The following is a 71,620-nucleotide window of genomic DNA, read 5'->3' as shown; positions in this document are numbered from 1 at the left end:
GAAAGCATAATACTGGAACTAAATGAAAAAAAAAAAAAAAAAACACCAATACTGATATTTATTTGGCAGTGAATTGTAAAACTGTTAAAACCTTGAAATTATGATTTTGAGGAGCAATTTTTGATCTAGAACTTAGTTGAGCTTAGTTGAGCTGGCGAGTGTGTCATCTGTCTCCACTTAACTTCTGATTCCAGCCCCAATGCTTTGAAAACTCATTATCAGCTTCTATGAATTCTCTCTGGTGGGAGATGACAGCTTCTTCATTCTCTGATCTAGAAACACGTTCCTGCAAACATAAACACATCACCTTATCTAATTCTAATTAAAATCTTAATTAAGCACATACAATATATATTTATATATTTTTAAGGAATGCCTGTTTGGTATGAAAATAAAGGCCAACATCAAAGTTTGAAGAAAATTACTTTTTATCTCTGGTTTTTTTTTTTACTTTTCCAACTAGATTCAAGTCTTCAACCTCTCGATAAGTAAGACAATGTCTTAATCATTAGACCTCTGTCATGGTTGACAACTTTTTATCTCCATACATATGTAGTTTAGACACATTTATCAATAAAAATAAAAAAAAATTTCACTAAATTACCCTAAATATGGATTAATAATTAAAAAAATAAGTTCAATGCCGGTCAAGAAGTCAACAGTAGTGGACAATGGCAGTCGTTGGTCATGGTTATGATGGCTGGTTTGGTGGGGGGTAAAAAAAAAAAGGTAAAAATGTCTAGGCATCATGTATATGTATCGTGATATAAAATTAAAGGATAAAACTGTAGATATTAATGTAAAGGAAAGTAAAATTTATCACGAGAACTCATCAATAGACATGATTTTCCCCACCCTCCAACTCCAACATTACGGACATCTTCCTATTTAGATTTGATGAGAGTTTCAGAATTGGATTGGAGTTCGGGGTGGGCATAAAGATACAGATCTGATGGGTTAGAGAGAGATAGGCTGACTTGGGGAGGAAGATGCTATCAAAGAGAGAGAGATAGATTGAGTTAGATATGATTTTCCCGATTTGGGTAGAGAGATGCATTCATAGAGAGAGATTATGTTAGAGAGATGTGAAAAAGGAAAAAACAGAAGAGGTTGAGACTTGAGAGATTATCCTCATCATAAATCTTATAATTCTCTAATGAAGTTCTCAACAAAAAATGAAAGGGGCGAAAAGTTTGTGAACGAATTACTTGATGATCCACGAAGCTTATGACTATCTATCACAAAAATAGTTAAGATACCATTAAGGTTAATCTATAATTATAAAAATTTAATATCCATGATAAGATTGTAAATAAAGTACCTTTTTTGGTAAATTGTTAATCCGATCAAAATTTACGATATCGTTAAACTGGATTGATCTTCATCACTCCTCGGTAGCATTGTTTTCGCCGCCATGAGTATTTTCATCAATCATGTTTATACAAACTAATGATATTAAGAGGAAATGAAGAGTGTTTCGAATTTAATAAAATATATCTCAAACACATAACCAGCATACATGTAAGTTTGGATCGAACTATAAGTGGGTCCACCACCCATGTGAGCCCACTCAAGAAATTGGTTGCTAAGGACTTGACTATAAGCTAGTCCACTCATGTGAGCCACTCATACCAAGCATAATTCATTTTTAAAGTTTAGTAAATAAATAATTATGAAGTTCATAAAAGTTACTAAAATAAAATAGCATTAGCCCAATCGTCTTACTTCCGGGTCTCCATGACTGAACCTGTTTTCTAGTATCAATGTCATTATAAGAAACTAAACCCCTATGTGTAGGTGATGAGATTGATTTGACTTTATCGCTATGCAACAAGAGATCCCTGACCCTCGACCTAGATACAGTCTTGGTCTTTTCTTGTCAGATCCTGGACCAAGACACGATTTCATCCCATCACTTATGGAAGGTCGCTTTTCTCTTGGACTAAGACAGCGAACTAGAGAACGACTCCTGTCCCTATTAAGGCCAGGATAACCATCATAACCATAAGTGATGAGTGTGCAGCCCATAGCCACCAAAGTTGAAAAGTCAAAGAAAGAAAATTATCTTTGCTTGTTATGTCGGTGGCTGTAATTCTTTGACAAAGGAGAGACAAGTGGGTGGAAAAAATCTGGAAATTTGACATGGCAATTTGGCTAAGTCGGTGGAATGAGGCGGTGGAAGTGCCTATAAATAGGCGAGGTTTTCACTCATTTGAACCACACCACAACAACAAAATAAAAAGAGAGAGTAGTGAAGAGTTCTTCACGAGTGAGAGAGAGTTTTGATGTATTCTTTTGAGAGGTTCTTAAAAGAGTGCGAGTGACAAAATAGTGAGGTTTAAATATTGGAGAGGTTCTTCAATTGTTGAGAGATATACTTGTGAGATATCTTGAGTGCCACTATTTTGTAAGTTGTTGTGAAGCTCTCTTTGTACGCCTACTATTTTATAGTAGAAGAATTATTCGGAGTTGTCCCGTGGACGTAGCCTTAGGGTGAACCACGTAAAATCTTGGTGTCCCATTTTTATAGATTGTCATCGCAATTTCATTTCGTGGCGTAACTTGGTGATTTGGTTAGTTAAGCGTATGCTCTATAGTTGCCACTTACGTGGACCTTCTATATCAGAAACTTAACTACCGGAACCAAGTTGAGGGAGAAGGCGATTTTTCCCATCAATAAGGACTTCGAGAACAAATCGTTTGTTTACACCTATCAAAAACACATGAGACCATAAGAAAGTTGTATAGCTTTTGAAAATAAGGGATTAGAAAACAAAATGAGAAGAAGAATGCGAAAGGAAAGCAGTTTCCTTTGGTGGAGTCATGCCTCTAAACGTCTATGAGGAGCTGATCATAATCTCTGTTGTTTGAGACCCTCGATCAATTAAAAATAAATTATGCAAAAAAACACTGGGCATATATATGATATATATATATATATATATATATGATTGAGCGATTTCAAAAAAAAAAAAAAAAAAACCGCAATACCTGTCTCGGTTCCTATCTGGAGCATTTCTTCCACCATAATGGAAGGATGTGAGCGCTCTAGAGAAGGTGTACGGTAAACGTACAACGATCAGTAAAATCACGTCCTCTCTCGCTTTGGATTTCCATTTGGTGACAGGCTTCTTGATAAGGGTCGGCCATGACTTGAGGCTGAAGGTTCTTGGCATTGGTGAGCAGGACTGACCAAGGAAATGTTGCAAGACTTCAACCATTAATTCTTTTTGGACTTTTTGGGCTTTGGCTGTTATTCAGTATTCTTTAGCTAAAAGACTACTGTAATTTCGAAACAAACTAGCCAAATCCATTGCAGATGAAAACTTCCGATACAAGCTACAAGACAAATGACACTAAAATGGCCTTGGAGACAACCTCCAACAACAAATATAATACATCCCTTGTATCTTTCCCTGCAACAGCAACTAGAAATAAAATAGTACTCCCTTCATCTGATGATATATGCTATATTTAGCTTTTTTTCATAAATTCAAAAAAAGATATATTTAGTCAATATTAATAATTATATATATATATTTTTTTAATATATTTAAAAAAATTAAAAAAAAAAAAAACATGTATCGGAGAGTATATTATTTTGCGTGAAACTGGACAAAAGCAAAGTGTATATCTAGAGCTTTCTTTGGAATCTATGACTATTCTTTGGCCAGGGAAGGCATGTTTTACTGTGTACATACATAATAAGTTGAAATGAAATGCAGGGTGGTTTCAAGGTTAGTCAGCATTGCAAGAGTGGACTAATTAAAGGGAGGGTTTCTTGTCCCCCACGTAATTTTGCTTGTAGTGAAATTTGAAAAGCTATAGATTTTTATAATGACTATTCTGTTTCATCTACTACTTAGTCACTGTCTCTGCTGTGACTCACTTCATTTAGCTCAAAGTGGATTAACACATTATCGTTAATTGAACTTTTTTCTTTTAATTCAGGCAATCAAAATATATACTATAAAGAATCAACTACTAGCAATCAAATATGAATTTCTCCAGCTAAGTACTATGGACTTCGAGCCAAAGAACTTTTTGTGTAATTAAAAACTGATAGACCCTTTTTTCTTTTATAATTTTTATAATGTAAATTTATTATTAATAATTTGCATGCAAATTAATTAACTGATAATATATCGTTAACCTGAGGTATGCTTACAAGTACATGCATGATACATACATAACATTGGCAATCCATGTTGAAGCCTCTTACACTAGATTCCCTAACTAAAATTATTTCCCTCCAAAATGACTGCCTCACTAGCTAATACACTGAAGATAACATATTGATCGCCGTCTTCCTCCTTCCTCTCTGTTTCTCCATCAATACTAAACCCTAATTTCTCACTTATCTTTGGCGGCTAAACAAATTCTACCGGAGCTAATGACGGAGATTCTCTTCCGATTACCCTTCAAAACTCTGTTACGATTCAAATGCTTGTCAAAGCCAATATGCTCAGAAATCGAAAGCCCTGAATTTGCAAAACTCCACCTCGACCAGTCATCGAAAGACAAAACCAATCATCATCATCGGAGTCTTCGCCATCATTCATGTAGTCCAGCAAGCACTTTTCGAGCAAGCTTTATGTCCAGTCAAATGCTTTTCAAACTCACTATCAGGTTCTATGAATTCTCTGAGGTGGGATCGATGACAGCTTTTTCATTATCTGATCTCGAAATATTCCTGCATCTATTATAAACCTGTCCCATTTCCATCACTTATCTAATTCTATTAAAATCTTAATTAAATACATACAAATATATAACCTCAGTATCAAAATAAATGATGTTTTCCAATTTTAAAATCATCCAAATAGATACGTATTTAGTTAATAATTTTCACTAAATTCATATTCATTTAGATGAATCTAAAATTGGAAAACATCATGTATTTTGATACCAATAGAGTATATTTTTAAGAATCTAGGTTTATGGCAAACGCATATGCGAACTAAATTATACTTCTTCCGTTTCACAATAGTTGATATTTTGGATTTTAATGAGATAAGTAATTATTAAATATAATAGGGGTAATTTTTATAATGAAAATATTGCTTAAATTATACATGATGTTTTGTTTAATTTGAGGAAGTTTGAGAATTTTTTTTTCATAAAAAATATCTTTAATGAACTTGACTAATTATACATGCTATTAAAACTTAAAATATCAATTATTGTGAAATGGAGGAATATTTTATAAATAATTTGAGGACAAGAGTCAAAAAGTGCCAATGGTGGCGGATCGGTGGTGGTCAATGGTACTCATTGGTGGTGGTCATGATGGCTGATTTGGTGGTGGTAGGTTTAAAAAATAAAGGTAAAAGATAAATTTGGAAAGTGTGGTCGAATACAAGATTAAAATGGAAAAAATATCAAAACATTATGTATTATGATTCAAAAATTAAAGAGTAAAACTGCAGGGTATTTTAATAGGGCGGACGTAATATTTATCATCACCACCCGTCATAGAGTAAGGCCATGGTTAGTTGAAGGGAGTTTTCCCTTCTATCTTTTCCAATTTTCATTTCCTAAATTATTTTTGGGAAATCTTGTTTAGGGTCTAATTTTCCATAATTTTTCTCCCAAGATAAAATCCTAATTTCAAAATAAAAATCCCTAATTTTCGAGCCACCAGCAATTGCAAACATCAAGAGTTTTATGGACGAAGGAACATGAGTTTTATGGGGAAAGGAAAATGAGAAAAAAAAATTCTAGGAAAGTCTGATTACCCCCTCAGTTTACAAAACTGTGGTACTCATGATATTATTATTTTTTTTTAAAAAAAAAAACCCTCATTTAATTGTAAATGTAACAAAAGGAAAAGACAGAGGAGGTCGATAGTTGAAAGATTATCCTCATCATAAATCATATAAGCCTCGAGTAAAGTTCTCTATAACAAATTATAAATAAGGTAGAGAAAGTATGTATGTAAATGAATTAGGTGAAAATATGTGAAGCTTATGACTATAGATTACGACGACAGTTAAGACACAATTAAGGCTAACTTAAAATTATAAAAATGGAATATGAAAACAAATTCTTGAATAAAATTGTAAATAAAATACCTTTTTCTGGTAAATTATTAATCCCATCAAAATTTACGACGATCTTTATCGTTATATTAGATCGATCTTCATCACTCATCGGTATTATTGTTTTCGCCGCTATGAGTATTTTCTTCAATCACATTTGCACAATCTAATGATATTAAGGGAAGTAAAAATTTGTTTATAAGAAGTCGAAGTGTATTTCGAGCCTGAAAAACATATCTCAAACACATAACATGCATAAATCATATTTTAAAGTTTATTTAAACAAATAAATTAGGGATCAGGAACTTCATGAAAGTTACATATTTCTATGAAATGGTTTCATTTGATTAATGGATATCACCACTTATGGTTCGATCAATTAATTCTACCCTACTGCAACTTGAAATGGATACACAAAATCACTAAAGTTTTACTTTTTTTTTGACAAAATCCAATATCAGGTATGATAACACAATGAATCTGGCATTTGAAGTTCAAAAGTTAAGACAAAGTTGCAATTGACTTCAGGGTCTAACTCGTTAGTTGCATTTTTGAACAGCCAAATGCATTTTACAATGTAAAAACACTTAAATGTCATCACAAGAAACTAAACCCCTTGGTGCAGGTGGTGAGCTTGATCTTGTGTTGCTGGGAGAAGCCGATGCAATCCTTCCGCGACGCATCGGGAGATCCCCGAATCCTCGACATAGAAACAAGCATTGATCTTGGCTTGTCAGGTGAGATTTCATCCCCTCGCTTATGGAATGTCGCTTCTCTCTCGGACTGAGAGTGTGAAATGGAGAACGCTCTGGACCTGTTACGGCCATAAGGACTGCCAGAACGACTCCTACTTGGAATTCTCCGCATATATCCATCAAAAACACATGAAACCATAGAAAGTTGTATTGCTTTTGAAATAATGGATTAAAAAACAAAATAAGAAGAAGAATGCAAAAGGAAAGCAGTTTCCTTGGTGGATTCCTGCCTCTCAATGGGCTTCTGAAACGTCTACGAGGAGTTGACCGATCATAATCTCTGCTGTTTGGGTACCTTCATCATAATAAAGAGTTCTAGAAGACATTGCTAGAGAAGAGCTCTAGAAGGCATTATCAGGGATGAGGGAGGGATGAGGGAGAGTTGTACACAGAGGGGTTAATCAGGTCATTCGATATGCGTTACGATAGGATCTTGGATAGGTCATACGATCTCGGGATATAATAATAAGGCTATACTTAATTCAATGAAATGAAGTTTTACTTGTGTAATTATTAGTAAAAACTTTGTGATAAAAAAGAATATATTGTCGATAACTTAAGAATATACTCCTTCATACAAATTTTTCAATATAAATTATATATAAAAATTTGTATTATTTTGGAACGGAAATAGTAATAATTAAAAAATTCAATAGCACGTGATGGGTTATGCATGATGGCATGCAAGCATAAACAAATTAAAGAGATAAGTATTGTTCCTAAAAGACAAAAACCAAAAGAACTGTTTTTTGATGGAATTTTACCTTCTCTAGTTATTTCCAACAAAATATGAAAGAAACTGCAAAATATACATGTCACCATGACCATCCAAGATTTACAGTTTCATACTAAAAGTACAACAAACTTATATATTCTGTATAAAACTAATAACCAGAACAATAATTCACCAAATTCAGTATAAAAAGTAAATAAACATACGTTATTGAGATTAGCTGTCAGACCAGACCACGCCTGGCAGAAGGACGGTTCTGCTTCCGTCGAGCACTTGAACTGCCCTTTTTAGAAGCAGATGGATTCAGTCTTCTTTTCTTGGTCAGAGAACCTTCATCTGCCAATGCCATAACATCAGCAAATTTCTTTGCCCTCGAGCCACTCATATGCACTTGTTTTCTATATCGAAGAGCTTCTATCTTTTGTGGATCATTCGCCTCTCTTTTCTCTGGCTCTTTAATGCTAGTCACTTGAATCCTTGTTCTCAAATGACTTCCTTCTTTGCGGGAAGGCAAAACAGCCAGTGGACTTGGAGATCTAGGCGGTGTTAGAGAATGGAAATGTTTGTTGAGTTTAGCTTCACTGACATCCATGTTGTCGAGGTTCTCAGCAGGGAAACTTTCATGGTACAAAGTTTCAATATTACAGTGAAAATTTTCCTCGGTTGGCTTATTGTCTGGCGCTATTATTTTCTGTGGTGTCGCTTTCCACACTTTCTAATACAGACTTGGGCGACGACTTAGACCAGGTTGAACTCCAGCAAGGCTTCTTTACCTCTGTAGCACTTGTAAACCAAGGAGTGCCACTCTTCGCGTAAAATAATATATACGCACGTCGGGATAGCGCGCAATCTTCTTCTACAAGTTCAACCTTCTCATCATCCATTTATTGTTGGATCCTGAAATTCATTGATCAACCTATGTTAATAAACACGCTCAAAACCATTCTAGGCTATATGAGAAAGAGAGATGTGAGAAAGTAAAAGAGAGAGGAGGTTGAGACTTGAGAGATTGTACACATCATAAATCTTATAGTCCTCTAATAAAGTTCTCTATAACAAATCAAGGGGCAGAGAATTTGTGAATGAATTAGGTGAAAATCCATGAAGCTTATGACTATAGATGCAAACAATAGTTAAGATACAATTAAGGTTAATCTACAATTACAAAAATTGAATATGAAAAATAATCCATGAATAAGATTGTAAAGAAAGTACCTTTTCTAGTAAATTGTTAATCCGATCACAATTTGGGACGATCTTTATCGGCAAACTGGTTTCATCGTCATCAGTACTCATCGGTAGCATCGCTTTCGCAGCCATGAGTATCTTCATCAATCATCTTTATACAAGCTAATGATATTAAGGGAAGTACAAATCTGTTTATAAGGACACAAAACGTATTTCGAGCCTCATAAAACATATGTCAAATGCATAACCAATGAGCATGTAAGGACTGGACCGGACTATAAGCCAGGTCCACCGCCCATGCGAGCCCACTCATACCATACATAATTCACATTTTAAATTTATGTTAAATCAATAAATTAGAATTCATGAAATTCATGAAAGTTACATGTTTCCATGAAATGATTTATTTTATTAATGGATATAACCATTTACGCCAACCCGTTGTTCCCTTTACGCCGCCAGAAGGCATCAGAGCTTTGTGGGTTCATTACCGTGTTGTCTGGTACTGCTGTATTGCATAGTACACGAGAACCCGATACTCCTTTCATTACAGGTATCTCTATCTCCCTTTATCAAACTCTGTTATGTTAGGAATTTAATTGGTTTTAGATTTTTATAATATTTACAAGGATAAAGGAAAAATCTGAATTATCATAAAATGGTCTGAGTTGACTCATTAAAAAATTTAGAAAGGTAAACATGGTAGGTCTGCCCGATTCCTATTATATTATTATTTGCAGACTTGTATACGCCAATCTCTCCAAAAGTGTCGTGGTACATGCATCCAAGCTAATGGGGAAGCTTGGAAGCAAAAGGATGGAGAGGCTTCTCCCACAAGTTACAGTATTACAATTCTCAGGCAAGATTACTTCAAGTGAGTTAAAGCTTGGGAATTCAAATTGTGCATGGCAGTGTCTCAACAACTATCCCTAGAAACAATGTGCCAGAAATGTGCAAAATTGTGTTCTTATTAATTTGTGTTTATTATAATTTATCTTTCTAAGGCATGCAGAAATATCAATATATATACTTGAGAGATCGACTGGCAATAGCTCTAGAAATTCATTTGTTTGATAACCCATTTATTTATTTTCAGAGTTATATTAACTAATAGCTACAAAATCATTTCATTTGTACAAATAGTTCAAGCATTATGTTTACAGTATTCGAAACCGAAGGATACTCATTGAAAACTGGCATTCAGGTTTGAATTGTAACTTATTTTTTGTGGTGATCAGAATATCTCGACGAGATCGTCATGCAAAGTTTTCTAGATGTGATTCTAAACAAGCCTACAACTCGGGATTATGTAAATAAGCCTGCAATTGGAAATAATTCTAAACAAGGCTACAACTGGGGAAGGAATTACTGAACAACGATTTAAACAAGGCCACAACTCGGTATGATCTAAACAAGGCGACAAATCGTAATTTATTAAACAAGGCTACAACTCGGAATGCGTTAAAATCGGGATAATCTAAAACACTACAACTCGGAATGATCTAAACAACTAGGAATTATTTAAACAAGGATACAACTCGAGATTATCTAAACAAGGCTATAACTCGGTATATATTTATCATCTAAACAAGACTACATGTCGGGATGAAGTAAACAACCTTGCAACTCTGAATAATTTAAACAACTCGAGTTAGCAAATGTGACATTGAGCTGAAGAAGATGAGCTTGCACGTTCAAACGAGCCTGTGTTTGACAGACAAAAATGTAGCTCGAGTTAGCAAATGGTGAGTTATAGTATTATTAGCAATTGGACAAATACTAGTGGACGGTTCTAATTTGTTGGAATTTAATTTTGTGATTAATGAAGAAATAATGTTATTGTCAGTGGATCAAACGGCAAGATCAGCCTCCCGGTAATATAACAAAGAAGAGTTTTCAGATTTTTATCTATTATTACTATCTCGGTCCTAAAATACTTTGTCAATTTTTTCATATAAGTTATTCAGAAAAATTGACATCTATTTTGAGACGGAGGTAATACTGTACTTTCATTCATATAATCTTACAAGTTTTTCAACTCACCTGTTTTTCTAGTATCTGAATTTGTCTTAGTATCTGATTTACTTTCAGCAAAGTTCTTCTTCGAAATAATAGCTCGATTCATCTTTGGTGCTGCATTCATAGGAAATTTACTGGTCAATGAGCATTTCTGCTGGATATAGTTACAAATGAATCCAATATATAAACTTACGCTTGAACTAGGTTAACTCTGGGATAAATCCAACATGGAAAATTACTGTGAAGCCCAACAATGCACAAACTGATATCCAATAGAAGTAGCCGGCAAAGTTCAAACCATGGCTCTTTAGAATATTCATTCCTATAGTGGTGTTTCCTGTCATCATCGACTAGAAAAAATGCCAAAATCATGTCGATGTCTTTCAAAAACTAATGCCAGGTAGTATTTTAAATTTACCTTTTCCCAGCGTGGCGCGAGGAACTCGTTCAATGATATGCCTAATTATTGGAGAAAGCCAAAAACCCCATCCTTAACCATGGTGGTAATAACGCTATAGAAAAAATAAATAAAGTATGCATTTTAGTTTAATATCTACTACGACCCGTGTATTATAATACATGATGTTTTGCAAATTTTAAGTTCATAAGTGAATATATTTGGCCATATGAATGAATTTAAAAATAAAAAACATTATCCATTGTGATACGGAGATAGTTATTTTTTTTAAGGGAAAAAGAACAGAACAGAAGATTGAAGATTTTCGCATTATACACTTGAGAACCACAAGTTGTGGCGACGGTCATGGGATGGAAAGTGATTGCATTAGAACGGCAGCTTCATTAGGCATAAAAGAGGGCGTTTTCCTCGTTTTCGCCATATACGAGCAAGCTCACGGGTCCAAGGTTTTCGATCTACCCTCGCGGCCTCGATAGCTTTTATGGAGATCGGAGATAGGCCTTCGTATTCACATTGGCTGTACACAACCATGTCCGGCTCAAACCGAAGGTGGAGCGAAAGAAACGGTTTTGGTATGGCTTCCAAAAGCCCAGATGCCTTCTTCTCTAAGGAATTGGTAAGACGTAGTGCGCTGTAACATCCTTGACACAGTGCAGCTTTTGCATGTTCTGGATATCTTCAATGTAAATGAACACTTTAAACGGTTGAAGGTAATTTTGTAATTAACCCAACATAGAACACATGAGAAATGGAGTATACAATTTTACCTGTCCCTTCTTTGGCTCATAGCTGGTGTGATGGAAATATAACGATGCTTTAGTAAGGATGGAAGAACACTTTCAATGTAATCAAATTGGCCTTTGCGTTTGCTACAGTCAACTCAAACTAATTTGTTGTTCAGCTACATCCCGGGTTGCTTTTTTATTCAGATACAGCCCGAGGTGCTTGTTGTTCAGCTACTACTCGAGTTGCTTTGTTGTTCAGATATATCCCGAGTGACTTTGTTGTTCAGATACATCCCGAGTTGCCTTGTTATTCAGATATTACACGAGTTGCTTTGTTGTTAAGATACACACCGAGTTGCTTTGTTATTCAAATAATACCAGAGTTGCTTTGTTGTTCAGATACAACCCGAGTTGCTTTCTTGTTCAGATACATACCGAGTTACTTTGTTGTTCAGATATATCCCGAGTTGCCTTCTTATTCAGATATTACCCGAGTTGCTTTGTTGTTCAGACACATACCGAGTTGCTTTGCTGTTAATACCCATCCCGGGTTGCTTTGTTATTCAAATAATACCCGAGTTACTTTCTTATTCCGATACAACCCCAGTTGCTTTGTTGTGAAGATACATCTCGAGTTAAATTCTTGTTCAGATACATCCCGAGTTGGCTTGTTATTCAGATATTGCCCGAGTTGCGTTGTTGTTAAGATACATCCGGAGTTTTGTTCAGAAACTAACCGAGTTGCTTTCTTATTCAGATACATCCCGAGTGCTTCGTTGTACAGCCACGTCCCGAGTTGCTTTGTTATTCAGCTATTACCTGAGTTGCTTTGCTGTTCATATATAGCCCGAGTTGCTCTGTTATTGAGAAACAACCAGAGTTGCTTTGTTGTTCAGACACATCCCGAATTGCTTTCTTGTTCAGACACCACCCGAGTTGTTTTCTTGTTCGGTTACGTCCCGAGTTGTTTTGTTGTTCAGTTACATCCTGAGTTACTTTGTTGTTCTGCCACATCCCTGGTTGCTTTGTTAATCAGATACAGCCCGAGTTGCTTGTTGTTCAGCTGCTACCCGTGTTGCTTTGTTGTTCAGATACATCCACAGTTAGAAGTTTTTTTTAATCACATTAAACAAAATACAACTCTTATAATAAAAATTAAAAAGCTTAAATTATAGAATTCAACTCTAGAATAGCATATGATGAATTTATATTTAACTCATAGTCGTCCCGTTGATATTTCAGAATTGGATTTTAGTTCAAAGGGTCGGAAGGAAGATACATATCTAAGAGAGATTGAGTTAGAGAGAGAGGGGATTTGTGGGGAAGATATTATGGAAGAGAGTGAGAGGTTATGTAAGAGAGAAAGGGTCAAATTTGTCTGATGAATTTTCTATGTTGCTCAAGTTGGAAAACTTCAAATTCGAGCATCTCCATTTTTCCCAAACCTTAGAAAATTTCCTTGCTAAAGGAAATGGGAAAAAATTCTTGAAAAATTGAAAAATTTCCGCAATTAAACACATCCTAAATTTTCTCTAGGAAAACCTGAACGCACCCTAATTGAAAAAATTGGGGTGCTAATCTTAAACTTTTTTTAATCCCTCATATAATCTTGAAGTCAACAAAAGGAATTCCTCGATCAACTTGGATGTGGAAAAAAAGACTCAAAAACATTATAGGCTATGTGATCTAAAAGAGAGATGTGAAAAAGAAAAAGAAAGAGGGGATAAATTATCTTTTCTGATAAATTGTCTCCGATAAATATTTACGATAACCTTATCGATCAACATGACTGATCGCCATCGCTCATCGGTATTATCGTTTTTGCCGCCGTGGGTATATTTATCAATCATATTGTAATTTAAGCTAATAATATTAAGGAAACTGCGAATGTATTTATAACGAGACTAATTGTGTTTCAAACTAAACGAAACATATCTCAAATACACAATTATCGGGTTATAAAAACCGGATAGGATTATAACCCAAATCCACCCATATGAGCCCACTCCTGGCATGCATAGTTCACATTGTAAATTATAGTAAAATAAATAAATAAATAATTACAAAATCCATGACACTTGCATATTTTCAAGAGATGATTTCATATCATGAATTGATATAACCTTTTATATGGTTCAATTAAAATAATCAATTCCACATTACATAAAACTTGAAATGGATACTCTTATCTCATTAAATATTTGATTTTTTTTTTCTTTTTGATAAAAAATTTAAATTTTTTAAATGAGTTTACGTATCACGTATTGCGAAAGATTATCTGATTTGGGCCGACAGAAAAGTCATCCGATTTAAAATCGATCATAACTTTTTATTCGGTTAGGATTGACGCTTAGAATACCTTTTCGAAAAGCTCTCAAAAAGTTATGTGTCCATAGAGGAACCCAATTGGAGTTCGTTAAGGGTCTCATCCGATCCTGTTTCGACCTTCAAACGTACGGTTCTTTATTTTCTTAATTTTCAATGTTTTTCAATTTTGAAATGATTTAAATTATTTTAGTTATTCTGTTTTATTATCTTTGGAATAAAAATCATAATACGAAAGTTTCTCTTAATTTCTGGCCTTGAAATTTGTTATACGTTAGTTAGACTGCATCTTGAGCAATTAGCTATATCTAACATAAAATGTGCAAAAAAGTCTTGATTTACTTGAATAAAAAGATACACAATCCATCAGCTGGAATGATAATGCGAAAAATTGGCATCTGATGTTCAAAAGCTAAGATAAAGTTGCAATTGACTTCAGGGTCTAACTCGTAAGTTGCATTTTTTAACAGCCAAATGCATTTACAATGTAAAAGCACTCAAATAAAATAACGTAGCCCAATTGTCTTCCTCTCCATGACTGAACCAACCTGACTTCTAGTATCAAATGTCATCATAAGAAACTAAACCCCTTTGCCCGCGACCGGGTGGTGAGCTCGATTTAGACTTGCTGGGAGAAGCCGATGCAATCCGGTCCCGACGCTTTGGTGGAGACGCATCTGGAGATCCACAGCTCCTTGACCTAGACATATGCCTTGATCTTGGCTTGTCAGATCGAGGACCAAGGCGAGATTTCAGTCCCTCACTTATGGAAGGTCGCTTCTCTCTCGGACTGAGACTGCGAACTGGAGAATGGCTCTGGTCCCTGTTACGGTCACGATAACCATCAGCGCTGCGAGAACGACTCCTGCTTGGACTTTTACGCTTGTATCTATCAAAAGCACATGATACCATAAGTCATAAAACTTTTGGAAATAAAGAAGACTGCCATAGGAAATATTGCAAAAAAAAGCTGTTACCTTGGGGGAGTCCTGCCTCTTACTGGGCTTCTGAAACGTCTACGAGGAGGTGAGCGCTCATAATTTCTGTTGTTTGGGTACCTTCATCATATTGAAAAATAAATCATTCAAAACAACAGTAGGCATATATGATAATAGAGCGATTTCACTTTAAAAAAAATTGCAATACCTGTCCCGGTTCCTATCAGGAATATTTCTTCCACCATAATGGAAGGATCTAGGAGGATGTGAACGCTCTGGAGAAGGTGTACGGTATCGGCGTGCGAAGGCGAAACGATCAGTAAATCCACGCCCTTTCCTAATGCGCTTTGGATTTCCATTCGGGGATGGGCTCCGTGATCGGCCATGACTTGGGGGTGAAGGATCTTGGCCTCGTCGACCAGGACTCGGCAACGGACTCCTGACAGGACTTCTACCATTAATTCTTTTCGGACTCGGGCTTCGGCTGCTTTTCTGACTTCTTTTGGGGCTTGGTGACATGGTTCTTCAATAACAATGCCATAAGAAGAAATATTATCAGGCAACCATAGTTGTTTCAACTTCAGTACATATTAAAAAATATATATTACACATAAAAACCAGCAAGTTGTACCTGGATTTTTCAGAGCCATTTGAATAAGAACGATGGTTGGCATTCTTTTTAGGTACGGCTTCAGTATCATGACCATTCTTCACAAGCTTATCCTTCTTGGGAGATAATTTACCATCTTTGTCATTGTCTTCAGTAGACTTTGGGTTCTTTTTGCCTAAGTTTGTAACACCAAACAAGCAGGTTAGCCACGGTATCATTCTTGAAGAGATTTTCTTTAATTCACCAAACACAAACAAAACACTGGATACAGTAAATAGAACTTCACACTCACTGGTTCTACGAGCTGAAACATTACGATCACCCTTTTCATCATCAGAACTACCGCTGCTACTGGACCCAGTTTCACTTGAACTTTCCGAACTCCTGACAATGAAGCATTATCAAGAAACATAAAATAAGATCATTGAGGAAAAAAAAGAGTTACAAGTTTCTGAATCTATATAGAGCATACCATTTGGACTTGCGCCTTGAATCCTTCCGGCCTCTCTTCCTTGACTTTCGCTCATTCTTTCTCTTTTGTCTCCGTTTATCACTTCTCTCTAACCTCCACTTTCTGCGCCTCGAATCAGAGATTGAGGAATCTGAATCTGATTCTGAATCAGACGAATCAGAGTAAGACTCAGAATCAGAGTCAGAGCTGTATGAATCAGACGATGAGTAACTCCTTTTCCTTTTCTTCCTCTCCTTCTGAGATTTTTTACGCCTTGTCTTCACTTGTCCATCAGAAGAATCGTCAGAGGAAGACAGCTTAGCTGCCTTTTTCTTTTTATCTGAGAAGTCAAATGTGGGAGAATATGATAATCGATAGGTAAAAATTTGGGGAAAAATTAATTTGAAACCTACAACGCAGTGATACCTCATATACAATATGAGAATTCTAATATCAGAGAACAAGCTGGCCTCACCTTTCTTTTTCTCAGAAACATCTTGATTTCCACTGTCAGAAGATTCACCACAGTCTACAATTTTCACAGTACCAGTAACTTGTCCGTTGCTTGTTCCGACCTGCTCGATTTTTCTCACGATGTCCATTCCCCGTACAACCATTCCAAAAACAACATGCTTCCTGCTCAAAATGAATGAACACAATTATATATATATATATAAGCTATTGAATGCACGGAACAGACATGATAAGTGGATGGTAGTTTCTAATTCATAGCTCGTAAAATAGGCAGAAAATTGCAGGCCTAGTAAGTAGGAAAAAAAGATACCCATCAAGATGAGGTTGTGGCTTGAATAAGATAAAGAACTGAGACCCATTTGTGTTTGGACCACTATTGGCCATCGAAAGCATACCAGGCGCATCATGCTTCCGCTTAAAATTCTCATCTACGAAACGAAGCAAAACTTCAATAACATCATAAAACTTTTCATTCACAGACATCGTAAAAACTCGCATCAAAAGACATACCCGCAAACTTCCCACCATAAATACTTTCTCCACCGGTTCCTGCAAGGTGACATCCTTACATGTTAGGTCATAAGTATAGAAGTCAAAAGACATTAGAGTATTTATTCAAAAAAACAACAGAGAAATGAGTAACAAGAATGAAGGGGTATACCATTTCCATTAGAGAAGTCACCTCCCTGCAATGAAAAGGGAAACAAATCATGTACAAGTTTATTATATCTAATTTCTTAATATTGAACTAAGGATAGAGTCTTATTTGCACTTGACAACACTGTACTACGTTGCCAACCAAGCATCACAAAACAGGCTCGCTCGACAAATGTCATTGAAAGTATCTCCAAATAGGTTTCCCCAATGCAAAAGAAGAAGAAAATAGTTAATGGGAAGGAAATTCATACTTGTGCCATGAATCCTTTTATTACTCGATGAAAAGTTGATCCCTTATAATGCAACGGCTTTCCAGTAGACTTTCCGATGCCTTTTTCACCTGCAATTAACCAAAGTAAAGATAGGATTTAAAAAGAAGGAAGAAGAATTCCACATGGATATGGCTATAATTAATGTCGATTCTAATCAAGGTTAAGAATCCGAATTACCTGTACACAGTGCCCGAAAATTCTCTGCTGTCTTTGGAACAACATTGGCAAAAAGCTTTTAAGAAAACAGGAGCAGGTTCATGTATATCAGTATTTTGTAAATGTATCTATTTCATTGTATCAATAAATAGAGAAAACTACAAAGTTCAAACATATAGCAGAACAGAGGGAAAAATATCTTCAGCATTACCTGAATAACTATTCGCTCCACCTTATCCCCATCAATTGACACGTCCAGGAAGACGTGAGGGTTCTTCTTCTTACTCATCTCTCCTCGCTCCAAACTGCCGAAACACATGCCAAAAGTTAGTAACTTAAAATTCTTGTAACAAAATCATCTTTTTTTAAAAAAAATAAAAATAAAAAATGAATGTTCTACTTAACAACCAGCTCAAACAACGATTCAAGCATAAACTAATTCCTCACTTGCTAAAAAAAAATCCATATTTTACAAAATGCACGGTAGCTAAAACTTATGAGAGCTGAAATTTGTGAAACTCTAACAAAACTCAAAACCCTAAATCTTCATTCGAGCTATATAAGTTAACTAAAAACAAATTCTCAATCCTACTTCTTGTTCATCTTGCTCATCACGTTGTTACTGAAGTTTGGAGATATGAAAAATATATATAGAAATTAAAACAACAAAGTATTTAAACGAAGAGCATTATTTATAAAGAAAGTTTAGGAAGCTCGAGATGTGCCTTTGATTGGAGGGGGAAATCGGATGGAAGTGACTCGCGACTGTGATTCGACGGCTGAAGACGGCGGCGATAAGCTCAACTTTATGAACAAAAAGATTGAAATGGGCACTCGCTCGCTAATATTGCTGTGGTTCGCATTCGCATGTCATGAATTCCAATTAAGCCCTTAGATTTTACAATAATGTTTGATTTAGCCCCTTATATTTTAGGCAGTTTTGTCTAATGTTAATATGGTCCAATCCACTTTTTTTTATAGGTGGACCATCGGTTGGTCCATTTTAAAAGTAACTCAATTCGAATCAAGCTGACTATTATATTGATTCGATGTTCGGAAAACTTGAAATTGATCAAACCAAATGGATTAGAATAATCGAAATGTATGGATTTGTTTCAAGCAAATTTGTCAATTGAATTTTATTTAACCGAAATTGACTGACCGAACCACTAAAATCATGTACATTTAATTCAATAGGATAATTGGATCAATCCAACTTAAAATGCCACTTACTTACCCTTTTTCGGTCCATTTCAAATGTCATGTAATGAAAATTGTGAAGTTTAAGAAAATAATTAATGATAAAAAATATTACATATTTATTTTCTATTTATTATTCCAAAATTATAAATGTTTATATAAATAAATTAATTATTAAAATTAATATAAAAATAAGACTAAAATATAATTTAAATATTGATAGATTTCATAAAACGATAATTAAATGAATCAAAACAAATTTAATTACATTATATTTAAAATGGACTGAAAAGAGTATTAAACAAGTAGCTTAGCTTGCAAGCCGGTTCGATTCATTTTTCAAACTTTAATAATGCAACGTTGAAAATGGATGATTAATACACCAAATACGGTATGTCAGCAACTAATAAATGATACTAGTAAATAAATAAATACAACATCATCATTATTATTATTTTAAAAATTAATAATAATAAATTTGTATTGAGTTTTGGCCTTTTTGGACCAAAGAAAACTTATAAAAGAAGACTGCGACCCAGATAACACGTAGAAAACGTAGAAGTCAAAATGGCGTTGACTTTTATAGATTAAATAAAAGAGAGCCAACAACGAAATTGAATTGATTGATTGATTTATTTATTTTGTGTTTCCATTAATTTTCCCCCATCGAGTCTTAAAACCAAGTGTTACGAAATAAAATTTAGTTTGGTCTATTTTAATATTATTTTATGAGATTAATTATATTTTGGGATATATTTTTCAATTTTATATATATATTAATTTTAATAATTATTTTATTTAAATATTAAATATTTATGATATTTAAATAATATATAATTAATTATTTTTTTAAACTTCACAATATTCATTACGCGACATTTGAAGTTGACAGGAAGAGTACCATATTTTCAAAGTTTTGATCAAAGACTTGTTCTAGAGAAAATAAAGTTTGCTCGTAATATTTGAACAGAATGTTTCGTTTCCCTATCAATCACGCGTGTGTAAGACTAATTCAGTGTTCATTCATATGTAAAGCTCTTCTCTTTATAAGCAGAAGAAATATTTCAGTGCTCTAAGAAATCAAAAACTCTTTCTCTGCAATTGCAAACCAAATTAAGTTATATCTTTAAAGAAAATTCGATCATGGCCGATACATTGACTGACGATCAAATCGCCGATTTCAGAGAAGCATTTTGCGTCATCGACAAAGATTCCGATGGTATGTTATTGTATAATCTTTGGAAATTTATGTTCTGTGTATGTAAACATCTTATTAGTACTTGCTACTAATTCCTAATTGCAATATTATGTAATTATAACTACAGGGTTGATTACAATGGAAGAACTTGCAAATGTGATTCAATCCATGGGAGGACACCCTTCGAAAGAAGAAGTTCGAATCATGATTAGTGAAGTCGATTTCGACGGAAATGGGACTATCGATTTTGAAGAGTTCTTGAATCTCATGGGAAGACAGACTAAGGTAACCAATTGAGGACAACAAATTCTTTACATACATTTTTTCATAACTCAGATCAATCTCGATAAGTTCTTTATATATTCTAACAACAAAATTTCTCTCTCTCTTTACTTAAAAAAACAAAATTTCTCTCTAATTTATACTTGTGACAATCCTAATAAGGAATAGCATGATTAATATTACCTCCGTCTCAAAATAAATGCAAATTTTTACATGCAATTTGCATTTCTTTTGGGACCGAGGAAGTAATAACTTTATCGTAAAAATTGAATAATATACGTGTGTAATCTTGTATTATAATTTTTATATTTGTCATTCTTCGTAAATTCGTTTAAGCTACGAGATTGATCCGAACATGGATGATTTTGTTTGATCAGGATCATAATGAAGCAGATGAGCTTAGAGAAGCATTCAAAGTGTTTGACAGAGATCAAGATGGATATATCTCAGCAACTGAGGTAATTACATGCTTAAACACTATTCATCAACATTACTAATCTTGTTTAATTTCGTTTCGGGTAATAATTAATAAGTCATAATTATCGATTAGCAGTTGAGACACGTGATGATGAATTTGGGAGAGAGACTGACAGACGAAGAAGCAGCACAGATGATAAGAGAAGCAGATTTAGATGGAGATGGCCTTGTTAGCTACGAGGAATTTGCCAGAATTATGATGGCTTTCTGAGTATATATATAGCTTAAAAACTACAAATTGCATCCTCATCTTTATATATACAGTTTTGTTTTGTGAATTATTACTAATTATGAGTAAATTTTCTTGTAATCCATTTAGCATAAATGAATAATAATAATAATATTGGTTTGTTGGTTCATAGTTTTTTATGTATTTATGAGTTGGAAAAAATTACAAGGAATTTCATTAACCTGTTATTATTCCCTCCGTCTCTTAATAATTTTCAAAATAAAAAAGTAAAAAAATCTAAGTTTAGAAGTAGTCAAGATACTCCTATCTGCTCCAAATATCACTTTTATTTTTTAGTACTTCCGTCTCTAATTAATTGAAAATTTTTTATATAAAATGTAAAGAAAATGTGATGTTTAATTAAAGATTAAGTTAGTACTAATTAAGCACATGTCCCCAGTTCGAACTCCATAGACCCCAACTACAAAAAGAAAAACCCATTCATGTTAGATATATGTATGTTTTTTTAATAATGCAATAAAGGCAAAATGTAAATGATCCAGAAATACAACTTTCATCAATTTGTATTGAAAAATTTTCATCTATTTTGAGACGGAAGTAGTAATTAAATACAAACCTGCTGAATAGCAGCAACAGGTGCCGTCAACTGAGGTGTAGGTGAATAAGCAACGGGTATGGAAACTTCTGCTGCTCATGGATGCCCTGAGATGAAAAATATTTGACATCAGCACTCACATCTCTATACCAGGACAGAAGCAGTAGTAATAAATGTGAACATGCCGAGTAAAGATAATCCACAGCATGCTCTGGATTGTTGTAAGCAGCTTCGAGTGCACGAGTAACTGTGTCTCTGTCCCAGTTACCGATGTCCAATAATTGTTGAACATACGTATCTGTATCTGCACTGCTGCAACACAATATGTAACAAATATTAGTGCTTTTACAAGATGATGTCAATCAGCTATCATCATGTAGGGCTTTAACAAGACCCTACTACGAATGAATTAATGTTAATCATCTATCTTGCCTAGTATGTATCGATGAACAAACTACACGCATTACACAATTGTAAAGAGAAAAGAGCACGTACGTTGCTGTAACAGTTGTTGTTGGAGGAGTTGCAACTGGAGTTGCTGTGGCTGGAGCTAACAACTTGATTTGTGGAAGCAGTCTGCCATACCAAAATTAAAAATATATAAATACATATAATGCAAAGAAAAATGATGCCTTGCACACCGACCACATGTAAACACAAAAGGAAAAGAAAGATGGGAATGAAATTAGCACGGAATGTTACCTCAGCAGATGAGCTCCCAGATGAGGAGGCCTCACCCTGCATAGACAGAGATGAGTGTCAAACCAGTACTTCAGTGCAAATGCAACTAGAGGACATCAAATTTCTTTTACTAGTAATGTGAATACGGTACAAATTACTACCGCCAACATATTGCTGCAATGCATATGGTTGTATAAAAATCCATACATAGTTTATTAGCTATGTAAATCTACATTATATTTGATAAGAAAATATATTTAAGAAAGGAAGTTTTTCAGGAGGTCACCCATCTTTACGACTATTCCAGAGTTTCTATCGATGAGATTTCGAAAAGAAGTTGCAATTTGTTGATATGAATAGTACAAATCAATTATTATAGCACATCGATTTCCATATAGTTTTTACAATGTGGACGGACACATTGACTACCCTCAAGCGATAGGAACGACTATCAAAAAAGTTAAAAGAAAACCATTTACCTTGTTAAGCACGACAACAAGGAAGCATTCTTCACAATGCAGGCAACTTAGCTGAAAAAAGAATGAAAAGCAATAAAATTGAAATAACAATAATTCCTCACTCATAAGTATGTCGAGGCTACACAAATTCACACGTTCTCTAAACTGATAATTGGTTGGATAGATCTTATTTTTGCATGATATCATGATCATAAAATCGACACATTTATAGAATTGTATAAAGGATGACATTCAGTCAAGAGGGTTCCTAATCGACAAAAATTTCAAAACTTACACTAAGTAAGTGATCAAAATCAGGTTCCTACTTAGATATTGACGAGGAGATGTGGAACGTAAAATAATAGGAACGAAAGTTCCCACTACATTATCCTGAAAATAACATTAAAAAAATCTAGAGACTGACATGAAAAAAATACGAGAAACTGCATAGCTCGACCAATAAATTCTAATAAGGATCAAATTCTAAATTTTACTTTATTAGAGACCAAAGTGATAATAATAATAAGAGCAGAGTTCTTAATCCTATACACTGAAATTAAGTTATGTCATCATCCACCCGTCGTCTCCAAGAAGTACGAGGTGGAACTCTCTCCATTTCAAAATATAGATTCGTCTGATTCTATGTACCAAAGTGGGATTTCGATTCCTTGGATTTAAGTGTACTCCAATAATCATAATCATAGAATTCTTGGGTTTTAAATTAAAAAAAAAAAAATAACAATTGAAAAGATAAATGCATACATATATAAATTAATGTTGACTTGAAATATAAAATAATTTTACAAATTTATGGTAAATCGTAAATTCGATTCTTGATGCAATGTTTAAAAACAAATACCAAACCTCCATTCTCTTCAAAAATCAAATAACATCATTACTTTTTAGAGTTTGTTTGGAAAAACTTTCAACCCTAACTAATATCGATATCAATGTTATTATGAAGACAAAGATAAAAAAGTTGAAACAAATTGCGAAAAAAAAAAATGTATGATGTTAATTGGGTAAATGAATAGTGAATATTAAATGGACAAATAGCGGTTGTTGGAAATGTAAACAAGTATGATATAGGATTTTTAAGAAACGCGAGTCACGTGACTGCAAAGCTAAAAAGTTTTAAACACGGGTATATTATTATAAATGCTTGGACATATGGCGACAAGCAAAACTTCTTGCCATTGGAAAACTTGTACCCCAAAGTTATGTTGTAAATTAAGAGATGACAATTACATCATGTAGCTTAGAACGATGATATGGTGCATTCGAAAAAATGGAAATGAATGAATCTTCAATGGGAAATGCTTCCACCCTTCAAAATCATGTGACATAGTGATCAGGGGTTGGCTGACAGTTTTAGGTGGCACAACCCAGTGGCGGAGCCACTAGCAAATCAGGTGAATACCCTGAACTTTCAAAAGGCTAGCATTCTGCTACTTGGGTATATATTGATTTGTTTGTTGATAAGAAAATTGGGTTGGAGAGGTAATTCTAGTCTAATTGTGGTGTGCTTGCTTCGTATATTATTTTCATCTTGTGGTTTAATTCCGTTTGTAGCTTACCAAATTTGGACGAATGTTTTGTGATGGTGATGTACATTTTAACTTTAGATTTTTTCTATTGGAAGTTGTTCATAGATGATTCTACCAAAAAGGTATTATTCCTTCTTCTTTTTTATAGTCGGCTAAGCTCGAAATTCATTCATTTAATACATCCAAACGGACTATATCAGCTGTATCAATTGAAAAATTTAGAAAAGAAAAACAAATAACAATCGAGAAAAAATTGAGTTTAATTTTACTAGCACCTGAACTAACTTATTATCTTACCTCATTAAGGTATTATTCTACATGCGAGCTCAATCATTGACGTATAAAATATCGAATCTCAGTCAATTAAACTCGACGCTATAAACAAATCCTCATCGATCCCACCCATAGTTGAATCATCGCATCCGCCCCCTTATATATAATATGGAGTATATAAATAAGTAGAAACAAAAATAAAAAGGGAAAAAAAAAACCCGGAGAATACGTATCACTTCGGGTTGGTTGTTTCTGTCCGACACCTTTCATTTTAACGGCACTAACGGCGGCAGGGATGTGTTTGCTTTGAAAACACAAATTTCAGGGTAAACGGAAGCCTAGAAATGTATTGAGGGGTTCTCAGGCGTGTCAGAAAACCACGAGGACCAAATACATGGTAAATAAAAATGATACATTCAATGTGTTTTTCACGTCAAATTGAAGTCAGTCCAAAATGAGCAGCGCCACCACCACGACGCCGCCGCCAAATCTCGACGAATACTCAGCCGATACAACAACCATCAAATTCGAGCGTCCGCTTCCCTTACTACGGAGTCCAATTCCGGCGAGCCCACCGGACAATCCAGACTCCTCCTGTCCGTACGTCCTCGCTTTCAAAACCCCTCAATCCTGGGCAAAAGCCTACAAATTCTGCGAAACCCAAATCATCTCTCAATGCGAGAATGGAGCTAGAATCGGCTGCGCCATAACCGCTTCCAACAATTGTAAGCCTCCATGGCGGCGCTTCCTCGGCGGTGGAATTCCCGATTTGAAGGAGAGGGAACAATGCGAAGAGCGTGAAATGGAAGGCTGTTTGGTTGTAGCGAAGGAGAAATGTGTTGGGTTTGCGAAAGATAAGTGTAAAAATCCGTTTAGAGATGCTAGAATTGAAATTGGTGAGAGGGAGAGGGTAATCATGGAGTTTAAGAGGTTCATTGGTTTGGCATCGGTGCCGGAGATGGAAAGCAGAAGTTTTATGGTGCTTAGTTTGATTGGATCGGATCTTATTCGGTTCGGGTCGACCAATTATCGGGCTAGTGAGTTGCTTGGCTCTGAAGCTGCTGATTATGAGAGTTGGCTGAATTATAAATAGCTCCCCATTTTCACAGCTATGTGTAATGTATGTCCGATTATACTTTAAGCTATTTACTCAATTTATCGTTTCGTTTGATTCATTATTCTGTTTTTTCCTTGTGGAGCATTGGGAAGAGCTGATTTTTGGTCTTCGTGTGACAAGTTACAGAGCACGAAGCTTACTTGTCGCGAAAGGTACCAGTTTTGAGTGTTGTTTTGAGGCCAAGATAAAACTAATGTGCACACAACGGGAGTTTTGTGTATGATGCTTGATTCTCTGGGTATTTGACTCTTTGTTGACTGAAAAACAGAAGATGGATAAAAAAGAATTTCAGATTTCGACCATTCGGCATAGTTGGTGTTGTTCAGTTTAAAAAAGTGATTGCTAACGGTCATAATATCTTTCAGATGGTGAATAGATCAGCAACCGAATTCTGTACCTCGTTATTTGTGAATTGTTATAGTGTGGCTTAGTTAGAAACAACTCATCAATTCCAGTAGTTTGACTGCTATTTGTTATTGCTGTGATGCTGTCTTTCATCCTTTTCTTGTTGCTAGTATCAGACTTTTGATGTTAGGCTAACATCCTTTAGAAATGCCATATCCGTTGTTTACTTGTGTCACAATTATCTTATCTGTCTAAGCCGATAATGTATTTTCACAAAAAAATGCCAATATTGTTTGGTGGCTGCTGATCGACTAATGAGCAAATTAGTTTTAGCCACTTTTCAGTCGATATCGAACTTTCAATAGCTTGCATTGCAAGGAACGGTTTGTTTGTGAAGGCTAGCGTTCCTTTTTATCTTCAAACCCATTCAGAGTAAGAGGATGCAGAGGAAATTTTGCATTATTTTACTTGTGTGTGAAGTCTGAATGCAACATATATTACTTGGTATTTTCAATTCTGTGTTCACAACCGTAACGAAACACGTCTTTCAGTGAAAAAAGTTAAAAAAATTAACAAATATCACGTGTCAAAATTTGAACGGTGGCTGGTTTTAGACCCACTTGTTGCTATAGGTGGAAGGAAGTTTTTGCTTGCAGTAATTCATTCTTATGACGAAGAGAACATTTTGGGCTTAGTTGGGCCGGGCCTATGTGACATGGTAATCCCTTGCAGTATACTTGTAACAAAGTTTTTTTGAATACCATAGCCAGGCCCTTATTGAAAAAATTAAATTAAATTAAAAAGAAAATATCATAGTCCGGGACTGTCACATGGAGGAATTGAATTTCATTTTCAACAATCACAAAGTAATCTTTGTATAGATACTCCATAATATACTGAATTCAGGGTTTTAATGATTAATTACATGAAATTTATCAACAATTTCCCAGAAAATTGAAGTGGTGGTCAATTTAGAAGTATAAGTCGTATTTTATTACAATTGGATCAATTCAGTAAATCACAACGCCATCAACATGTATATATAGTCATCGACGAGCTATGATTAACAAACTTATCGACCACAAACTCATTACACTAGGCAAAAATTATGATGAAATGACAAAAATATCCCTATATTTTACCTAGCGAGTTAAATGAGTATGATTTATGAGTTTGTTTATCATTGTTTGTCATGGACACGTAGAATACAACAACTAGATTCTAGAAAGCTACAATGTCCATCTAGCTAATCCTTTTGCGTCATTATGAACTCATATCGACTCTTGGAGTCAAACGGATCCCTTCTCGTTTTACAAACGTAATTAGAGATTTAAGAGAAAACATTTTTTTTAAAAGAAAAAGAACTCATTATATGACATTAATTTTTTTCACAAACTTAGTAAAACACGCTTTTAATTAGTTGACTGATCAGTTACAAGTCTCGTAAAACACCCTTACTAATTAATTCATATCAGAGAAAACATATAAGCATAGAGAATTCTAGAGAATATGCTCACATTGGGTTTTGCTTGACTTTGACAATATTGTGTGGACTGAAATTGTATCCCCAAAGCAGGAAGAAGTGAGGCTGTCAGAGCATGACCTAATCAGCTTTAGAAAAATTAGGGTTATGATTTTTCTTAACCAATCCCAAATCCAAAACTATTTAGATCATGCTGGCAGCTTCACCTTTTCCCTTGGAAACCTCTCTCAATTCAAATCATAATGAAGATGGCATATACATATATACAATATGGAGTATGTATATAGTTTAAAATTAGAGACATATATTTGAGCTAGCTAGGGTTTTTGAGAAGTAATGGAGAGAATTATAAGATCATATATGTTAGAAACCAAATAGCAAAACGTTTCAAGAAACATGAGAACTCAAGGGTTTGAAGTTTGAAACACTTGTGTATAACAGATAACCAGAACTTGTTATTTATAGCTAGATGGTGGGTGGACTACAGTCATGTGGTTTGAAAACGGAAAGTAAACATAAAATAGAGATATCGAAATCATAGTTTCCGATTTTCCTTTTTTATGGGACCCATATGTTTTTATGTTTTTTCGTTTTTATTTGTTAATATATTTTGGTCCTTATAAATTCTATAAATTTATAGTTTAGTCCTTATAATGTTTTTTCTAATTTAGATTCTATTGTTAACAAATGATTATTTAATTTATATAATTCTTTCTGTATATCATTATTTTTAGAGGTTGATGATTCCTCTTCTGATATATACTTAGTATTATCTCTAATTAATCTCATACTTGGTCTGCAAAATATTCGTTCTTTAACTAATGTATTATCTATTCTAGGTATTGAACTAATAGGTGTTGTTTTTATCGTTCCTACTTTAGCTGTTATGCCAAATAGATCTTCTAGATATATTTTATCTTTATCTTTAAATTGTATACTATGATGACTATTAGATAGTGCATATCCTATTTCATAAGTTATTGTGAATGGATAGTCTTCTTTAGCCATTAAATTATCCCTATAGAATTTATATGCTATTATTAATGATCTATCTAGATTTTCTGTGCATAAAGGTATTCCTAGTTGTAGTGATACATTAAATTTTAGTTTTGTATAAGCTAAATTACTATTTACTATTCCTATTATTCTATCTCGTGGATCTTGAATTCTATCATCACAGATGGCTAATCTTATCGGCGAATCTATTCCTTCCATGAATGTTGATTTTATTAAGATTTGAACAGTCGATATGTGAATGTAACCTATTTTATTTCTATCTTCTTTTTTTAGTTTATCAATTTTTTCTTTTATTTCTCTACCATTTATAATAGGTATACTTGTTTCTCCTGTTGTGGTTGAAATTTCTATTGGATATTCGGCGGTTATTTTTCCAAAATAGAGTATATTTTTTCTACTTAATAAGTTTCTTAAAGACTTTTTTATATCTTGTCCTTCTTTAAGATTTAATTCTTCTTTTTTAATTCTTTTAATTATATTTTTATTAACTAAAATATCTCTTTTGAAGGAACCTTTTTCTTCTTGTAGATCTAAATAGTCTATAGTATTGATTGACGATGATGTTGAAGCTATTTCTTTTTCCATTTTTAACTATTGTAAAGTCTGAGCTGTTCTAGTATAATGCAGTAGAGATCAATTTTACGCGATAGTTCTGATCGTAAAATATTTAAAGCTCTAATATTTTCATTATCTAATTCCATAATAATTCTAAGGTCGTTAAAACATCTTTCTATATATTCTTCGCAGTAATCTATTAACCAATTTAGATCTGGGCTGTTTTTTTCTAATTTCATAACATATATTCCCTGTGCTATGTTGTGAATATAACTCATTTTCTTTCTTCTAGCTCTGATACCAAAAATTTTAAACGCGGATTAAATTGATGAAAATTGAATAATTGACTAAATAAATAGATTTTTATTAATAAGATACAGATGTTTAATACAATCTAAATAGATTGGTCTGACCAATCTGCTTCCAATACTTCAGTGTCATAGTATATATTAGTCTCATACAAATACTCTAGTTGAATTTCGATATGTGTTAAAATATCCATATTTTCTTCTATCTTTTGATAAGAATTATCTATCAACGAAGATAGATTTGCTTCATGTTTAGCTGTTATTTCTTTGGCTAATTCAGAAGGTAGTAGTCTTCTGAATGATATTTCTATCTCTTTAATAGATCTTTTGTCTATTTGCTGTTTATAGTCAGCAATTATTTCTTGTAATTGAGTTATTTTTTGATTTGTTTCATTTTGTAAAGAAAACAGCTCTCTGGTACTAAGATTGTCTAATAAGGATGCATCAATTGAATCTATAGGTGAATCCAAATATAAATTGAGTGTGTTAGTTGGTGAATCCATACCTGAAGCTTCTTGTGAATGCTCTTGCTGGTGCTTTTGCTGGTGATCTTTCTTGATTTCTTGATAATAGATTACTTGATGTTTTTTGTGATTGGTTGTAGTATTTATATGATGACGGATATTTGATAGTAGAACAGACTTCCTACAAACGGGAAATCAAAACGTTTGCTTTGTTTAACAACAAAGGAGAATTTTATTTCACTTCAGAAAACTCTGAGTTCTAAGTGAACCAGAGGGTACATATTTATACACACAGAAAGTGGACTATATTCCACCTAATACCCCTAGATATTACATTATATGTTACATTATTGGTGCCCTTAAAAATTTACATCAGGGCTTACGTTATACATTCACTTATTGCAAGAAGACAATGGTGTCTACATCTTGCTTTAGCTGGTGGATGGCATTGGATTCTCCTTTTTGCTAAGTGGTGGAAATTTCTTGTCTTCATCTTCTTCTATTATTGTGCTTGTTGTTCCTGTTGATTCTTTGTCTTCATTGCTTTTGAAAAGCATGCATATTACTTCTCTTGTCTTTTGTGGTAATTTTTCTAGTGGTCCCGAGAAGTTATTGAATGGTTCCTCGAAGTTTTGTATAGCTATTATTCCTTCATCAGTTATCTTCTTGCTGAATTTTGAATATATGATTATATTTTCTGATTTGTAGTTGATGAAGCGATGACTGTTTCCTCCTATTCTTGAGGTTTCTCTTAGCATTCCTGCTAGATATCTTCCATTTAATTCTTCGATATTAGTTAGTTCCTGACAGAATTTATCCTCTCTAGGCGGATAGTTTCCATTAGAGATTCCTAATTCTATTGCTGCGTAACTTGGAACGATGGCTCTTCCTTCATCAAATACAGGGAAAGAACTATATATTTTTACGTATATTCTTCTGTTTTTAGCCATATTGTCTATGTAATTCCTAACAGTTTGGACTAGTTTAGGGGTGCATTCTGAAAGCTCCGTGATATTATCTAGATAGATAGTGTCTATTAGTCCATGGACAAAAAATCTGTATACGGTCATTGGATTTGCTCCTGGGATAAAAATGGCTTTTGGGCTAGAATTTATCCTGGCTACTGGGTAAAAGTACTGGTTACTCATTTCTTTTTCTGTATAGTTGATGAGCATTGAATAACACTCATTAAATGTTAGTGGGGATAGTTGTTTGGCTCTGGCTTTTTCTTCTCTAGTAGGTATACTAGAGATTAATGATGGAATTTTTCCTATGGTGGTAAGCCTTCTTTGAGGGATATTTGAGGATGATGATGGGGAAAGAAGTTTGGATTTATAGTGGGGAATTTTTTCCTGGGCTTGATATTCCTCATAGGCTTTTTGGGCCTCTTCTCTAGTTGGGAATGACTTATGTTGAATATTGGACTGACCAGTAACAAAGGCAGAAACCTTGTGCCAATGATCATAAACTCCTTTCATAGGGCCATTCAGTATTGCATAGTATTTTGTCTGGGATGACCTTGTAGTATCATATTGTAGTGTTGGGGGAATAATTGTTGAGTCCTGCTTGGATGAAGATCCAATTGTTGTTGTTGTTTTTGTTGATATTGGGTCCACCACGCTTTTGCTAGTTGACTCTGATGGTTGGATTTTTCCTCCAAGTTGAATTATAGCTGCTTCAAGTTGAGCTATTTTCTTTTGTCGTTCTTCAATTTCTTTTCTAATGATAGTTATCTGATCCATCATTCCTTTGACGATTTCCTCCATTCTCTTGTCAAAGTATCTGCTATGACGTTGTTTTCTGATTTTATGTATTTTATGACTGCCGGAAATTGACGTAGCTCTAGCTGCCACCGAATTAATCTTCCTTGATTGAAGTTGCTTCGAATTTTATATTTTATGAATCCTGTAAGATATTTACTATCAGTACGGAGTTCGAACTCTTTGGGAAGAAGTTCAATTCTCCATTTTCTCATTGTTTTGAGACAAGCAAGTGTCTCTTTCTCATGAATAGGATATCTTTGCTCAGTTTCTGAGAAAGTTCCTGATATATATTTGCATAGTCTTTCGACTTGTTTATTTTCTGACTTTTCAGTCTGTATATTGATTTTTGCTTTCATACAGCCAGCCCAAGTTTCTTGAGAGGCGTCTGTTTCCACAATCAGATTATCATCACTTTGTGGATTGTATAATTTTGGAAGATCTTTGCAAGCATTTTTCAGCTTGTCAATAGTATTAGAATTATGAACATCCCAAGTCCATGGGACTTTTGTACTTAATTTCTTTTGTAACTGTTTTCGTTCTTTTACTAGAGACTTAAAAAAGCCTTGATCAGAAATGTAATTCAAAGATCCTAAGAATCTTTGTAATTGTTTTCTATCTTCAATTTTTGAAGGGAAGTTATTTAATCTCTTTATTACATTATCTTGTAATTTTAACTCTCCATTTCCTGATATGGTTAATCCTAAGTAGTCTATTTCATTTTTAGCAATTATTGCTTTCTTTTTACTTAAAACTAGACCTTTTTCCTTTATTTTTTCTAGGACTATTTTTAGTTTTTGGTAATGGTCTTCTAGTGTATTGCTTGTATAGATTAATATATCATCAATATATACTAAGCAGAAGTCTTCTAATCCTTTAAGGATCTTATCCATGAATCTTTGATAAATTCCTGGTGCTTGTTTTAATCCGAATGGTAAAACTGTCCATTGATAGTGTTTATGAGGAGGACATGTAAAAGCTGTTAATGGTTTAGTGTTTTCATGTAATCTTAGTTGCCAAAATCCTGATTTAGCATCTAAAGTACTAAACCAATGACTTCCTTTAATTTTTTGAAGTATATAATCTTTTCTAGGTAATTTATAAGCATCTCCTATTGTTGCTTCATTCATTTTTGTATAGTTGATTACCATTCTTCTTTTTCCTCGTTTTATTTCATTATGGTTTTCTACATAAAATGCGGGTGCAGCATGCCTACTGGTAGATTCTTCTAGTATTCCTCTTTCTAGTAGTTCAGCACATTCTTTTGTAAATTCTTCTACATCAATTTTTGAATATGGGATTTTATTTTCTACATTTACCTCCTGATTAGGATCTTTTAATCTTATCTCTATTAATTCTTGATTGTTATTTTTAATTTGATCTAATGGATTATCACTACATACATCTTCTAATAGATTTTTTATATCTTTTTGTAAGTTATCTGGTATACCTAGTCTCTCATTGATAACCTTAAGTTTTTGAGCTATTTGTAGTTTATTTAATTTTACTAGTATTGGTATTTTTATAATCGTACTTTTCTGATTTTTATAAGATGGTGCAGTTAATTCTATATGATGTAAGTACTGGCAAAATGGTTGATATAGTTTTAGGAAATTGTTTCCTATTATTATAGATAATCCTGACTCTTGTTGGTATATTGATGGTACTATAAATGTATAATTTCTTATTTTTATTATATTAAAGAATGATGCTTTCCAAATAAGATGTTTACTACCATCTGCTATTGATATTACTAATGGTTTCTGAAGTTTATTCCATTGAAATGGAATTTTTGCCGAGGCAAAACATAGAGTTGCTCCTGTATCAATATATGCATCGTAAGACTTCTCTTTGTATTTTATTTCTATAAATGTACAATTCGGATTGGGTTTATTCATCTGAGGATGAATATTCTTCTTCCGAACTATTGGATTGACTACTATCAGATAGTAATTCATATATTTCTTCTATTTCAGAGTCTGAATCTTCTATTGGTTCTAGATGATTTTCTATTGCTATATTTAATATTTTAAGTTTTTCTTTATTTTCAGTCTTCCTTTTATTAGGGCATTTGTTTGCATAATGACCTTCTTCATTGCAGAGCCAACATCTACATGTTCTCTTATTTTCAGGACAATATTTTTCCTTTTTATATGGTATTTTTCTTTTAAAAAACTTTCTTTTCCTAAAGTTATTTTTCTTATAGTTATATTTTTTATAATTGTTTTTCGGAAATTTTCTCCATCTATATTTCTTTATAATTTTCTTTTTTTCTTTATTACATCCATAATTACCTGGTATTCTTGGATTATTTTTACAACATAGTTGCCCAGTAGGGTGTTTAAGTTGTTTCTTTATAGATCGTTGCAAGCATTGCTCGGCTATATAGTTTTGGGTTACCTCAATGGCTCCTCCTAAGGTATTAGCTATTCTATTATTCGCTATTTCTGATATAAATACATCTTTTATAGCTTTGTTAAGTGGCCATGGTAGTTTATTTAAGTAAGTTTCTTTATGAGTCTCTCTAGATTCTGCAGGTAATTTATAATAGTATTTTTGGAATTCACATGTATAGGGTTCTAAATCACACATATTGCAAATTTGTATGTTATTAAGATGCCATAAAGCTTTTTCTGCTTCAGCAGCTTCAGTTGCCTTTTTCTTATCTACATCATCTTTTCCTAGGAATTCTCTATTTATGGTATCTACTAGTGTGAAGAAAACTTCTGAATTTGTTGTTTTTTCTCTTAGTAAGATTTCTATTTGTGCTTGTGATAGAGTCTGTAAATAGTTTTTAACAGATCCTGTTACTTTGTAAGTAACAAAAGTCCAGACTAGATTAGGATTAAAATCTTGAAATATTTTTTCTAGTTGAATTAATAATCCTGTATTATTCATCCAAAGAGTTAAAGCCTCTTCTTTATTTTGAACACAGTCTAGGTTTAGAATGTCTATATTAGTTTTAATTGATGGTGTATATTCGTCAGGAAATTTTTTCCATTTGTCATTTTGTTTAGTATATCCTTTTTCATTCATATAATCATTATGATAAAATTCTCTTCTTCTTTTATGACCTGAAGTTGATTCTGGAATTTCCTCTAGTTTCATTCTAAATGGTAAATCTTCTTCTGATTCGTACCCATATACTACTTCTTCTTTATCATCATCTATATTGTAGTTTTTATGCTCATAAGTTTCTTTTTCTTCTTCAATAATTTTTAGTTGAGAAAGAAGTTGCCTAACTTCTGATATTTGGTCGGATATATTTTCTTGTTCCATCATATAATTCTTCGAGGTAATTCTAGAGTAATTATTCTTTTAGGTTTTGTAATAATGATTTCTTGTTGGATGTTTGGGTATTGAATTATAGATTTTCCTTTTTCTGAATTTAGTTTTTCAAATTTGTATAACTCTTCGTTTAATCTTTCTATAATATCTCCCTCTTCCTGAAAAATTTTTTTATTCTGATTCTCTAATAAATCTTTAATATTTTTAAGACAATTTTTTGAATCATTAATTTCTTGATATATATCTTTTGATTTATGTTGATTTATATATTCATTCATTGTAGAAAACGATTCTTCAATAGTCTTTTTATTTTCTATAATCATATTTTCTAGATTATTTAATTTTTCATTTAATTCATTTCTAATATCTTTTAAATCTTCTTTTATTTTTACTATATCAGATGTTATTGCCATTATGTAGTTTCTAATTGTACTTTTAGCGTTTCTAAAGTTTTCAGATATTCTTTCTCCTCTTTTAATTTTCGTCTAGTATGTTCATATTGATTTATAAGATAGCCTGCGTAATGTATTGTTTTCATCTTATGATGTGATCTTATTAATCCTTGAAGATATTGTATATTGTCTTCATAAATTTCTATCATACCCTTAGATATTAATATTTTTTGTCTTAAGCGGATTATTTGACTATGTAAAACAGAATTCATAATAAAGGCACTATTTTGTTATTTTGTCAAAACTTGAAAGTACTTTTGTAAATAGGTGAAACAATTTGAATAGTATGTTTTATTTGCATATTCGGAAATCATGTTTCCGACTTTGTTTTTCCCTCATAATCGGACTCACAGATTCCGATCTTCATATTTTTGTTTACACTGTCCACAGACATCAATAATTCTGTTTACAATTTATGTTTTCTATTTATTTTTGTAATTAACTCCTAGATGGTATTTGAAAGAGAGAGAGAAAGAGCTGTTCTTGTTATTAAATTAAATAAGGTAGCTAGGAAGAAAAACATAAATAAAAGCCTAAAACAGCGAAAAGAAAAGAAGACCTAGTACATAAATAAATTACTCCATATATTAAAAATATATAACTGCATCTGAATTGTGATAACAGCTAAGAGAGAGAGAGATGGAAAGCTTTCAGCTATATGGAAAAAGGGCTATGGACACAGATGTATCATAAAATTAGGGTTACAGGTGTAGAAAATTTAGGCCGGCATCTTGTCAGCCTTGTTTGGTCCATGTAACCCCAACTCTAATCTTGCAATCCAAATACTCATAACATGCTTCCTAAATGCTTGTATTGGGAATATATATGGTAATCAATTGAGCATTGGTTTTATATGCCTAATATCAGATATTTTACCACGTAAGCATATTTTTCTTAAAATCGAATCTATGATCTTCGAAGGAGAAAATTTTTTATCCGTTGAATCACGCATTACTATGTTGTAGAACGTTGTAAATTAACTATGATGAATCAATATATATATACACTCATTTCGGTTCACTTTAAGTGTTTCGTAATGAAATTTATTTTGATTTATTTTAAATGTATTTTTATGAAATCCATACATATTTGAGCTATTTTTTTCCACTATTATCTTTATATTTATTTCAATTAATATTCAATTTTGAATAAATATTTATGACTTCTGAATAATGAATGATAAACAGACAAATAATTTTTTCTACCATTAATTTTTTCTTAAGATTCACAATTTTCATTACGAGACACTTTAAGTGAATCGGAAGGAGAAGATAATATCATTTTTAGTACCTCAAAAATGACTTAGCTAACATTCAGGTACCTAAAATTTTTTTCAATCAAATAGGAGCCTCTCTGTTAGTGTTTTTTTAACAAATACATATCTATCGTCAAATTTTGCATACGTGGCATGCATCTTCCATTAAATATTTTCAATCAACTTTATATAAACTAACATGTCACCTGCTGACAAAGCGAAAATAACACGTAACTATTTTGAACCAAAAAATTAAAAATCAAACTGAGAATTAAATCAAATTAATTAATGACGTAATAATAAGTATTCTGCAAGTGGACTAGCAATAGTAACCATTAATAAAACAATCTCATCAGAAAGAAATGCGAAGAACCAGTTCAGTGGATCATGGTCCCAACTTCTGAAATTCCCATTACAATACTGCTGAGCTTGAGGCACCAATAATAAGAATGTCGATTCAAATAAACATCCTTCAAAAAGCAATTTCTTTTATTGAACGATGAGATGGACGGAATAGGTCTCAATGTTATTACCATGTAAGGGTCGGGAACAATGCAATTGACGAGAATCGAGACTGGAATCACCCAGATGCTCACTATAGCAACAACTAAGAGCCGACCCATTTTGATGACGAACAGAATGGCCATACGCAGCCGAGCTGCCAAGTGAGCCGCCGCCGTTTGACCGTCGAGTCGCGATCTAGTCGAACTAATTTTGACCACCAGAAGACTCCATGAACGCAGGCGAGTCTTATCCAGCTAAAGCCGTCGTGTGAACCGTCGGGCTGATACCCTTCAAGGTAAATTCCGGCCAACCCTAACATGAAAATTAAACATATGTTAAAATACTCCAAATCACTCATAGAACACCATATTAGAACGAGTTTTTAACTTTGTACCGTTGAATCGAAAAGATTAAAATCGCGATTAAGAAAAAATTAAACAACGGTGAAGAAAACTAACCTCATATTCGAAATCAAGACGTCGAGAGGAGTTGAATAGTAGTTGGATTTGGTCGGTTGGTCTCCAAAAGCGGCGGCGGCCGAGAGTGGCAGAGAGAATTGGGGAGAGAGAAAATCAGGTGTCGCGAGGTTGAAGAAGAAGTGAGTTTGAACCGGTTTGGTTTAAGTTTTATAAATTGATTTCATTTTTTCTTACGTGTCATTTTCGCTTAGTCAACAGGTGACATGTCAGTGTACGTAGAGCTGACTGGAAATATTTAACGGAAAATATATGCCATGTATACAAAATTTGACGATAGATATGTGTTTGTTAAAAAGACTAACGAAAAACACCCATTTGATAAAAAAAAAAATTGAAATACCAAAATATTAATTAAGTCAGTTTTTAGGTACTAAAAATGATATTATATCCGAAGGGAGTATTAAGTTTAGTATGTGTATTTACGAAATGATTAAATTCTAAATGGATAGCTTGCGTTATAAATGTTGAGTTGTGTATGCCGACTACCAAGATAATGACTTTCATATCATGAATGATTTCTGCTTGAAAACCTTTAATGCAGAAGAATCTTGTGCCGAGCTTTTATTGGAGCATCCAGATATCTGTCAAAATATGTATTTTTTTAATTTAAAACACACATATTAAGATGGAAATATATATGATTTTAAGACGAAAAATGGTTCAACTACAAAATGAGCTTTCACACATACTCAAGTTTTTTCTTTTTTTCTTCCAAAAGATAATTAGTGTCAATTTTTTTTTTGAAGATTAGTGTTAATTAGGGCATGTGATGCTTTTTGGTTTGACCAAGCGACCTATACATATACTAGGTTTATATAGCTTACTTTCCCCTATCATCCCCAGTAGTACTATATAGTAAGCTTTTGATATATTTTGGCAGCTAATTGATTAATGCACTGTCTACCCCTTTACTCTGCTATATATTAAAGTGGACAATCGTTTCGGCAAATGTTTTAAAGTTGTCCATCTAGTATTTTAACATTAATGTCCAGTAAATATATTAATTCCTTTAATTCAACGTATATTATTTTAACATTAATTACTTCAGTTGAGTTGCTGTCTTATTATTCGTGTAACTTTTAAAGTTATCCTGATCATCAACAACTGTAAATTTTAAAGTTACTCCAACTATATACTATAAGCTTATAGGTTCCTCTTTTGACCTTTGGTAAGTTTTGCTTTTGCATGGAGAGATTCTAATCGAGTTATTGTCCATGTCATACCAAATTCAAAGCTTAATTTGCAATGACATTCTTCCTCATCAAACAAAAGCCTAGCAAGAGTGTTAGGAATATCGAGAAGTTAGATTCAATTGTGCGTGATGATCACCTTTGATCGCGCCTTTAATTGCCTTGATTCTGCGGTTGACATATCGTGGATTCCTTACTAGAAATATTATGTTGTCGAATTTTATTTGTGAAGAGGTATTGACCTTCTATTTGTCAATATATCGAATCTTTCACAATATTTACTAATTATATTGGTTTAGTGATTAGACAATCTACGTACTTAGCACTTTTCTCGATTTTTAATCACTTCAGTTTGTATGGTTTTTCATTAAGTTATTGTTCTCAAAAAAACAAAACTCCTAATTTTTTATTTTGTATGAAGTTTGGCACATATTTGTTCATTGCTGTTGTTTAGATATAAAAGGAAGAAGTTTTTGGACATTGACGATGGTAGACTTTAACCTTGGAGTGGTCCTATATAGTGCATTAAATCCAAAAGAAACAAAATCCTGTGTTTTTAATATTGACAAATGCATTTACTCTTCCATACAAAAACATGTTTTACAGCGGCAGACCTAGAGAAAGAGACAATCAATTAATCACCTGTGCTGGAAACAAATGAGAAAAAAGAATCATATATATATATATAAATATATCGGTTTTATTTTATACTATTTGGACATTCTTTTTCTTTTGTTAAATTTGTTGTTTCCAATATGGATGTCTCAAATTCGAACTTCCAAACAAGCATGTAGTATGAATTGCGATGTGATATTGTGGATCAGGTGAGAATATGGTAGAGAAGGATCATTACCTTTTATAATACATATATTGCCTAGTAATTGTAAATACAAGTCACTGTATGAAATTAAGTAATATATATATATATAACCTCCGTCCCAAAATAAATATAATTTTTTTAATACAAATTATATATAAAAATTTGCATCTATTTTGAGATGGAAATAGTATATAATTTGACAAATGATAGGAATTTCATTGCATAACAAGAGTTACGATGTTACTAAGAGATGATGAGGGTAAAACACCTTCCACGCAACGTTTTAAATTGGCTAACGAGTGGATAGGACGGTTATCTTCTATCTTAATTAATTAATATGAGAAAATTTATAATGATGGAAAAACAATCGAATTCCTAACTGTTTGGAACCAGTCATTCATCTCATGCCTGGTTTGAAAATTACTACATATATATAAGGTTAACTTTTGGTAAATTAGAGTTTCCTAAAGTACCATAGGCTTTAAAGTAAATCTTGACACTTCATACTAAATGAATCGAATAGAATTAAACCCTTTTTCTGAATTTTCGAGCTTCGACCACTATACAATCCGTTTATTTAATAACAAAAGGGGTTTTGTTACTAATCCAAAGATGCTACATCTACCAAAAAACGAGGCAATCGATCAATCATATTTCATTTAAGATTAACTAGACTATGAGTTAGTCTATTACATAAGTGCAAACAATAATTTAGAGAATACAATCCTTTTTTTTTCTTTGACAATCAATCCATATTTTTTACGAAATTGTTTTCCTACTCTCTAATATTGCAAGTCATATTCGCAGCTAACGGTAAATTTCAATTTCTTGAGTTTCATTGCCTTTTCTTTTCCTACTACTAGTTCTTTAATTATTGGGCCATGTTCATGCCAGATGGCTACATAGACTTTGGACCTTCAATACTTTCTAACCCTTCGAAGTTTATTTGCATATACTATCATTATAAGATGTTTTTTCCGTCTCTCAATGTATATTTTTTAAATTAGTGGCGAGAAAGAAAAAGTAAAATGAAAATTTTAATGTTAATATAAATTAAACATAAAAATTATCTATTTTAAGACAAAATAAAAAATCTAAAAAAATATGTATTGAGAGACGGAGGGAGTATTTAACTTATATGGCTTAGATTCTGAACTAGCAATTGATAGAAGAAAAAAAAATTTTGCTACGGAATTTTGCTGCTCCCACAAAAAAAATTGAATATAAAGAATTTAGAGGATTTATAGTTAAAGAGTTGTTTGTTTGATTTTTATTTTCAAGATTTTATCACTTTTTCCTTAAAATTCACAATTTTTCTATAAAGTAGTAATGTATATTTATTTTTATGAATCTCTGAAGTCGACGAATAAAAAATAAATGAAAACAAGCATGGCTTTATATTAATATTTTTTTCTTTTTTAATTGTTTAATTCCTATTGGCGAATACATTAAAATGATGCTCCTTCAAGAGGCGCAGCTAAATATCTTTCTTAATAGAAAGGTGCGAAATCTGAGCTCTAAGCTCTCGAAATCTAAAAATCGAAGGAAGACCACAAAACATAAAGGTTAGGCCGAATTTACATTATGGTCTTTGAACTCTCAAAATAGTACAGTTTGGTCTCTACAAGAAACCAGAACTACAAAATCTTTCATGAATAAAATGATTTTGGCCTTTAGGTTGATGATGGAGATGCAGTAACATAGAAACGAAACAAATTTAACGAAAATATAATATTTAACTAAAATATTGAAAGAAAATGAGAGAAGAGTTTTTAGAACTATTCCATCCATTCCATATTAATTGTCCATTTTAATTTTAAAGTGGATGTATCTAGACATAATTTATAGGATACATCAAATTTTAAAGTCAAAATGAACAATTAATATAAAACGGAAAGAATACAATTTTACTAACTTGCTTCAGAAGGCTATTTTTTTTCATCTTGATTAAAAAGAGAAATATGACTTTTATAGCTAAAATAAAAATCAACTTCTATAAGAAGCTATACACAATATTCAATATTATCATAACATTGCTTATCCTACATACTATCAAATAAAAATTACATTATTAACCATATATTATATTTTGTCTACAACTACACTCCATCTTACCTTATAACAAAATCAAATTACAAACCTTCTAATAATTTCCACCTTCATAATTTTAATCATCAAAGCATACTTCCACCGGCAATTGTACCATGAATGAATTATTGCAACTCTATTCTATATATACAGTCTTAAGTAAAAATAAAACCTTTCGGTTTTAATGGGTGAATGATTTACTCACCAGAAATCTCTACAAGAACACACTCCATCATTAAAATGATGGAACCTGTGAGCATCCCTTATGTTTTGCTCAAAATCTTCAATTTTCCTTTTATAAAGGGACAAACTGACAATACAGAATCGAGGAAACTTCAATACGATGAAGAAAATAAACAATGGCATCCCCTATTATAAGCTCTCGCTTGTACAATCTTGAAATTAACTAGCTTACAAAACTATATCAGTCTCCACAAACACGAAGATTCTTCGTTATTAGTTAAGGGAATCCTTCACAAGTCTTCAACAGGCCATATGATTGTTCGTTAGAGGTAGGTGATCCCTGCTCAAGTGGCATTTGTATTGCTTAGTCACTCTTGTGTAGATATATACATCGATCAATTCATAGGATTGCATTAACGGTCACATTTCCTATGTAAAATGCATAGGAAATATGACACTTAATTAGGGACGGAGCACGGAGATAGTATATAGTATGTGGTTCTGGTAATCAAATGAAGATTCACTTGAGTTTCATTGAATAATATACAGAGAAGACAGACATAACCCATTTATGGACAGAATTTTATTTATTTGCATACATTTTGTTTCGTTTTAATTCTTGCTCTTCTACTCGTTTACGAGTTGTTTCAATGTGGTCTCACCAACACCCTTCCTTGCGTCTTCTCTTAGCTTCAAAGCTCGAGCTCTCAGTGATTTACACTCCATCATCTCGTTGATTTTGTCTGCAATCAGCTGTCCACTTACTGGCATTCTCCAACTCCTCTCCCACAGCCCAATTCCAGCAGTCTCAACCACTTCGGCATTTATCAGCTGATCTCCACCCTGTGGCCAGGCTAGTACAGGGACTCCATGCCAGACGGCCTCGACCACCGAGTTCCACCCGCAGTGGCTTAAAAACCCACCGGTGGAGTCATGAGCAAGTATCTCATTTTGGTCTACGAAATCCTTCACCACTAGTCCTAATCCTTTCTCGCCAAGTCTCTGAACAAGCTCCTTTCCGAGCACCTTGTCTAAATCGTCTTCCTCGTCCCTGTCAACACTCTTAACCTTTATCACCCATAGATATCTCTGCCCGCATTTTACTAAGCCATCTCCGATCTCTCTTATCTGCTCCCTTGTCATGGGCGTTCTACTACCGAAACTGATGAACACCACTGACTCCGGTGGTTGGTCGTCGAGCCATTTAATTATCGGTGCATTAGTACTACTGCTTTCGGTCTTCTCGAACTCGAATATTGGAACTAAAGGTCCAATGGCGTGTACTGGTGGCAGCCCCGATACTACTGTACCATTACTAAGTGCATGTAATGTATCTGGCTCTAGGTTTTCGAACGAGTTGATTAGAATCCCATTTGTTTTCACGATATTTGGACTGTCTTCGTGAACAATGGCGCCAAACGGATGTTTTGGATTTATAAACGCGGGAGGGATCAATGAAACAGATAATGGAGGCAGGCTTGGAATTTCAACTTGTTCAGGGGATTGACCACCAGAGGCCATGAGTTCCTTCCAAGAAGGGGTTGTTGAAAATGATACGAAGAAGGAAAACATTCTAGCCGATGATAGGAAGAAGACATATCCTGGGATTGAGAGCTGTGTAACCACAGGAATGATAGGGGAAATCAAGGAAACGTCATAGATAAGTGCCGAGACAGGAGGAGACATCGAGGTGAGAAGAGGAGAAAGGAGGTGATGAGCAGAATTACGAATGGCGTGCCATCGGAGAAGAAAAGGATCGGTACTGGCTGTGGAATCGGCATCAGATTCGAGGAGATGCAATTTTTTCTCAGAGACTTGTGGATAAGCAGACAGGAAGCGAGCAATGATTTTAGATTCTGCATCGGAGACGGTAGGGTGGACGGTGATGAGGGTAACTTGGAAATTCTGATGGAGGAGAGATGCTCCGATTCTAAGGATCGGCAATAGATGGCTCATCTCGGCACTAGGAAGTAAAGCTACATGAGCCATACCGGAATCAGGCATGTTTTGGTTTGCCTTTGCTTGGCCCTTGTGTTTAAAATAACAGCTGCAATGTCATGTTTCTAAACAATTTATTTATTCTTACAATTTAGGGTTCCAATGTGTCGGCAACTACTTTGTAGGGTTCCAATGTAGGGATCCAATGTGTCGGCAACTACTTTGTAGGATTCCAATATAGGGATCCAATGTGTCGGCAACTACTTTGTAGGATTCCAATTTTGTATTTGCATAATAAATACATTGTATTTCTATCCTTAGCAGTTTAATATAATATGTTTACTTAATTCAAGAAAAGAAAGATAAGAAATCACGTGGACTCATGAGCTCTGTTGACTCTAGGATTTGGCAAATCCTGAAGCTTGGCGTGCTTGCTTTTAAATAATAGAAGGGTTAGGTATAACAGCTAAATGAAACAAGAAAGCCAACTAGTGGTTATCGGGATGGGCTTTCATCCCAGCAATTCTTATAACTAGTAGCCGAAGTTTTTCCTATTAGATGTCCGACCACGAGACCTTGTAAGCCTTAAAGTGAGTGAGTTCACCAAGGTAAGCAGGTTGAGATGAATTATCATAAACATCAAATATATCAGGCATTATTCTATATGATCTTTACACTTCGATTTCAATGGGTGAATGCATTACTCACCAGAAATCTCTACAAGAACACACTCCATCCTTGAAATGATGGAATCTGTTAGCATCCCTTATTATAAGCTCTCGCTTGTACAATCTCGAAACTAGCTTACAAAAACTATGGCAATCTCCACAAACACGAAGATTCTTCGTTATTCGTATACGAATGCCTTTACAAGTCTTTAACAGGCCATATGCAATTGCCAGTCTTTCACTATGCCCTTTAAGTATCTCAACTTTCTCATCTTCTTCAACATCATGTAAAACTAACTGTGTCTGTGGAACATAACTGCCTTCCTTCTCTAACTTATCAGTAATTTCAGCCAACTTTCTGTAAATGTCATCTGACTCGGGATGAGATTTATCCCTAGCTATAAAAGAATGGATCTTGTTCCCAATCTCAATCCAGCTACATCCAGGATTCTTCTTCAACCCACTTGTCCTCATTCTCGTTCTCACGTGTTCGACATCTTTCCATCGGCTGCTGGCTGCGAAAACATTTGATATAAGCACGAAGTTTCCAGGATTATCGGAACCCAATTCTAAAAGCTTCTGCGCAGCGAATTCTCCGATTTCTTTATTCGAATGAACCTGACAAGCATTGAGCAGAGCACACCAAACTTCGACGATTGGTTCAGTCTCCATGCTTTTGACGAAACTGTATGCTTCTTCCAACTGGTTAGCACGACCAAGGAGATCAACTACACAAGCATAGTGTTCTTGCCATGGTTCCAACTGATATTCATTTCTCATACTTTCGAAAAAGAATTTGCCCTCATCAATCAAACCTGAATGACTGAATGCTTTAAGAAGTGCTAAGAATGTGATATGATCAGGAGTAATGTTTTCATCTAGCATTCTGTAAAATAAATCGATAGCTGATTTTCCATGACCATGCATTCCATATGAATTAATCATGCTTGTCCAAAGCAGTAGACTTTTTTTCCCAACACAGTCAAATAACTTACGAGCATTTTCTAGCATTCCCACATCGGCCATACATATCGATAAGAGAGTTTGCAATCGATCCTTCCAAAGGATAATGGTTTCGAACAATGAAGCAGTGAATCTCCTTGCCTTTATTCAAACCTGATAAATTAGCAGAAGCTGATAGTATGCATGCTATGGCAATAGAATCTGGCTCGATATTATCATCTCTCATTGAATGAAATAATTCAACGGCCTCATCTGGAAGCTCATTTTCAACACACAATGATATTATGCTTGTCCAGGAAACAACATCTTTATCTTCGATACATTTGAAAATCCGAGTAGCATAGTCAATGTCACCACATTTTCCATATACATCAACAAGTGTATTCTGAAGCATACGATTGGAGAAATCTCTTCTGATTAAGTGCCCATGGATTTCTTTTGCCATTTTTGAGCTAGTACAAGCACGAAGGATACTCCCTATCATCAATGAATCTGTGCACATCTGCTCTCTGAGAAATTCTCGAAATAATTCTATGGCCTTTACAGGAGAATTGTTCTGAGAATAACCAGCAATGATTGTAGCATACGGAATAAAATCTTTATTAGGAATCTTATGAAAAACACGGGCCATGTAGTTCTCGCAACGACACTTTGCATACATATCTATTAGTGTATTCGCTATGAGCAAATTGGAATCATACCCATTTTTTACTGCATAGGCATGCATTTCCATGCCATTTAACAAATTGTTCAATCGTCCAGAAGCCGCTAAAATTGTCGACACTGAAACCTCATCAGCCTTTATACCAGCTTCCTGTGACTCGTGAAAAAATTGTACCGCCTCCATGTATAACCCATTTTGAACGAAACCAGTCAGCAAAGAGTTCCATGACACATCATCCTTGTCATAAATTTGGTCAAAAGTCTCAACAGCCTCGGTCATTTTTCCAGATCTCACATACATAGCAATCAAAGCATTTGCAACATAGACGTCAGGGTATGGATCTGATTTCAAGATAAAGGCATGAATTTCCTCGCCAAGCTTTTGAAACGGAGAATCTCCACAAGCCTGAAGAGCGGCAACATAAGTATAACTATTGATGGAAATACTAGCAACCAGCATTTCCTTGAAAAGTTTCAAGGCCTCTGAAGATTGACCATTTGCAGAATATGCTGATAATATAGAGTTCCACAACACAGGGTCGTCCTTTTCATCCATACAATCAAATAACTTCCTTGCCCCAACAACATCATTGCATTTTGCGAACATAGCCACGAGCGAATTGACAATAAACCCAGCAGAATCATAACCCGTTTTAAACGGCCATACAATGAATTTCAGCTCCAACTCTGCGATTTTTCAGCATACCACAAGCTTTGAGTGCACTAACGAAAGTAACAGCATCAAGAAAAGCATCTGAAACCACCATTTCTCTAAAGACATCAAGAGCTCTCAGTGCTTTCCCATTCAAAACATAAGCCCCCATCATGCCATTCCAAGCAAAATTTGTCCTTTCGGAAATTCTATCGAACACCTTCTCCGCGTCTAACACAGACCCACATTTACCATACATAAAAACAAGTTTAGTGTTCAAGAAATCAGGGTCACTCACTAACCTCGATTTAATAACGTGGGCATGGATTTGTTGGCCTTGAAACAGAGCTTTCCTGCTCGCACAAAGGTCGAGAATTGGCGCATAATTTTCCTCGGGGAAAATTGAATTATGGTCGGAGAAGAAGTCACCAAGCAAATGAAAAGCTTCCTTGAGGTTCCCTTGATTGCAGAACTCTTTAATGGAGGAAGCAAATCTGTATTCACTAAAAGATCGAATTTTGAGTGGTGGGTTCATTTGGGTTTTCATTAACATTTGATGTTGTTGTGATAAAGTTGAAGATGGATTGATACAAAAGCACGGAGTTGAAGTTGCCATTAACGAGTTCGAACATGGTGCATGAGAAGTAAAAGCCATAAGCTAGCATGAAGATGATTTCACTGTAATAGCCTTATTATCTACATCATATTTGATTACAAAGAACTTTAAAAAATCTTTTATTTATTTATTTAATTTGTCCTTTTATCATAATTCATGGTCGTCAAGATCTTTCAAGATAGTCTTGCGATTTCACGATCTTTGCATTTGCATTGTATATAATCTTGATTAGTAGAAGATTTTATACGACCTTGATATAAAATATCTATGATCTTTTAATTTTAATCTAACTCAAAAAGAGATCTTTTAATTTTAATCTTTATAATACAAACAATTTTATTGATTTATAAAAAATTAATTATTTTTTTACACTAAAAATGATACGATACGATATTGAATTAATTTTGATAAGAAAATAATAATTTGAATCTTAATTAATAATTATTATATTTTTAAAGAATTTTATTTGAATATTTAATCATATTTTACATAATATAGAAAATTCATTTAATTTGACACGTGTTCGTTTTTCATAAAAACATGTCAAACTTCTTTCCAAAATACCCTTCTCATGTTTCATTTTTAATGATAATTTGGTCATTTTATCACAGGAATTATATAGCGCGTAGATTTGGCTTTTTTGTTCAGCGTGTAACGTGATTTTTCGAGTAAAAGAAGCTTCTTCCTTTGTCTTCCTTCATCGACTGACGCATGGTCGTCAGCCACGGAGTGAAAAGCTTCGTCGATAAGTAACAACCCTATTGCGGTCACTGCCGCTGCTGTGGTAAGTTTTTCGCTAATTTTTGTTCACTTCTCAAATGGTGTTTTGCTGCTTTTGTTGATAAATCTTGCTTATGTTGGTTGGATCAATGAATTTACGTATGGGGGTAATCGACAAATTGAACTGTACTCACTTTGGATCTGTTTGTTATGAAACCAATGTGCTATGGCTTCTGAAAAAACTTACCTACCATAAATCATCAACTTCACATGGATGCACTAGGATATTGATGGTCATTTAAGCTCAATACCTCCATTTTCTGATTAGAGACAAATAGTCAACAAGGTAAAAGCTTGGAGCTTCGAGTTACTTGATAGATTATCGTACAGTGTATGGAGGTATAGGAACCAATGGTTTTTGCTAGCTTTCTATTGAATGTCTGGGATTGTTGGAACTCGATAAAATCATCCGAGATTTGAGTGACACGAAATAGTTTCAGAAAATCAAGAAAATTATACATTACTATCGTGATAGGAGCGAATTGCAATTGTTAACAACCAAAGATCTTTTCAAGTTCATGCTCATGCTCACAGTCAACCATAGCCATGTAGACACGTTATGCACTTATGGAGTGTTAAAATATCAAATATTGATATAAGTGTTGTAAGAAATGCAATCTAAATAGTTTATCAAGTGAATTGAGTTTGGTTGATGTACTTATATGCTATACTCTGTGATTTCCATTATCGCACATAATAATAATAATAATAATGGTTGGTGGAAAAATATGTTGTTTTTTGTAATCTTTGCTAGAAGGGAACAATGAAATTGTAGAAGAACAATGAAAAGTCAGATATTTTTCTCATTATCTTCAAAACGACAGCTTACAATCACTTATTTATGACCACAGTTTCCCTTGCTTTCCTAAAATTCACAGCTGGTTCAATAAAACTATTGTCTTCGCAGTAGGATCTATGTCTGAATTGAAGGACTTATGCCCTATGGGCAATGAAGAAGGGTCAGATTGTGAGAGTTGATAAAGAGATGTACCTTAACAGTGTCAATGGATTTGAATTTGTGACCTTGGAATTGGCGGACTCATGAATTGATCAGAATCCCACTGTGCTATGAGATTAGTGTTAATTAGTGTTAATGGTGAATTTTTAATAAATCAAACAATATCACAGTACAATTCACTCAAAAATTCTTATAAATTATCGCGCGTATGAGCCATCATACTAGTTTATAATATTATTATATTTACATATTATCTAAATTTTTATATAAATCTGTAACATGGAATCTTTCAATTTTTACAATGCTATCAATCTTAGGATTTTTCACACGGCAATATAGTGGATGATAGTAAGGCACTTTTGAGTTCTTTTTATCTCTTGTAATCTAAATTATATTGAGAGAGATGAAACTCTCCGAACTCAGAAAGCAACTAGCAAGGTAGTTTTCTCTCCCATCTATTTGCAATCGCATTACGTGATGTTTCGTGGAATTAATGAAATTCGTTAATTTTTTTTTAAAAAAGAGAGATTTACAATCTTATAGGACCTTTATTCGATCCAATTAGATCTATGATCTTGACAACCTTGCTTCCGACACCAAATGCTAGTATAATTTATCCCTCCTACAAACTACAACCTTTTCTTGAAGAGTTGAAAGAAATTTTCCAAGATGGAAAACCGATTGAATATTCATTAGTGGACTAAATCAAGATAACAATCTCCTATATCAAATTATGCAAGCAAATTCTGCTAATAAAATACCAACATGCTCCTAAACAATACAATATGTGATTCCCAATTTCTGCTATTTTATAGACAGCAACCCGTAACTAATGCTTTGATCCATCATGGACGTTGAGATTTTCTTGAAAGGGTTGACTAAACAACAGAAGACTTCATATTATCACTCAACCAAAGTTCCTTTGTGCTTCTTGTTCTCTTCTTGTTAAACATACAAGCTTTTTCAATCTTTTGGTCCAGCTCATCTAACACTCGTGCTTCCGAAATTACCTCAAAGCTTCGAATATCTGTCATTTCCTCCCACTTAAAGATCTGAGGTTTCAGAATACTCCAAGAAAATGGTTCATGAGCACTTTAAACGACTCGTTCGAAGACAATGAAGCTGAGTACCTCTCTTTCCCTTCAAACTCATTCAAAGGACGTCTCCTATGCTTAAAGATACTAAGCAAAGAGGACGCACGAAGAATTCCTATGCATTGGCTTGGCCGGAAGCTCTCCCGGAATCTGCAATACTCATGAAAGGCTTCACTTTTGTTTCGGATACATTCTACAGCCATACTAATTTATGGCATCGATTGTCTGCAATGGTGCCTTTCGTCGGCTGGTCGATGAAGGAGGATGGAATCAGGCCAACGAGGTGGGTTTTATTCCATCGGGTAGAAATCCAAGATAGAATGGGATCTTGGCTAAGGCAATTGATGGAAACCAATTTCGGACATATTCATATTGAAGCATTTGGAGATGGAGATGTGCCTTATTGTTTCGAAAAGGCGTCAGTGATGAGGCACGACAGAGGACGCATGGGAAAGGAGAAGAAGCGTCAAGTTTTCGACTTGTTAAGATGTAAAGCTAGGAGCTTTTGTGGGATAGAGAAGAAGAATGTTCAAGATGAAGATCATCATCCTGTTATAAGATTCATTTTCCTTGTGAGGAATGGCTCGAGAGCTTTCAAGAACAAAACAGCAGTCAGTAAAATATTTTCAGATGAATGTGGGAAGGTCAAAGGTTGTACATTGAAAGTGGCTCAAATTGAAGAACTGAGCTTTTGTGATCAGGTCAGATTGTTGACTAATACAGACATTCTGGCATCTCCACATGGGGTACAGTTGACTAATATGTTGTTCATGGATCGGAATAGCAGTATGATGGAGTTTTTCCCAAAAGGATGGAAAGAGCTCGGCGGCGTTGGCCAGTTCGTTTATCATTGGATGGCCGAAATGTCCAGAATGCGACATCATGGGGCATGGTGGAACCCTCACCGCGAAAAGGATGGACTGGTTGCTCATAATGACACCTATTTTGCAGAATGGCCAAGAGGTGTTCTAAACAATGTGAGAATCAGCAAACTTGAACAAATCGCCAAGAGTTCAATTGCAGAGTCAAAATGTGTGAGACTGTAATTTTATCATTTCAGGATCGGATCTGATAAGGGGACTCATTCTCCACGAATAGTTCAATGAGTTCTCGAGAGAGTGAGTTCAAAAACCATGCCTCTTTCAGCATAAAATGTAGGCTTAACTTTGTAATGATCTGAAAATTCAAGAAAGAAGGGTTTATATTTCACAACAAATAATTTAGCCAACAGAGATACACTCAAACCCAATTCTCCAAAGATGGCAAGTTCCTCTGTACAAATTCCATTACACACTGTTAGTAGCCCCTTTCTATTTACATCAACAGCAAAAACAAACAGTACAGTCAATAAATTGAAACCCTCCCACCAAAGTTCAAAATACAACAAAACAAGTATTGGCCATGTTTTATCTTCATCAGGCAAAAATCAGCACGTGACCGTGCTCGTGCCTATCAAAAAAATTATCCGAAATGTTTCGTCGACTTTGTCGTGTTACTTGCCCTCTCTTCCAACAGTGCTGTTGTATTTTCCATCCCTTCAGAAATATATTATCTGACTCATTCTTTCCCAAAAAGGGTGGACCCTATTTGTCTTGGTGATCCCAAGAGCTAAAAATTCACTCACCTAGTATTATATCCCACTGTCTTCACCCGAGATTTGATAATGATGCCTTTAAACTCTGATCTTGTAATGTCCACGATAGCAAATATCCGGCTGAATCTCCACTCAGTAACTGCTTTAAGTCACTTGTAACAAGAACGGAAGTAACTGGATGCTTGTGGGATTTCAGTACTTTGTGGAGGATCAGCCTGTACTCTGGTAACTTGTCGCCCAAGTTTAATCCAGCCGAGACATTGCTATTTGACTTACTCAGGGAAGCAACTTCCTGGCCGGAGCTGTGAACCATTTTCCACACCTTTACGGCTCCACTTTGATGACCTGTTACGTACCAATTCGTGTCAGACCAATCCGAAAACGTACAGCTTGTTACCGAGAGGATCAAATCCGACGGAAGCTGAGACGTGTTGACGACAGCAAGGCAGTCGCCATTGATGCTCCAGATCGCAAGCATAATTCCGGCTGCCGTCAAAATTTCTCCGGTCAAGTCATTCACGTATATCGCAGAGACCGGTGATGGGAACTCGGGAAGTTGCCGAACGAAACCCAAGGAGCTGAGGTCCCAAACAATGACAGTACAGTCATCAGAGCCACTAACAATCAACATGTAAGGCTGACTTACATGAAGGCACGTTATCTTCCCTGTATGTGCAAAAAGGGCTTTTTGCAATACCAAGTGTCGTATATGGCGGGATCCATACTTGCAGTTTCTCCAAACACATACTAAACCATCATCAGCACCCGTTACGATGAATTGACCGTCGTGGCTAACCCCAACACACTGAATCTGGTTACCACCATGAAGATCCTCATGGGTAGAGAGAAGTCTGTCTTGGTCATAGCTTAGAAATCTCAAACTACGATCTGGGAAACCCCATGCTATATATTTGATAAGTGATCTGGGTTTAAGCACACTGTTTGCCCCAGCCAGAAGAATTTTGTCGTTGAAAGTAACAATTTGTGTAATGGAAGTGTGGTATTTGCGTACTTCATGAGGAACAAGATGGTTAGAGTGCTTGAGAGGGTGATAAGGAATTTTCCTGTCAACTCTCCTTTTTACATGAGGTTTGAGAAACAGTTGTTTAGGTGTCTGCCCAAAGTGATTTATTTGTGCTAAAATCGATGCTTTCATTGCAGGATCTGTAACTGAATCAATGTCGACATTGCCTTCATATGTGTAATGATAAAACACATTCACCGCTTCCTCCGCAGCCTGTAAGTTGGATAAAAAAAATAAAATGTATTTGTTAAAATTTGAAAGATAGATTAAAGTTCTATCCAATAGACAGAGAAATGGCAGTGACCAACCTTGCCCCTCTGTTTATGGCCAAAGATGAGGTCTATCCAATGATGCAGATTTTCTGAAACATATTCTGATTCCAAAGCTTCCCTATGCTTCCTGATGAACTCTCTACAACTGCCTTTGGCCCAAGGAGGTAAGAGTACATCACCAACCTAATTTGATGGCCATCCACGATTAGCAAATCAAGCATCGAGGGAGAAAGGAAAAACATATGGTCGAAATCTTGAGTGAATGCTATAAATTATAATGAGACAAACCTTTTCCCCGGATTGCTTTTCCCCCAAGTCAAGGTCGAATCGATTTTCTAAAAACTCGGGCATATAGAAGAATTCCGGAATCAATTCCTTCACATCTGAGGTGTTTCCTTTTCCAGCTGCACTCGACCAAGTATCTCTTATACTGTTGAAAAGGCGATCTGCGTGATCAAATTGGCCACCCTGAAGTTTTTGATTCTCCGTACTGAAAGGTGGCAGCCGTAGGAGATAAAAAAGGACAATCCCAGCGCTTGAATAATGAGAGCCATAATGGAATTTCGGGACCTCTGGATCATCCCAGCTCTCGTATCTGAATTACCAAAATAAAATAAAATCTTAATAAAATGACGACTTATAGTCCAATAAGCACTCAAGATGGAAAAAAATGACGACTCACCTTTTCTTAAATTCATCCTCTCCCTCTGGGGTCTGACAGCCCATCGGCTTGTCGAGCTTACGATATGTCTTGGGGTCTGACAAGTCGAGATTTTCACTTTCATAATCTGCTAGAACCCATGGAAAAACTGGATATTGGGTCAGATCACTGTATCCACGTCCTGCCAGTGTGTTGAGGTGCATGAGGTACTGAAAATTACTGATTTCTCCATTCTGCCATCTTTTCGAGAATGATTTAGCCACAAGCTTAAAAAGACGGCTGCCTTCATTACTTTCCTTTGTTGAAGACCCTGAAATAGTTGTATCCAACCTGGTGGAAAGGAGAGACAATATCATTATCTAAAACAATAGCATCTGAGAAATAAAAATTATGAACTGAAAAAGCACTTCTAGTTTCGACTTTGTCAATTTTCAAAAGTATGTTAAAAAGAAATAATACGTATTTCATATTGTGACAAAAATGAAAAGGAAAGAAGATCGTACATGCTGTTCCTTGGAAGATTCATGGCAACCAGATTTTTAAACACTTCTTCTCTCTCCTTTCTTGTGGAAGACCAAAAGATCATTACACCCATCCATGCTAAATATCTCAACAGCAACAGGACGAAGCTGGTAATCACGTTTCAAGATCTCATGAACACTATCGAGCTTCCACATACGCCAAGGATGAGGTAAATTGCCACTGGTACATACTTTCTCCTTTCCCCATGCACCACCATTATAGGCCCATGCCCTTCCACCTATACATGTTTTACTGTCGTGGTCCATGATGAAGATGCCTTAGACTGGAAATCCATACATCCAGAAGCATCCTTCTTCACTCCCAAAGCCTGATCAATAACCGACAGCTCATCTTCACATTCCTTTTCACAGATGCAATCAGATTCGTCGATGTAAAAATTCTCTATAATGTACAAAGAAAGTTCCCCTATCAAGAAAATACCATCATGCTTGTCAAGACCTACAACACGTTCGCAGTTGTATTTGAAACGGATTTTTTCAAGAGGTTCTAGGTATGGTCTGATCAAATATTCACCATTATCATTAAGTTCCTTATCAGACTTATCATCTGCCTCTTCGGTTTCATCTACTTTAGCAGACGGTGACTGCCTAGGAGATCCTTGCTCGGATTTTCCATGGTTACTCTCGGTTATTGGCACAGATGCTGCACTAGATTTCCCACCACCAAATTCTTGAGCTGAGTGCAGACTTGCATCATTTATGCTACTGGCTCTGTCATCATTCCAGCCGCTTCTAACAGAAACTGCATCTTTGACATCATCTTTGTAAATTGGATCGTCATACAACTCGTCGTCTGTATCATTCTGTCCATCGATCTCAGTAAAAAGATGAAACATAGATTCAGACTCGGTATCAGAAGCATCAGGAGCATCGTCATTTTTGGTTTTAGAAAGCTCCGATTCTCCTAATTCAAATAGACCGTCAAGAACATTCTGGATGCTATCAATTCTTAATTTGCTGCGCTCAAGCTTTTTGCGCATCCTGTATGGTCCTTCAATGGGGCAGAGCTGCCATTCAGGTTCTTCCATCACAGGTGATTTACGTACAGGGAATATCCCTCGTTCATGTACGAGTTGCTGGAGATGTGTTTGCCACTCGCTCTCAGCATGGAGAACCCACCCATACTTATCTTGACGAATGACTCTGAGCTCAGTAGACATGGTGTCACGGACCATATCAAGTGCATATCTCCGTTCGTTTACCTGCTCCCAGTGCTTTATATCTAACTTTGAAATATCCCGTAATTTTCTACCCATTTCCCTCTTGTGTCGACCTTCCATGCCTTTTATTCGTACTCCAGGAAATTTTGCTGATCCTGCAATATATTGTACCCACATAATGCCAGCACACTGCTCCAATACTTTGTTGACCATCTGCTCAGAGTTCTGAAGCCACTCAAAGAAATCAGACAGACTTCCAGTCAATAGTTTATCGAACCCACCATGTAGAGCATCTAGGTGTTGCCCTTGATTTCGTTTAGAGACAAGTAGGTCTTCCAGCGCAGGCCTACGATGCACAAGTAAGAACTTAACAATATCAACTGCCATATTTCGCACACTGCGCCTCTGGTCACGGAGAAGAGAGACTAGATTCACACAAAGGCAACAATTTAGATCGGTATCAAGATTGCTGGGACAAAATATGAGCCGAGTGTGAGCATCTAATAACTGAAGCACTGTGCAAATATCCATTGCTGAATCATCCTGCGAAGAATTTGGGTGTGATCCTCTTTTTGATTCCATAAGCAATCCTAAGCATGAAAGAAGACCATCCTCTCCTATGGAACTCAAAAATGATGGCAGGAAACAATACAATATCATTCTATTTGTATTTTTTAGAATTGAATGTACATAAGCATCAAGCTGCCTGATCCCTCTTCCGATTGATAAAATACCCCTTCCGGTAGGAGCAGCCTCTTCAATTCGACCATCTTTGTTTGCCAATTGTAACATTGACAATAAGAATTCGAGAGTTCGAAGCACACCACTAGGTTGAGGAAATGCACCCATATATACACGGTCCACAATCATCCAGCAAAATGTGTCTAAGTTAGAGGACCAGCGACTCTTATCAAGTTTCTTTTCATCTTCCTCGTCATCGCGTATGAGACGCCTTTCAAGAAAGTTCATCAATCTACTGAGGCACAAACCTTGGAAGACTAGCATAGACTCAGCATCGACATACAAGGGAACCATTTCCAAAACGCTCTCCACAACTACAGCTGCTTTCATCTGTTCAGTCATGTAATCAGAAAGAACTTCGGCGACGAAATCCAAAACAGCAGTTGCTCCAGCAGAGCAAGGACCCCCACCATAACCACAATTGTCTACTTCAAGAAGCAGTTTCGCGCTTGTTTTAAAGAAGGAATTTGATGAAGATGCCCCTTGAAAATTGGACTTTGAGTCTGATGACGGCTCTTGATCACCAGCAGACATGGATGAATACATGGAAGAATCCATGGAAGGAGGACCTGCAAAGTGCGTTCTGGGTTCACTATTGTTTGAACTGAGCCAAGAAGTTAACGCAACAACTGGAGACGAAGAAGATCCAAGGGGTGCTTTGGAACCAGACTTCTCCGAGAAATTAGGAGAATCTAGCATCAGAGATGTAGAAGTCTGGGAATCAGTTGGCTGAACTGGATCCTGAGTGCCTTGATCAACAACCTTTGAGCCCATAGTAGTAGAGACTCGTTCAGCATCATCACTGTCTGAACTCTGAACCACTTGGATATCATCCAGCACTGAATTGTTCAATCTCTTCTCAGTTGCAGGAACATTGACCTCTGCATTCTCATCACTTGTTTCATTTTGCGGTGCAGACATATCTTCCGAACTTGTACTTGCCTGGCCATGAGGAAAACTTTGAATACTGATGGAGGTTTTGGTAGATTGATTCTGTTCCTGAGGCAAGCTAGAGTATGTATTTTGAGAACTAGTGGTATCCTCGGCATCATTCGAATTCTTTTCTTCACTTTTTACCAAGAGTTCTTTAGCCATTTGCAGTGCATACGAAGCCCTGTAGGGGATAAAGAAAATGAATTTGACAGAATAAATTTAGAACACGGATCAAGAGGAAAAGTAATTCACAACAATGTTTAAACATAACAAACCAATACAGAAGTGGAAATTGACCCTTCTTTCTACATATATAGAGGAAATCCAGAAGGCTTTAGGCATTACAAATACCTAACACAAGAGAAATAGAGATCGACACAGCTTTCAAGAAACTCGAGTTCAGACAGCAGAAAAGGGAGGACACATCTTTGCAAATCAACCATTAACCTCAAGATGGAGGTTGCAGCAGCTGGAGCAGATGCCTCCCCACCCATCAAGCGTGCAGCGTATGTCTTGTGCCATAGGGCCTCACCCTGAAGCTCACCAGTCATATCTCCATTTTCCTCCACAAGCTCCACCAAAAGACCGGCACCAACCTGGGACAAGCTACCAGCTTGGTGGGCAAGCATCGACTGCATGCTCAACCTATCAAAAGTAGATTTTGCCATGGCAATCACAGATTCCAAAAGTTCCACAAATCTTAGCTCCACATAACTTCCATCATTTGGCATGAGAGATGAAAATCTATCATGCGGACTTCAGGCAATCGTGGATAAACAGGCTTTCCAAAAATCAAACAGAACAAAATATAATATATATCTGGGAATCATAGAAGCTAGCAAGAACACGCATCAAGCCTTGATAACCTCCACTAGTTCGAAACTTGAGGGAAAATGTAGGAGAAGAAGCAAGACATACACCTAGCAGTGTCACGATCCATCTCATACTTGTAGGATGCACAGCTTCATCAAGAAAATATGTTATTAGTTTGGATGAGACTATCTTATGCCACTGTTCGAGCAACTCTTCTGATCTAATGGTTACTTGAAGATCAATTAGCATCTCCAGCAGCATGTTCCTGACAATTACATGTTTCCCCATCGATTCTCTCATAATTTCATGGCGTGGTTTCAGTGCAGGAGGATCAAAGCTCATAATCACAAACCTCACAACAAGTTCAAGTTCAGAAACGAGAAAACCATCTTCTAAGATGACACCAAGCAACACAACCAGTTTCTCCAGAACTGGAACTTCAACATCTCCACGCTGCAGCGTGACTAGTAAATGCTGAACAAGGTTAATTTTGCGCAAAACTGTAAGGTTATGATTCCTGTACCAGTGCATTGATACTAAATGCTCAAGAAAGCCTAACAGTGAAATTTGAATGGAGACTGGAGCGGTTACCCACAAAGTCCAGTCCAACAAGACATGCTCAACCATATCTGCATTCGACAAAACAATGCAATTTGAAGTTTCAACAGACATGTCAGCATTTTCTAGCTCAGAAATATGACTGAACGAATCTTTATGCACAGAAAAATCATCCATATCTCCGTGAGAACCCACAGAGGAAAATTCATCACGGAATTTTGACAAATTAAGATCTTCAAAGCTGGCTTCCGGTGTGGTGGTGGAGGGGACAGATTATTTTGAACTTTTTCCAACCTCTTAGGCTCAGAAAATGAAGCTTCACACGCAGCAATCTGGAAAAAGATCTCAAGTGATTGCATATCGAACAACGACATTCTACGGACGTAGAAAGAGAGAGAGCAAATGGTAACCCCTGTATGTTTGCATGTCTCTCACATTCTGCGGATTCTGATGCAGAGCACAAGGCAAGTAACGTGAGGGCCATGTGGAGCATATCCCTAGTTTCAGCAGCCTCGACAAGGGCCAGGACGACAGCCATTCCACCTACAGGTCGGATGGTGTCACCAATTACACACTGCCTACATATATAGATATCACCATGAAGACGTCCAAACCGTGGTATGCCTGAATAACAGCCACAAAAGTAATTATAAGCATGACATAACTTCATTACATTCGTGTGAAAAATGTTTAACTTCATTAAAATAAAATTAAGCTTTATTGCCATTTTCATTTGATTCACTCAAAGCTAAATGTATGAACTAAGAATCTAATATAAAACTGACCCCCAATAGGAGAAGCAGCAGCTGACAGTGGATCGACTAGATTGAGAAGGGAAAAGGTTCCAGTTGCTCGACTAGCTTCTGCACATGTTCCATCAAATGCAAATATGAGTTTCTTTCCAGAAAGCTGCAACGAGAGGTTTCTAAGCCTGTCCAAATCCCAAACAATTCCACTGCCATCAGCCCTTGATTCCCCTTGCTTTATAGTAGTGTCAAGCTTCTGTGAGTTAGCTCCCAAAGGCAAATCAAAATCCAACGAATCTAAGATGGCCATACTACCACCACCACAAGCCTGGTTGGGGACAAAGCGCAACAAATCCGTGTCTTGGAAGAGCCCTCGATATCCTCTACCCAGAATGTACATAAAACAAATAGACCCTGATGTGAGGACTTCCTCAAAGAGATAGCAAGAGCGGAGCTTCCACGTCAAGTCACTAACTTGTGCACAAGTAACCGGAGTCCCAACCATCACCTGTAATGATTTTCCTAATGGAGATGGTGAATACCCGAGTTTCCCTTGTGTGTCTTAGCTTACCATTAAGATACACATGAGCGATACTCGCTTGGAAAAGCCTGCAAGCGCATTCGGTTTGCTATGAACAACAGCAAGGTGGTGCCATCTTCCTTCTTCAAGTTCTAATCCAGAAAACGATAAGGATGACGAATTGCTGGTAGAAAGGGTTAGAACCCCATCCTCTTGAAGATATAGTTCTGCATAAAATGAACTATCATTATTCACTTCACCAACAGAAAATATCCGAAGAAGGTGCCTCTCATGATGCTTGCCAGTAGAACCACTACGCCTTGCTGAATAACTGGTCTTGGAAGATTCAATATCCTTTGTTTGTGATTTCAGAAAATTATGAAACTGAACCAACAAACAAAAGAATAACCAGCTGCAGGGGGCCATGATCTTTCCCCCAGAGATACCTGAACTGAGGCATGCCCAACTTTGCTCATGTCCAACTCCACAAATGGAGCCAGAGAAACATTTTCTAAGGCCATATCCTCCATGAGTATCAGTCTCTCCATCATATCAACAATGTTATGGCATGTGTTCATCTGCCTCATATGCACCAATATATCTAAAAAGAATTCGAAGTTCCGATGCAGACAACCTACCAACAGAAATGTGAACATTATTTTAACACATTAGTTTAACAGTCGAAGCATATGTAATAGATAGTAAGTTAATGCCAGGTAACGAAGCAAAGTCCATGAAGCTGCAATTCCTACCTATAAGCCCCAAGAACTTCCACAATCTTCAAAGCACAAGACAGCAAAGGGGATGAACCCGAAAGGAAAGGCTGAATCGTCTCAAGTAGAAGTTCCACACATCCTGAGAGGGAAAAAGAATGGTGAATTCTGAGTGCTAATTAAGAAATTGATAAAGAGGCAACAGAACCTTCTCTCACCTACAGAGGTAAGATTTTCCTGATTAAAGGGACCAGCGCGAGAAAGCTTTTCAATTAGATGCAGCACTTCTAGTTGCACCTTTGGAGTCAATAACAAACAAACATCGAATCAAAACTCTGACAGCACCAGCGTTGTACACTCGTTCCTTATTAGGGTCAAACAAACCAGATGCAGTTGACAATGGAAAACATGATGAATCAGTTTTCTCAATCATGTCGGATGATCCAGCATTCTCCGACATTAGAAAAGGAGGCAGCACAATTTCAAGGGCAAGTTCAAGCAGAAGCTGAATAACTTGTTTTTCACACTCTACGCATAGCATGCCAGACTCACACAGCAGATCGTAAAAAGTCTGAGATGACAAAATAGCATGCAATCTCATCCTATTTACACCATTATTAAACACACAAGCAGTGATAAGTCGCAATAGATATGTGAAAGTTTTAGCAATCTCTAAAGAAGATTCATTGGTGTCCCTTCACCCTGGAACCTGTGAGGTTTAGTCAGCAAAAGTGAGAACCCAGTTGATTCACCAAAGACCCTTTGAGCGGAACTATTAGCACCCATAATGCGCCAGAGTGCTCCCATGGTGTCGCATTTTGCATCACTTTGAAGTCTGTATTGGTGCCCAGAAGCACTTGTCACCATTCCACTCTTAAGAACTTCAACAAGTGTGCCTAACTCTTCAGGGTGAGTCTGAAAACAAAAGAAAACAATACAGTGATATGATGAAAAAGCTGATACATTTATTGCAGACTATGCATGAAAGATATAGCAAGCAACATTAATCTTTCACATTGCAGAGTCCTCACCATGGATTGTTTTCAGGAAACCATTGAGAAAATAATCACTCAAAAGAAAAGGCAAATATGTCTAGCAAATAGGAACAATGGATATTACAAACCTGTGCAACATCTTCACTAATCAAACATGACAATATCCGGAGAGCCCCATGACGATGAACGGCTGAAGCAAGAAAGGGGAGGATTATGGTTACGCCACTTGCTGACCGGAATGATGCTTGACTAGCTTCAGTTTTCTTAACCAAGGAGGCCATGCAATCCCATCCGACAGCAATTGTTGATTCAACTTCAAAAATAGGAAGCTTTACGGACCCAGATTCCATGAGCTTGGGTGACGATAATATGGCATCCTTATTGCCCAAATGTTTCTTGAAATTACTCGAACTGGATTTTCTATCTAACTTAGGGCTATCAGTTTGTTCATCAGGACCCATGATGAACTTGTGCTGCTTCAAATCATCCAACAGAACTTCCAACACCCTACTTCACGCAATACTTTCTTGTACTGTTGATCAAAAGATAATAGTTTCACAAAGAAAGAAAGTATAGTGCTCTTTAACTCAGATGTTATCGGTTGCTGCAATAAGCAACAAAGTGACAACAATTCTTGATCAGGAACGCAATTCACCACGGTCACAGCATATTCAAGAATCTTCAAGGTTATTTCTTGCAAGGCCGGTGGAAAACCAGACATATTTAAAATAAAAAGTGGAACAGTCCTTAGTTGCTGACACAATTTATAATTCTCAAGATGGCTTGAGAATATTTTAAACATTCTGTTTAACACTTCTGCTTGAAGTTCTCGGCTGTTTGATTTGAGAAAAATATCTTGCAACATCTGGACTGCCTCAAGGTCTTTAACTTTATTATTGCCTTGTTCCCAAGTTTCATCACTGAACCGATCAGAAGATAATGTTCGACTTCTGCCATGGCTATTACGCCTGGTGTGAGAAGGTTTGGAGCTTTTAGGTTCAGGTGGGCCAATTTGGGAAAGGTTAACAAGAACATCAAGCAACCTAGAGAGTGTGGAGAAACTTGTTGGGCTACGATGTCCTCTTGTCCTGAAACACTTTGTGGTCCTCCATCAGTTGCTTCAGAACCAGTTGGATTTCTAGTTGTATCACTGGGAGATGAGGAATAATCAAACTGTGCAGACTGATTCTGAGGCATGGATGACAGAACCAAGGCAAATTGAACTAGGAAATGATAACCATGTGCATTGTGTATGTCTTCCCTGAGCCGCACACCTCCAGCCTCTGTACACCAAAATTCCAAAAAGGAACTCAAGTCCGTAAGAAATTGTTGCCCATAACAAAAAGAAAAATACCAAAATTACAACACCAACAACCAAGAGTAGTGATCTATATTAGATATTTGAAACAATGAAATAAAATGAGCTAATTACCTGATCTATGTGATAATTCAACTGATTCAAGTAGCCAAATCCACAATGCCAATAGTGTATGCAGGATCACCACATTCAGGATTGAAATCTTGGACGGCCATCAAAAGAATTTTTTACCTGCGCAAAGAGCAAATCACCAATTCAGAATTTGACCGCCATTAAATGGTGCTCGACATGTTTACTGATAACATATAATTGATTCATATTGTATAACTACACTCAAGTTACAAGATTCATTCAGTATTCAGCAATTGTTTCCGAAATTAGATTAATGATAGGTATTCAGTATTTCAGTTAAACATCAAATATTTCCATACTCACCAAATGATGCCGACGAATATACTTGGCAGTGCTTCCATTGTCATTGAACAGAAGAAGACTAAGTATCTGGAACAGTAAAAACATATTACACAATGTTTCAACTATGACACAATTTAATATAAACTGAATTTGTGCCTCAGAGAACACATCAATTAAGTATCTAAAATTCACTGCATTGCATGCCTATGGAGTTGTATACTATGCAGAGGAACAAGGCCTTCTTTGTATTGAGAAAAAACTGTTGAAGACCCATTTGCAACCATTTGAAACAGCAATTGAAGTGAATCATCCTCGATCAAACTCTGTGCTGCTGACGGATGACTAGCCAACGCTTTCATAACATGGACTACACTTGCTCTACCTACAACGAAGTTGAGAAACAATGTTGAAGTAAACTAAGTAAAATAACTAGCATCGCCATGACTGATTAATGGACTATGAACTTGAAAATAGACGAGCTAAATTCTATAGTCTACGAATTTCTCATAAAACCATCTAACCAGTAAAGTAAGAGGTTTATGTTGATGTGATTCAAGGTAGAGGAAACACAGGAAGCGATCAAGGATGACGAGTTATCATGGAATGTTATTACCTCATGCCTACGATTTTGAGAAGCAGCATCACCAAAATCTTTCTGAGTCAGTAATTCTTTTTCCCGTTAGAAGTATTTTCCCTTCCACTTCCTCCATCAGGACCAAGAAGGGAATTAAGAATATGTATGAGACAGCAAAATATGCCAGAATCAAGTAGAGACTGCTTATCTATAGGCTGCAAACAGTAAATTGCTTATATCAGCACACTAAAAGCAGTAAGGTATTCGACAAGGTTTGGAAGACAAGTGAAAAGAAAAATCAAAGCTATGAAGTTTAAAGAAGGCATACCCCAGAAACAAGAACTTCTACGACGGTTAACAAATTTGAACCAGGACAGAAGCCATCCTGCAGGTAACCAAGGAAGACTGTGAATCAAAGAAATAATGAAAGAAGTATGGAGTAATTGCAACTAAAGAGAAAGGAAAAAACTTTTGGATATGACAGCAGACCTCATTGACTTCAGAAAAAAACTCTAGAACTTTTACAAGGTCCAAAGATCTTGTTTTGCTGCTGATTTTTTAACTTCTCTATATCCGTGACAACGCTCTTCCCACAACAAAGGAGAATATATGGGTTTCTACTAACCTGTGATTCATCCACATTAGGAAAGTTGGTCAACACACTAAAAAAAGAATTATGTATAATCAGTGCAAATACCATCCTAACTATTGGACCTCATCGCTGACATACAACACGGAGCATATTGCAATTAACTGTACTTTAGCTAGTTAATTCACAAAGAGGCAACTAGTGGTACTAATGACATTACACAACAACTATGCAACTGCTACATTAGTAATTTGCTAGATAGAAAGAATGAAGGAACCTTGTTCGTACATTGTAACTAACTGAGCTACATTAGCTTGTTGCTTCACTAATCTACAAAAAGAATCTACACTCAAATTCAAGGCCGCCTCTTTCTCCTGCATGGCAGATGAAAAGGAGATTAGCACCCAGAACATCTTATTATATCACAAAATTGAGTGCCTTCAGTACATGAGAAAGGGAGTATAGTGTGTGCGAGTGGGAAAAACCTTTTCGGAGCTGGAAGAGCGGAACTCCTCCCAAAATCTCTTGAAGTCCAATTTCCAATTCGTGCTTATCTCTGATTCACAAAAGCATTAACAAAATGTCATGCAAGGGCCAAAAATACATCTACAGCTGATGTTGACCATTATGCAGAATCAAAAAGGCTGAACTTAAACTTCTAAAATCATCTGGTTGACCATAAATTATTCTTACATCTCATGTTATAGATATTTCGCTAATAAAGAAACCTATTTATCACCAGCCATTACCATATAATTTCACCTTCAAGATGCTCAAAATGTAGCCTTGTGCATTAATAAATAAAAAGAGCAACAATTAGGCCCGATCAAAAAAATATTAAAGATCAATTCCAAGGATTTTCAGTGAAATTCAGTCCTGTATTTAAAAACATTTTGCAATATTCCCTGAAATAAGCGCAAAAATCATTTTACGTTAACAACATGACAAATCTAATGTAACGTCTACATTCAAGAAGCAGAAGTGGGCGAGAGAAGCCTGATGAAAAGGTTGAAAAAAAAGTAGTATAAAATAGCAGAAGTTAACGTAAGTACGTAACCATATGCGTACTACAGATGGGAAACTACAGATGGGAAGTATACGGGATCACAACTAATAAGATCGGCACGCTATTGCTTTCCCTATTTAGTTTGGTTCAGGCATCTCACTTAAAATCCCAAAAACGAACCTTTCTAGCTCGTAATTGTTCTATTCCGCATAACAACACGAGAAAAGCCGATTCCACGATGGAAAAAATAAATAAAAAACGATAGCAGCTTATAGTGAATTAATCAGAGCTCATTACTTCTTGAAAGCTGCATAACTAGATAAACAAAAGTTCACCCAATTCTTGACATGAGCTAAAAAAATGTCCAGAAAAAATTAAAAACAATGACAAAGGACAAAATGTGGCAACTAAAACGGAAAGTGAAATTGCACCTTGGAGACGAAGCACGATGTATAGTTGGCGCATTGTTGGTTGACGATGAAGAAGACGACCGTGAATAAGAGAAGGCGGCGGCGGCGGAGGAATTTGAGTATGAAGAAGGAGAAGGAGCAGGAGATTGAGCTAAACCGACTTTTTCTTTGATGTCTTTAAGCAATGATGTCCATTTCATCGTTTTGCCTTTCGATCCCCCAAACATTTCATCACACACAAAACAAAAATTCCAGATCCCCTGCCAAACCCTAGAAGAAGAAGAAGAAGAAGAAGAAGAAGAAGGATCTATCTATCAAATCTCAATCTATCTATCTATAGAAAAAGCTCTCTCCTTCATTCACAAGAACAATAAATATATTATTTTTATTATCAAAACCCACAAAATATAATTATTATTATTATTAAATGTGAATTTCGATCAAGAAAAAGATTAATCTTTTTTTCTTCTTGTTCACAAAGGAAGATCTAATCTAAGATGGTCTTCGATTTTTAAATTTTGGCTGATCTGCGTTTGGGATGATCTCCTCTCCACCTCCTGTGTTTTTCTTATTCGTTAACTTTTAGTCAATTCTGAGAAAAATTAAAACAATAAGGAAACAAAATTAATTAATTAAATTTATTTTTCAAATCAACTTTAAAATAAAGATGAAAATGGGTCGGATATCCGATTATTTTTTAGTATCCGTATCCGAATCTGATTTATCTTACAGTGTACTCAAGTATTGAGCGGATATTAAAGTATAAAATTAAGAACACTCAAATCATATATCTGTAAATCTGATTATAAATTTATTTGAGTTAAAATAATATTTTTTCTAAAAGTAACTTTATTTTGAAAATTAAGTTAAAAAATAATTAAACAGATAATAGATAAAATATCCACAAATATCCAATTGAATAACTCATTATATAGAATTGGATATCCGTCGGATATTTCGTAATACCTAGATACTATCCGAACCCGAGTCGGATATCATCTTTAATATCCAAATCCAACTGCGAGTAGGAGCAATCGGGTCGCGGTAATGGGATCGGGTAATGTCTATTGCTATCCCTACTCTAAAGTCTAAAGCATACAGATGAAATGGAAAAATGTGTGATTTTTTGGACGGCTTTCTCCGCGCCTAGTTTCTCGCTCTATATCTTTTTTATTTTTCTTTCTCTCTCTACATTTTTATTTAATTTAATTAATTTAATATTTATAATCGACCACGTCAGAGTGGGATCCATTTTCCTTTCAGTCTTCCGCGTGGCATGAAGTGATTGACGGGAAAGGGAGACGTGTATCCATGTTTGTTATTGAAATTAAATTTGTACTTTTGGGAATCAATAGATTAAAAAAAATACTATAGATTGGAGAAGAGATTATTTTTGTATAATAATTATGTTGCCATGTTTGTGTATGAGAGATTTGCTGCTTTCTTTTTTTTTTTTTTTGAAGTAAAGAGATTTGCTTTATGTATGTGTTTTTTTTGGTACAAAAACAAAATATTTATTACATTTCCAGTTTTGGATATAATATATTTTTGTCCGTAGGATTGTTTGCGTGTTTTACTTGTACAAACAGATTCTGATTTTCATAGTATTCATCGTTTTTCATAATATTTATGATTTAATTTAATTTTAATGACTAGATTTTTATCTAAAAATCATCGAAAATGGACATGATTCAATTCGATTACAATTAATTATTAAAAATATTATTCTTTCGATATAAAAAAATAGTATCAGTCACCACATAATAAATCATTTCAATTAAAATGTATAAATTCGAGCCATTTTCAAAAGAATATATTTATTGGAAGTATTTTCATATATCAAGACTGACTCGATCGTTAAACGAGAAATGCGACCTCCTAGGCCCCAAGAAAAATGTATTATAATGTATACATAATAAAGTCCCAAAAACAAATTTTATGCCTTTTTGTAAAGCTTAAAAACATTCTTTTTATGAAAAATAAAGCCTATACATTTATTTTTATGAAAAATTAAGCCTAAAAATGTCCTAAATTAGATCTCATAAATAATGAATAATTTTAACTTTAGAAATTGCTTTAAATTTTTACATACAATTAATTCTTTTTTATATATAATAATAAGACCTCTCTTTTTTTTACATAGAGCCTTAAAATGTGTTGAGCCGATCTCATAGAAATAGAGATTGTGATAAAATGATGGGAAAAGAAACTTACTTAATCATCATATAGAAAATTATTTTATGGTAAGGTATTTTAAATTTCAATATTTAATCATGTTCATTCCTAGCTATTAGAAAGTGAAATAAATTTTCTCTCAACTATATTTTCTCATTCCCGTAAATCAAACTAATGACAACATCTACGATAAAAACTTAATTTATTTTAAACGCAATCAATGTAATTTTTATTTTATTTTTTATCATAAGTTAACGATAAAGAAATGTCAATGTAGCTTTCTATAAAGCGAAATTTTACCATATTATTTTGGGATAATTACCATAATGTAGTAGTAACGGGGACGTTACTGCCATGTCATCACGACGTAACCGTTCGGACCTAACTTTAAACGGATAGTACTCTAAATGGCCTTTTGTTAACTAGTTTTGATAGTTTAGGTGTCCATGTGTTATTTTACCTATAGTTTAAGGGCTTTTTATTTTTTATTTTCACAATCTGACTAAAAGGATATCTAATGAAATACCATTATTTGATTTAGTGTAACATAAAAAACAATTATACGTCTTGTATCATTATTTATTGTACATAAAACATAAAATAATGTTAATATTACCTCGTCAAACTTGCATAATATTTGTTTCAAAACGATTTTTTCTTAAAATTCACTCTTAAGAAAAATTCTTATACGTATATTGTGTAATAAGTTAGCACTTACATATGCATATCAAAATTCGACACATATAATATTTAAATTTCATATGAAATTAAATATTAATTTTATTATTTTTTCATTCACAATTACTCTATAACGTATGATATAATTCTCTTATGAATCATAAAAACAATTATACATATCAAATTTTTATATACATATGTAAGTAGTGACGTAACACACACGATGCGCAACGTAAAACATTACTATAAATTAGAGTGGAGTAAAATAAATATGAACAGTAGATTAAGTAGGTGATGAAATCGGAGCTGGCTGACTTGAGACCTAAATGAGATGCCAACGAGTAAAAATTGACCCTTAATTTTGGTAGCAGACTACCTTCTCTTTTAACTTTTTCCAATTTATAACAAATAAATACTCAAAATAGTTATTGTTAGGTGAAACTCTTTATTATTCTTTTTTCCTCTTCTTCTAACTTCAAGTAGATGCCAATGAAACAGTGAAGAGATCTTGAAATTTATAACAAGAATAAATAAAATAAAAAATCCAATAGAAGATATACTTTCTTATGTATCAAAATACTCCGTAATAGCCATAATCTCACAGCACGAATGTGTTTAATTTAAATATACATGTTCATATCATACAATTTTTCTTGCCAATAATTTATAAAAAAAAAAAAAAAAAAAAAATTCTTGCCAACAATTGTGGGTTGTTGGAAAATTAATGGGATCGGGCCTAATTCCTTGAATATTCTCACGTCTTTTCCATTAACTAAAATGAATATAGTCTTATTCTTTTAATTTTATTTCTATTGCTACTAATGATTATTCTTAACAACTAATCCAATAACAAAAGTTTCATTTACAGCATTTGAACAGAAGCAGCCTTCAAGGGAGTGCTTTGACCATTTGATAAATTTTGTATTGAAATCTTGAAATTGTAGAACTTTTTTTTTTTTTTAAACTATTGAATTTTTAACTACCCATCTATCAATCCTAACTGTTAAGTCTAACTTTAGATATCAAATTGTATCACATAAATAATATTATGATAAAAATAGAAAAAGATTTGATTTATGTATATTTTATTTCACTTATTCCATTCATAATCCCAACTTTAAAGACTCACTTTAATTTTTTTTTTATAAATTAAAATTGAAAAATAAATTGATTTGTACATAATCGAATATGGTCTCACATTAATAATGAGAAAGTAAAATGAAATGAATGTTGAGTTTTAAAGGAGAAAATTCTGAAAAGGAAGGAGATAAAAAATGTTGGGTTTTGAAACTTTATATCATTAACCCAAATTTTTATTTCATTACATATTTATCCCAAATTACAACTTAAAATTTATTTGAATTATACAATAAAAATGATTTTAGAGGGTCTCGCACTCTCCGACTTTTAAAGACGGAGAGGTTTCAATATCGATATACAAGTGATATTGAAATCATTTTAAATTAATTTAATTCTGAAAGAGGAAAAAAAAACGATTATTTATGTATCGATATTTTTTAAATACATATGTTATAGAATTTTGAGAAATAAAAATAAAAAATCATACTTACCGTAAATTAAATACATATGTTATAGAATTTTGAGAATAAAATAAAAATCATACTTACCGTAAAATGGATGAAAATAAATTGGAATAATCTTCCACCAGCTATCTCGTGATACTGTCGTGCGACTGTTTATTATTTCCCCCACTTGCAAGGAAAACAGCGTGAGAGCACATAAAGGAGGTGTCGTGCCCTTCGAACTGAAGTAATAAATTTGTTCATGATGACCCCTTCCAGGAAAAAAATGACAAAATGATAAGTAAGGGGATAATTGAATAGTTAATTACTTACATTATTTATAAAATTTAATTACATAGACTTTTTCTAAATTTTTTTTATTTAATTACATATTACAAAATGATAAGTAAGGGATAATTGAATATTTAATTACTTACATTATTTATAAAATTTAATTACATAGACTTTTTCTAAAAAAAATTTATTTAATTACATATTTCTTTTTTTTAAATTTAGGATCTATTTGGAAGTCAGCGTGTGATTATACGACTATGCAATTACTAGTGTAATTACAACTCTATATAATTACTTGCGAATTAAAGTTTTATGTTGTTTGGTTGTAATTGCATGTTATGTTTGGTTATCAATTGATATTTTTAATATTAGATTATAAATAATATAATAAAAAAAAATTTAAATTATGTAACTATACAGTGTAATTATACTAATTTTTATGAGGGATGTCGGAATTAAAATTGTATAATTAGAGCCTAAATTATGTGGGATCAAGTAATTAAACGACCATCCAAACACGCCAAACGGTATAATTACCGCCAATTACATAAAAATCCACTTATACAGTGACTTTTCAAACATACCATAAATTACATACTTGCCCATATTTTTCCTTCAGTATGGATATAAACGCATGCGGGAAAAAATTTATGGATAATTTTTATCATTTTATTTGTTGACAGTTAAAACAAAATATTAGTTTGAGTCGGTGGCTGTTGGAATATTCGAAACTAAAAAGAGAAGGGGCGTGAAATTCGCGGAGGGTCGCGTCGCGTATTCCTAGAGAAGCACAAAACTCAAAAGGGCCGGAAACGGCAAAGTGAAAGTGTTCGGTTGTGAGGCCCACAGACATGATAAAGCGCGTGAAAGTGGGACCATATCATTTCGACTTCGAAAGAGCGCGGGAGTTACGGATTTAGACGAAAATATAATGTTTGGACTTTTAAAATAGCTCGTGTTTGGTCTTCGGACTTTTCTCAGTCGTTGACTTTTTGCTTATAAGCACTCAGCACTACCCCTCTCTAGACCTTGATCAGTTGTTTTTTTTTTTTTTTACGTTATGG

General features: G+C 34.8%; 8 protein-coding genes across 8 annotated transcripts; 3 read left to right on the top strand and 5 right to left on the bottom strand.

Moving 5' to 3' along the window:
- Positions 1–14,765: 14,765 nt before the first annotated feature.
- On the bottom strand, positions 14,766–18,051 carry LOC139882733 (peptidyl-prolyl cis-trans isomerase CYP63). The gene is made up of 12 exons (XM_071867010.1): positions 17,974–18,051; positions 17,784–17,838; positions 17,586–17,674; positions 17,339–17,363; positions 17,188–17,226; positions 16,988–17,105; positions 16,679–16,839; positions 16,225–16,543; positions 15,774–16,136; positions 15,351–15,665; positions 15,182–15,262; positions 14,766–15,093 (listed from the first exon to the last, which is right to left on the bottom strand). Exons 1-12 carry the CDS (start codon positions 18,049–18,051, stop codon positions 14,766–14,768), a joined length of 1,971 nt encoding a protein of 656 aa, XP_071723111.1.
- A 2,054-nt stretch (positions 18,052–20,105) lies between these two features.
- On the top strand, positions 20,106–21,130 carry LOC139882737 (calmodulin-like). The gene is made up of 4 exons (XM_071867014.1): positions 20,106–20,181; positions 20,288–20,445; positions 20,820–20,900; positions 20,996–21,130. Exons 1-4 carry the CDS (start codon positions 20,106–20,108, stop codon positions 21,128–21,130), a joined length of 450 nt encoding a protein of 149 aa, XP_071723115.1.
- A 3,987-nt stretch (positions 21,131–25,117) lies between these two features.
- On the top strand, positions 25,118–25,756 carry LOC139882742 (uncharacterized). The gene has a single exon (XM_071867019.1). It carries the CDS (start codon positions 25,118–25,120, stop codon positions 25,754–25,756), a length of 639 nt encoding a protein of 212 aa, XP_071723120.1.
- A 7,846-nt stretch (positions 25,757–33,602) lies between these two features.
- On the bottom strand, positions 33,603–34,991 carry LOC139882741 (uncharacterized). The gene has a single exon (XM_071867017.1). It carries the CDS (start codon positions 34,989–34,991, stop codon positions 33,603–33,605), a length of 1,389 nt encoding a protein of 462 aa, XP_071723118.1.
- Positions 34,992–42,598: 7,607 nt separating this feature from the next.
- LOC139882740 (UDP-glycosyltransferase 708G1-like) lies at positions 42,599–43,975 on the bottom strand. Its single transcript, XM_071867016.1, has one exon. The coding sequence runs from the start codon at positions 43,973–43,975 to the stop codon at positions 42,599–42,601; it is 1,377 nt and encodes a 458-aa protein (XP_071723117.1).
- Positions 43,976–44,613: 638 nt separating this feature from the next.
- On the bottom strand, positions 44,614–47,393 carry LOC139882736 (pentatricopeptide repeat-containing protein At3g63370, chloroplastic). The gene is given in 3 exon segments (XM_071867012.1): positions 44,614–45,585; positions 45,587–46,858; positions 46,860–47,393. Coding segments are annotated over 3 exon segments (2,775 nt in total). The 5' UTR covers positions 47,391–47,393.
- A 2,984-nt stretch (positions 47,394–50,377) lies between these two features.
- LOC139882739 (uncharacterized) lies at positions 50,378–51,349 on the top strand. Its single transcript, XM_071867015.1, has one exon. The coding sequence runs from the start codon at positions 50,378–50,380 to the stop codon at positions 51,347–51,349; it is 972 nt and encodes a 323-aa protein (XP_071723116.1).
- Positions 51,350–51,949: 600 nt separating this feature from the next.
- LOC139882735 (protein SPIRRIG-like) lies at positions 51,950–66,113 on the bottom strand. Its single transcript, XM_071867011.1, is given in 37 exon segments — positions 51,950–53,134; positions 53,230–53,376; positions 53,482–53,788; positions 53,876–54,184; positions 54,358–54,416; positions 54,418–54,629; positions 54,632–57,411; positions 57,582–57,966; positions 57,969–58,055; positions 58,058–58,864; positions 58,867–58,981; positions 58,983–59,063; positions 59,065–59,225; positions 59,387–59,900; positions 59,902–59,954; positions 59,957–60,253; positions 60,256–60,460; positions 60,462–60,501; positions 60,620–60,722; positions 60,799–60,895; positions 60,897–61,276; positions 61,279–61,495; positions 61,704–62,080; positions 62,083–62,628; positions 62,631–62,858; positions 63,008–63,041; positions 63,043–63,121; positions 63,327–63,397; positions 63,502–63,679; positions 63,898–63,985; positions 63,988–64,096; positions 64,210–64,266; positions 64,371–64,506; positions 64,759–64,844; positions 64,956–65,006; positions 65,008–65,026; positions 65,908–66,113. Coding segments are annotated over 37 exon segments (10,806 nt in total).
- Between the last annotated feature and the right edge of the window lie 5,507 nt (positions 66,114–71,620).

This window comes from Rutidosis leptorrhynchoides, unplaced genomic scaffold, assembly GCF_046630445.1.
Source record: "Rutidosis leptorrhynchoides isolate AG116_Rl617_1_P2 unplaced genomic scaffold, CSIRO_AGI_Rlap_v1 contig301, whole genome shotgun sequence".
Classification (NCBI taxonomy): domain Eukaryota; kingdom Viridiplantae; phylum Streptophyta; class Magnoliopsida; order Asterales; family Asteraceae; genus Rutidosis; species Rutidosis leptorrhynchoides.
Note: the sequence above shows the minus strand (reverse complement) of the source record. Positions and strands in the feature narration are given on the sequence as shown.

Coding starts and splice junctions, on each gene's coding strand:
- LOC139882733 (XM_071867010.1), bottom strand. CDS start 18,051: ATGAGTAAGAAGAAGAACCCTCACGTCTTCCTGGACGTGTCAATTGAT. Junction 17,675..17,783: donor TTTTCGGGCACTGTGTACAG/GTAATTCGGATT, acceptor GGTTAATTGCAG/GTGAAAAAGGCATCGGAAAG. Junction 15,666..15,773: donor AATGGCTCTGAAAAATCCAG/GTACAACTTGCT, acceptor TTGTTATTGAAG/AACCATGTCACCAAGCCCCA.
- LOC139882737 (XM_071867014.1), top strand. CDS start 20,106: ATGGCCGATACATTGACTGACGATCAAATCGCCGATTTCAGAGAAGCA. Junction 20,182..20,287: donor CATCGACAAAGATTCCGATG/GTATGTTATTGT, acceptor TTATAACTACAG/GGTTGATTACAATGGAAGAA. Junction 20,901..20,995: donor GATATATCTCAGCAACTGAG/GTAATTACATGC, acceptor ATCGATTAGCAG/TTGAGACACGTGATGATGAA.
- LOC139882742 (XM_071867019.1), top strand. CDS start 25,118: ATGAGCAGCGCCACCACCACGACGCCGCCGCCAAATCTCGACGAATAC.
- LOC139882741 (XM_071867017.1), bottom strand. CDS start 34,991: ATGGAACAAGAAAATATATCCGACCAAATATCAGAAGTTAGGCAACTT.
- LOC139882740 (XM_071867016.1), bottom strand. CDS start 43,975: ATGCCTGATTCCGGTATGGCTCATGTAGCTTTACTTCCTAGTGCCGAG.
- LOC139882739 (XM_071867015.1), top strand. CDS start 50,378: ATGCTTAAAGATACTAAGCAAAGAGGACGCACGAAGAATTCCTATGCA.